The sequence below is a fragment of the Zingiber officinale genome, chromosome 4B, assembly GCF_018446385.1.
Source record: "Zingiber officinale cultivar Zhangliang chromosome 4B, Zo_v1.1, whole genome shotgun sequence".
Taxonomy (NCBI): Eukaryota; Viridiplantae; Streptophyta; class Magnoliopsida; order Zingiberales; family Zingiberaceae; genus Zingiber; species Zingiber officinale.
In genome coordinates this window covers 4,225,610-4,295,739 of record NC_055993.1, presented here as the reverse complement: position 1 = coordinate 4,295,739, position 70,130 = coordinate 4,225,610, and the positions used below count along the sequence as shown (strand labels likewise).

General features: G+C 39.2%; 5 protein-coding genes across 11 annotated transcripts in view; 2 read left to right on the top strand and 3 right to left on the bottom strand.

Annotated features, from left to right (window-relative positions):
- Positions 1–28,185: 28,185 nt before the first annotated feature.
- On the top strand, positions 28,186–33,394 carry LOC121974491 (poly(A)-specific ribonuclease PARN-like). Its single transcript, XM_042525582.1, has 7 exons — positions 28,186–28,591; positions 29,138–29,268; positions 29,556–29,884; positions 30,712–30,825; positions 30,987–31,113; positions 31,206–31,467; positions 32,477–33,394. Exons 1-7 carry the CDS (start codon positions 28,227–28,229, stop codon positions 33,285–33,287), a joined length of 2,139 nt encoding a protein of 712 aa, XP_042381516.1. The 5' UTR covers positions 28,186–28,226; the 3' UTR covers positions 33,288–33,394.
- A 51-nt stretch (positions 33,395–33,445) lies between these two features.
- Positions 33,446–35,268, bottom strand: LOC121974492 (dof zinc finger protein 4-like). 3 transcript variants are annotated; one of them, XM_042525585.1, is made up of 3 exons: positions 34,350–35,268; positions 34,245–34,268; positions 33,446–33,710 (listed from the first exon to the last, which is right to left on the bottom strand). In XM_042525585.1, the coding sequence occupies exon 1, from the start codon at positions 35,084–35,086 to the stop codon at positions 34,370–34,372; it is 717 nt and encodes a 238-aa protein (XP_042381519.1). In that variant the 5' UTR covers positions 35,087–35,268; the 3' UTR covers positions 33,446–33,710; positions 34,245–34,268; positions 34,350–34,369. The 3 variants fall into 3 exon arrangements, with proteins under 3 accessions (XP_042381519.1, XP_042381517.1, XP_042381518.1); XM_042525583.1 differs by having other exon boundaries at positions 33,446–34,268; XM_042525584.1 differs by lacking the exon at positions 34,245–34,268 and having other exon boundaries at positions 34,350–35,267.
- A 15,857-nt stretch (positions 35,269–51,125) lies between these two features.
- On the top strand, positions 51,126–54,182 carry LOC121974489 (rhamnogalacturonan I rhamnosyltransferase 1-like). Of its 2 annotated transcripts, XM_042525577.1 has the most exons (8): positions 51,126–51,967; positions 52,085–52,152; positions 52,246–52,334; positions 52,410–52,575; positions 52,666–52,955; positions 53,045–53,249; positions 53,339–53,496; positions 53,572–54,182. In XM_042525577.1, exons 1-8 carry the CDS (start codon positions 51,634–51,636, stop codon positions 53,813–53,815), a joined length of 1,554 nt encoding a protein of 517 aa, XP_042381511.1. In that variant the 5' UTR covers positions 51,126–51,633; the 3' UTR covers positions 53,816–54,182. The 2 variants fall into 2 exon arrangements, with proteins under 2 accessions (XP_042381511.1, XP_042381510.1); XM_042525576.1 differs by having other exon boundaries at positions 52,246–52,575.
- A 261-nt stretch (positions 54,183–54,443) lies between these two features.
- On the bottom strand, positions 54,444–59,698 carry LOC121974490 (transcription factor BIM2-like). 3 transcript variants are annotated; one of them, XM_042525581.1, is made up of 14 exons: positions 59,571–59,698; positions 59,379–59,476; positions 59,214–59,297; positions 58,640–58,960; positions 56,321–56,408; positions 56,155–56,243; positions 55,941–56,055; positions 55,762–55,834; positions 55,569–55,664; positions 55,326–55,479; positions 55,238–55,254; positions 55,040–55,161; positions 54,810–54,946; positions 54,444–54,715 (listed from the first exon to the last, which is right to left on the bottom strand). In XM_042525581.1, the coding sequence occupies exons 2-14, from the start codon at positions 59,401–59,403 to the stop codon at positions 54,630–54,632; spliced, it is 1,407 nt and encodes a 468-aa protein (XP_042381515.1). In that variant the 5' UTR covers positions 59,404–59,476; positions 59,571–59,698; the 3' UTR covers positions 54,444–54,629. The 3 variants fall into 3 exon arrangements, with proteins under 3 accessions (XP_042381515.1, XP_042381512.1, XP_042381514.1); XM_042525578.1 differs by having other exon boundaries at positions 55,040–55,479; XM_042525580.1 differs by having other exon boundaries at positions 55,040–55,479; positions 55,762–55,831.
- An 8,639-nt stretch (positions 59,699–68,337) lies between these two features.
- Positions 68,338–70,130, bottom strand: part of LOC121974488 (transcription factor bHLH49-like) — a 2,418-nt gene continuing 625 nt past the window's right edge. For both annotated transcript variants that reach the window (XM_042525575.1, XM_042525574.1), the window contains 7 exons: positions 69,763–70,130; positions 69,434–69,655; positions 69,277–69,342; positions 69,125–69,193; positions 68,961–69,032; positions 68,678–68,872; positions 68,338–68,595 (listed from right to left, as the gene is read on the bottom strand). The exon at positions 69,763–70,130 is cut by the window's right edge. In XM_042525575.1, coding sequence (XP_042381509.1) covers positions 68,509–68,595; positions 68,678–68,872; positions 68,961–69,032; positions 69,125–69,193; positions 69,277–69,342; positions 69,434–69,655; positions 69,763–70,130 — 1,079 coding nt within the window. In that variant the 3' untranslated portion in view covers positions 68,338–68,508. The remainder of the gene's footprint in view (positions 68,596–68,677; positions 68,873–68,960; positions 69,033–69,124; positions 69,194–69,276; positions 69,343–69,433; positions 69,656–69,762) is intronic.

The following is a 70,130-nucleotide window of genomic DNA, read 5'->3' as shown; positions in this document are numbered from 1 at the left end:
AGTAAATGGTGCCCCCTAAAACCTAATTTTCCCCATATTTCTCTTCTCTCCTCCTAGGGTCGGCGGCACACATCCTTCCCCTTATGGTCGACGCCCCTCGTCTCCTTCCTCCTTGTGGCCGCACCCCTCCCCCTTCCTTCTTGCTTAGGGCCGACACCCCTTCACCTATTGCTAAGGGGTGGCAACCCTTCTCTCTTGGTGGGCGGTGACTTGAAGAAGAGGAAGAAGAGAAGGAAGAAAATTAGAAGGTGCCCCATCCTAGAGTGTCCTTTTGTAGCGACAATTTGGAAATCGAGAAGAGAAGGAGGGTGGTGTTGTCTTAGTAGATCGTCGCCCACACGACGTCCAAGAAGAGGTGAGGAATACGGTAGAAGATCAAGAGGTCTTTAGCTATAAAGAAAAGGTACAACTAGTTCTTTAATTCCCCTGCGTAATTAGTCAAGTTTTCTTTGTATCAATTTTGAATACCAACACAAGAGGCCAGCGATATTGTATTTCGATCAAGGTGTGCTTTGATCCATCAAGAACTTGCTTGATTGATCAAGCACATGTCTGATTGAATATACGGGTTGCTATGAATAGTTCTGTACTTGTACAATTTTTGTACGGGGAAATTTAAACAGAATGGAATTCCAGCGCCCTTCAATATAGATTTCTAAAGTTGGCATACATGTGTTGAATGTTACGGATGGATGAATCCAGAAGATTGCTCCATATAAACAGTTTCTTCAAGGTGTCCATAAAGGAAAGCATTGGAAACATTTAATTGGCGTATTAGCCAATTAGAGCTTACAGTTATAGATAGTAGCAATCTGATAGTTGTAATTTTGACAACTGGACTAAAATTATCATTGAAGTCAATACCTGGTTGTTGATTAAAGCATTTAGCAACAAAGCGAGCTTTGTAATGTTCAATAGAACCATCTGCATGATACTTAATTCGGTAAACTCATTTAGAGCCCATAATATTCATAGATGGGGTACGAGGGACTAAGCTCTTGGTTGTATTTGTTAGGACCGAAAAGTAGCTAGAGGGGGGGTGAATAGCTTCGCGTGTGCTCGTCGTGCTTCGTTGCTTGTTTCTTCAAAGTGATGCGCAGCGGAATACAAAGAAACAAACTACAACAATGCTAACAATAGGATTTTACTTGGTATCCACCTCACAAGAGGTGACTAGTCCAAGGATCCACGCACACACACACACCTCCACTAATAAACACTCCTTTTCGGTAACTACCGAAGGCGGAGAAGCCCTACAAGACTCTCAATACAAGTAGAAGAAAGGGTAGTAAAGAATAAGCAAAAGCTTACAAGAGATGCAGTAAAAACCCTAGCTTCTTCTTCTTCTCGTTGCAACTCGCCTCTTGACTTGGATGAACCTCCAAGAACCTTCAAGAACTGGCGGTGAGGAGCTTAGAGAGTGCTGGGGAGGAGCTGTGATGAATCTGGAATGAATCGGTGAAGTTCTGCTGAAGGAATCGCACGCCAACAGCTATAAACGACGCCAACGGTCGAATCCCAATCGATTGGATTGCTCCCAATCGATCGGGGAGGCTTTGGATCGATCCACGGATCGATCCAGAGCGCCTCTGTGCTCTGGAAAAATGCCTGGATCGATCCACGGATCGATCCAGCGCTTATCGCGCGAAGCAGCAGCGTACGGATCGATCCAGAGGGGTTCTGTTCGCGGGGACTCACCGGATCGATCGGCGGATCGATCCAGATCTTCTGGATCGATCCACGGATCAATCCAAACCTGCTGGATCAATCCACGGATCAATCCAAACCTGCTGGATCAATCCACGGATCAATCCAAACCTTGGTTTTTGTCCAAAACCAAGTCTAAAGCCCCCTAAACCAACATCTAGTCAACCATGACTTGTTGGTACATAAAACCTAGTATCCGGTCACCCTTGACCAGCTAGGACTCTCTCACCAAGTGTCTGGTCAATCCCTTTGACCCACTTGGACTTTTCTCTTCTTGCCAAGTATTCGGTCAGTCCCTCTGACCTACTTGGACTTTTCTTTCTCGTGCCAAGTATCCGGTCAATCCCCTTGACCTACTTGGACTCTCACCAAATGTCTGGTCAACCTTGACCCATTTGGATTTCTCTTGATTTTCCTCCTGCCTAGCTTCACTCACTAGGACTTCCCAGTCAAGTATCCGGTCATCCTTGACCTACTTGACTCTTCTTCAATCAACCTTGCATTGTCAAACATCGAAACTCAAATCAAGACTCAAGCTTGGTCAACCAGGTCAACCTTGACCTAAGGGATGTTGCACCAACAATCTCCCCCTTTTTGATGTTTGACAATACCAACACTATCACTTACAATACCACATGTAAGTTAGGCTAATCCCATAGCCTAAACCTTCTTCATGCCACTAGGTAATGAACACATAAGTTAAGCCCTTCATTCTCCCCCTAAGAGGGTAAACTCCCTCTAGGTAATGAAAGCCTAACTTACTCCCTTTCATTCTCCCCCTATTGGCACACATCAAACCATCTTTGAGCACACATCAACCCGTGCCTCAATTTTGGGCACTCTTCAACAAATGCCCCATTGTTGAAAACTCTCCCCCTGAAGAGTTGCTCATCGTTGTTCACAACTTCACTCGTTGTGACCAACACGATAATGAAGGTCCCATACCCTTCATTAACCTTAACCCTACATTCTCCCCCAATGTAGGCAAATGCCCATCCTTGAGCATTATCCACTTGAAGCCACTTGAACAATGAGGATATCCACTCCCCATTAAAGTTCAAACGCTCAACCTTGAGCATGTTCTTAACAGAAGGTTGACCACCTTCCTAGGTTCATGAAAAATAATTTTCATGTCTTTAAAGAGTCCCTCCCCCTAAAGACATGGTGGTAATTTCTGTCATTGCACCAACAATGACTTGGAATCCCCAAAACTTTAGGAAACCCAATTTTAGAAGTTTTGAGGTTCAAATATTCAAAATTTGAAACAAACCTCAACCTAAACTTCAACTTAGCCTTCCTTAACCAATCCATCCTTGTTTTTCACACGAAAACACCCTTTTTATGTATACAAATGTATTTTTAGGGGTTTGGAATGGTTACATAGACTAACCATGGTTCAAAGATGCTGAAATCAGGCCTTCCCAGCCAAAATCAGCAACTTGGATCGATTGGAGTTGGGATCCAATCGATTAAACCAACTGAATCGATCCACTGATCGATTCAATCTTCTTGGATCGATCGGCTGATCGATCCAGCGAGCTTCTGCTCGCGAGAAATGCCTTCTCAATCGATCGGCTGATCGATTGAGGAACTCCAATCGATCCACTGATCGATTAGAGGCCTGAAATTGCTGAAATTCAATTTCAGCCAATTTCAGAAACCCCTAGAAAATTCTACAAAAATCCAAAAATCATGAAACTTCGTATAGACATTATTTAGGGCATACTTAATCATGGAAAAATAGTTTTCTATGAAAATACTTCATATTTTCAAAGATTGACACAAACTTGAAAACTTGCAAAACTTTAGCGTTTTCTTCAAGTTTGTGTCTAACTATTCAATGGTGATTACTATCAAAAGATAGTCTTCACCAAGGTTTTCCAAAAATATTTTTAAAAACATTTTCAAAACCAATATCCCATCATGTTCCTTGGGCATAATGCACATAACTTGTACATTAGCTTTCCCAATGATGGGAAAACACATAACTATGTGTTTTGATGAACTTAAAAACTCAAAAGAATGCACTAAATCAACATCTTGAGTTTTGTTCATCATCCTAACATCTCACTTGTATCTAATGTGCACTGAAACACATACAAGTCATCTTATAGGTCTTTGTGATATGTAAGATTTTGGTTTTGCCCTATTCTAGGGATCATGCATATCTATCTAGGCATTTTGAGAGGTAGACATCCACAAAGGATGTTACTTGTTGATTTACTTGTTAAACAAATGTCACTTGTTTATTCCACTTGTTGTAAACAAATGCCACTTGTTTAACTAATGTCATATGTCCTTAATTTTTAAGGAAATAAACATAATGCATGATAATGTTATGGCATACATCAAAATAAAATAGCTTTCAAAAGAAAGATTCCTATAACTACATGATGTATGTATGGCATGACATGGTATTTTTGTATTTTTCATGATAAGTCATGAATGCAAAATACAAATAAGATAAAATATGATGTCATGGCATATTATGAGCAAACAATCATGGCAAGATTTAGCATAAATAAAATATACCTAGATTACCTATCTAAGTATCGTTAATCTTAGCTAATCCTAAAACTTAAATCCTAGATTGCCCAAAGTGCTTCAAGAGAGTGCCAAAACCTAAATGGGCATTTCTAATTCTCTTGATTAATTTATGCCAATTGAAATTAAGCTTATCCTCAAATGTTGGCATATTCCATTTTTCCTCAAGAGTAATCACATAAATCAAGGCCCGGAGTGCCTTAAAATTTCTAAGAGAATACCAAAATCCCAACTTGGTATTTCTCTAGGTTTTCCCAATTTATGCCTTTTTAAGATAAAATCAATTTTCCACCATTAGACACATTTTACTCTTTCAAGGAGTAAATAATAATTCCATTTCATTTTCAAAGGTTAACAAAAACCTTGAAAATGCTCCTTGAGTGTCAATTTCCTCAAAGTTGGGTTAACTACCCTTCTAATCGGAGTTGACACTCTCTAACCCATCTATGGGGTAGAGAAGATGCTCCTAGGAACCCAACACCTATTGGTGCTCCTTGGATGCTCTAGGTACTCACTAGGGATAACTTCCCTAGATACCTTCCTAGTGACCTTGTTGGGCTTCTTAGAAGCCTTGGTCACATTTTCTAGGTCAACTCTAGGGATAGCCTCCCTTGTGACCTTGTTAGTGACTTTCTTAGACTTCTTAGAAGTCTTAGTCACTTTGGTTGCAAAGATACTTCTAGGGATATCTTCCCTTGTATCTTGGACTTGACCTCTAGACTTAGGGTTTGTTCCATAGCTATATGGAACTCTATGATAACTAGGCACATCCTTTTTAGCTTTGGGTTTGTATCCCAAACCTCTATGACCATTGGATGACCTTTGTGCTCCTAGACCTAGGCTATGCTCATTTTGGCCTAATAGGATATTTTCCATCATTCTTAGGGTCTTTTCCATTTTATCAAGTCTTGACCTCAAGACTTGATTTTCCATCACTAAGTCCTTAGTTTTTGGTTTTCCATTAAGTCCATGAGCATTTTTGTTTCTAGGCTTGTAGCTACAATCCTTAGAGTTCTTGCCTAGACTTTTACCTACATTCCTAGCCTTAGGTGTAGTAGTTTTGGCATGTAGGGCCACATGCTTTTCCTTAAAGCCCTCATGCTTCCTATTCTTATGGTAAATCGCATTAAAATGATAAAAATTAGAACTATCATGCTTTTTACCATAATGTAAAGGAGTAGGCTCAATAAATGTTACCTTCTTCTTTACCTTGGAGGCTCCCCCTTGACTAATGCCTCCTTGAGCCTTGACCATCTTCTTCCCCTTGAGGCATTGACTCTGGTAATGCCCCTTTTGATTGCAAGAGAAGCATATGATATGCTCCTTGCTCTTCTTTGTTCCGGGAATGGTCTCCTCGGGCTTCTCCTTGCCCTTTTGCGTCACTTGACCCTTCTTCTTGGCCAAGTTGGGACACTTGCTCTTGTAGTGCCCACTTTTCCTACACTCAAAACATATTATATGATTTTTATTTTTAATTGAAACATTTATACCTTCTTGTGTAGGGATGGCACTTGCTCCTCCATTTGCTATTTCTTGAATTTCGGAGGTGGCACCATCTTCTTCTTCTTCACTTGACCCGGATGTAGAAGCTTCTCCTTCTTCTTGATCCGGCGTCACCAAGGATTGCTCCCCCTCAATCCTAGAGGTGGAGGCTTCATCATCTTGAACATGAAACAAGGAGTATGCTCCCTCCTTGTTCCCTTCGTTGCATTCCCTTGAGGATGAAGCTTCTTGGATTTCCTCTTCTTCGGAGGTTGAGCATCTCTCAACCTCAGAGTCCTCCTCTTGGTCTTGCTCCAAAGAGTCACCCTCTCTGGATTCTTCATGATCTTGTACAGTGGAGGGGATCTCTTCATGAAGCTTGGCCAATTTGCTCCATAGCTCCTTTGCATCTTCAAACTCTCCAATTTTGCAAAGGATGGTGCTTGGCAATAAATTGACCAAAAGCTTGGTCACTTTGTCATTGGCCTCGCACCTTTGGACTTGCTCCGGGCTACATTTGCTTTTCTTTAGAACTTTGCCCTTTGAATTTCTTGGAGCCTTGAAGCCTTCCATTAGAGCAAACCATTGCTCTATCTCCATCATAAGAAAATTTTCGATTCTTGATTTCCAAGAATCGAAACTCGTAGAAGTGTATGGTGGAGCCACCCTTGTGTCAAATCCAAGCCCATCTTGGAATTGCATCTTGAAGTTGAGCTTGATAAAGTCTTGAACTTGAAGAATTTGCTCCAACTTCTTCACCCTCTAGCTTTTCTTGATATGCTTGACCCTTCCGGCGATGATTCCGGTGAAGAGCGGCCTTGCTCTGATACCACTTGTAGGATCGAAAAGAATTTAGATATCTCCACAATTGCACGATATTGTCCACTTTGGGCCTAAGCCCTCATGGTTTTGCTCTTGGGCTCTCCCCAAAAGGCCTCATGCTAATGGAGATATCTTTTCTCTTATAAACCCATGATCTTTCCCATGTGTTTCCAATATGGGACTATGTTTGCAACCTTGCAACCCCAACAATCCCCCCCTCAAACAAAGGACCATAGGCTTCCCATGCCCGATCCTCGACCCACCAGGTCTTCCTGCCCCTCGGTCCACCCGACCTACTAGGACCTCCTTGCCTAGTCGCAACTAGGACTTCCTGCCTGGTGTCTGGTCCTCTTGATCCGAACATAGGAGCCCCCACTTTCTTTGTTCGAGGTCAATATTGTACACACATGGCTCAATCAGACCATAGCTCTTGTGCACAGTCGGCAGTTAAACCTTCTGGCAGTCCGGGCTCTGATACCAATTGTTAGGACCGAAAAGTAGCTAGAGGGGGGTGAATAGCTTCGCGTGTGCTCGTCGTGCTTCGTTGCTTGTTTCTTCAAAGTGATGCGCAGCGAAATACAAAGAAACAAACTACAACAATGCTAACAATAGGATTTTACTTGGTATCCACCTCACAAGAGGTGACTAGTCCAAGGATCCACGCACACACACACACCTCCACTAATAAACACTCCTTTTCAGTAACTACCGAAGGCGGAGAAGCCCTACAAGACTCTCAATACAAGTAGAAGAAAGGGTAGTAAAGAATAAGCAAAAGCTTACAAGAGATGCAGTAAAAACCCTAGCTTCTTCTTCTTCTCGTTGCAACTCGCCTCTTGACTTGGATGAACCTCCAAGAACCTTCAAGAACTGGCGGTGAGGAGCTTAGAGAGGGCGGGAGGAGCTGATGAATCTGGAATGAATCGGTGAAGTTCTGAAGGAATCGCACGCCAACAACTATAAACGACAATTAACGGTCGAATCCCAATCGATTGGATTGCTCCTAATCGGGAGGCTTTGGATCGATCCACGGATCGATCCGGAGGCCTGGATCGATGCCGATCGATCCACGGATCGATCCGGCCGCTACTGTGCTCGGGTGACAATCGATCCAGATCGATTGGGCCTCGGATCGATCCACGGATCGATCCAGAGGGTTCGCGAGGACTCACCGGATCGATCGGCGGATCGATCCAGATCTTCTGGATCGATCCACGGATCAATCCAAACCTGCTGGATCAATCCACGGATCAATCCAAACCTTGGTTTTTGTCCAAAACCAAGTCTAAAGCCCCCTAAACCAACATCTAGTCAACCATGACTTGTTTGTACATAAAACCTAGTATCCGGTCACCCTTGACCAGCTAGGACTCTCTCACCAAGTGTCTGGTCAATCCCTTTGACCCACTTGGACTTTTCTCTTCTTGCCAAGTATCCGGTCAGTCCCTCTGACCTACTTGGACTTTTCTTTCTCGTGCCAAGTATCCGGTCAATCCCTTTGACCTACTTGGACTCTCACCAAATGTCTGGTCAACCTTGACCCATTTGGATTTCTCTTGCCTGGCTTCACTCACCAGGACTTTCCCAATTGCCTAGCTTCACTCACTAGGTCTTTCACCTGGCTTCACTCACCAGGACTTTCCCAATTGCCTAGCTTCACTCACTAGGTCTTTCACCTGGCTTCACTCACCAGGACTTTCCCAATTGCCTAGCTTCACTCACTAGGTCTTTCACCTGGCTTCACTCACCAGGATTTTCCTCCTGCCTAGCTTCACTCACTAGGACTTCCCAGTCAAGTATCCGGTCATCCTTGACCTACTTGACTCTTCTTCAATCAACCTTGCATTGTCAAACATCGAAACCCAAATCAAGACTCAAGCTTGGTCAACCAGGTCAACCTTGACCTAAGGGATGTTGCACCAACAGTATTATGAAGAAGAACATCAAATTCTGTAGCAATCGCAGCACACCAATTTGAATCTTTGACTGCCTGTGTAAAACTAGAAGGTTCAACAAAATTTGAAGAAGCGATATGAGCATGTGGAAGAGGATAACAAGTGAAAACTGGTTGACATCGTGCATAAATATCGCTTAGAGGAAGCATCCATCGAGGAATATCATCATCAGATCTACTCAGAGAAGAGTGGTCAAACGGATGAGAATCAAAACTAGAGAATGGATCACCACTAGCCGTCGAGTCTACAGGAACTTATGGAGATGGAGAAGGTCCCAAGATACCATCCTCCCTTGTACTTTCAATATGTCCTGATGAATCAATATGTGGGGCTTCTAGTATGTTGCTTGGTGATATTAGATAGTTGCCTTGATTATCCGAAGGAGGAACTAGGGTAGCAACTGCAAACGGAAATAGAGATTCATCAAAAGTAACATGTCAGGAAATATATATCCGACTGATCGAAATATGGTGGTAACGGTACCCATGATGAAATTACTATAACCAAGGAAACACACATTGTAAAGAGCGAGGGTTTAACTTATGCTTAGAATAAGGTCGTAGCCAAGGATAACATGCGCAACCAAAGATACGAAAGAATGAGTAATCTGGAAGACAATTATAAAGTCTTTCCAAGGGACACTTATTTTGAAGTAGTGGAGTGGGTAAACGATTGATAAGGTAGACTGCAGTTTGGATGACATCATCCCAAAATTTAAGAGGAACCGTGGTATGATTAAGAAGAGCTAAGGCAGTTTCAACCACATGACGATGTTTTCTCTCAGGAGATCCATTTTGTTCAGGAGTGTGGGGACAAGAGACTCAATGGATGATGCCAGAGCAACTGAGATGACGATGAAGCGCTTGATACTCTCCACCCCAATCAGAATGAAGGGAGAGAATTTTACGATCAGATGATTTGCTCCCTGTGGGTTACACAGATTCAGATTTCCAATCAGATAGAGACAATAGTAAGTCTACATTAGGTTATGTGTTTACTTTAGGAGGTGGAGCCGTTGCATGGAGGAGTGTTAAGCAGAAATGCGTTTCAGGCTCAACCATGGAAGCTGAGTATGTGGCAGCCTCTGAGGCAGCTAAAAAAGCTATATGGCTCAGGAACTTCCTAATGGACTTAGATGTGATTCCTGGTTTGGCCAAAATCATCACAATTTATTGTGATAATAGCGGTACAATTGCAAACTCGAAGGAACCACGAGGCCATAAGGCAAGTAAACATATAGAGCGCAAGTACCACCTGATACGAGACATGGTCAAGCGAGGAGAAGTTGTCGTCGCCAAGATTGCATCAGCAGATAACTTGGCAGATCCTTTCACTAAGGTCCTTCCGGCGAAAGCTTTTGATCGACATATGGAAGGAATGAGAATCAGATGCATGACAGCAAATATGACAGCTTAGTCTTTTAGTATAAGTGGGAGATTGTTAGAGTGTATACTAAAAGTCTAACTTTTGTAAACATTTATTTAGAAATAAAAGAATCACATTGATCAAATGACTATATTTTATTTGTTAAGTGTAGTTGTTCAATTAATTTATATTGTAGATAGCATGGTGTGTGGTGTCACACATAGAAGATCATGTTATCAGTTCTTTATAAATTATAAACAGTTGCTCACGACTAAGATGGAAAGGAACAAACCATTGGAATAGTCGTAGTGTAATTAGGTATTAGTTTATCTTGACTAATAAATTACACTAATACACTCTAAGTGTATTGAGTAGGATCATTTTAGGTAAGTTCTTTTTATACTGACTTAATAAAATAACTATACCTTAGTTATTATGAAAGTGCGTGCTCTTAATCCTAATATAATAACAAGCACATATATTTAGTATTTATTTTTTTAACTTATCAAAGGGTGAGATTTAGCTTGATAAATCAATAGGCCCGATAAGTTGGGAAATGATATTACTTATAGTGTGTGTTGTTGATTATAGAATGAAACTGTGTCCTAGTAAATCTAGGTTGAGAATGTCCCCAAGAGGAGCTCATAAGGATTGTCATGTTAAACCCTGCAGGTGGACTTAGTCCGACATGACAATGAGGTTGAGTGGTACTACTCTTGGACTTAGATATTAATTAAGTGAGTTGTCAGTAACTTACTTAATTAGTAGACATTCGTTATCTTAAACACAGGGAGACTAACACACTTATGATAAGAAGGAGCCTATAATGTAATTTGGGATTGGTGCGGTAGTGTAATAATAATTCTCTAGTGGAATGAGTTATTATTGATGAACTTGAGTCGTGTGTTCGGGGCGAACACAGGATACTCAAGCTCATCGGAAGGTCAAAACCAATTTCTCCTCTAGGTCCCTGTCGTAGTCACATTAAAGCCTCAAGTCCATCAAATGAAAGTCCATCTTGGTGTCCAAGAAGGGTCGACCCAAGGCTTGGTGACCAAGCCAAGGGCCGGCCACAAAACCTTCAAGGTGGCCGGCCTTTGCTTTGTGCAAAGGGGTAGGTCACAATAATTCAAATATAAGGGGGTGTTTTGAATTTTTAAAATCTTCTCTTTGTAGAAAACTACAAGCTTTAAAAGAGAGTTTTTAAAATATAAAACTTTCCATATTTGAATTAGGCCACACGGTTTAAAAGTTTTAAATCTTTCCTTTTTTAACCATCCTCACAGTTTTAGAAAAAAGGAAGAGAAGTTTTAAATTTTAAATCTTTTAATTTTGTAACCATGGTTAAAAAAGAAAATTTTAGAAGAGAAGTTTTAAATTTTAAAACTTTCCTTTTTTAATATTCACAATAGGAAAGAGAGCTTGTAAAATTTTATAAGAGGATTTTTTCTTTTGTAAATTTTTTTTAAAAATTATTTTCTCCTTGATGATGTGGTCGGCCACCCTTGCTTGGTGCCCAAGCAAGGGGTCGGCCAAATTAAATTAAATTAAATCATCATTCAATCCATGATTGATGATTGAATCAATCAAGAGGAAAGAAAAGGAAAAATAAAAAGGGAAAAGGAAAAACAAGAGGAAGATTTTAATTTTTGTAAAAAGTCTTCCCTTATTTTCCTTGGGCAAGTAATATAAAAGAAGGGAAAGAGATACCTCATGAGATAACAATTCTTATTCTCTTGGTGGAGACTCCTCTTGTGGCCGACCCCTCTCCTCTTCCCTTTCCCCTTGCTCTCTTTTGTTCTTTGTGATTGTGGTGGCCGAATATTAGAGAAGAAAAAGAAGGCTTTGGGTGGTGTTCATCTTGGAGGATCGTCACCCACATGACGTCCAAGGCGAGGCGAGGAATACGGCAGAAGATCTCGAGGTCATTAGCATACAAAGAGAAGGTATAACTAGTATTTTTCTTCCGCATCATGCTAGTTATTTTTCTTTGTATGAATTCCAAACACAAGAGGCAGTAGATTCTAGTTATTTCGGATTTATTATTCGAATTTGTGTTTTTTTTTGTTTTTCGAATTTGTGATTCGATTGTTCCTTTTGGTTAAACCTAGAGTTTTATAAGGAAATTAAATATTAGCTTTCCTTAAAAGGCTTTGTCTAGGAAGTGGTGGTTGCTCCCATATCCAAGAAGGTCTAGTGTCTCGCCATGTTTAACCTGGAAGTCAATTTTAGAAATTAATATTTTATTGAATTTATAACGTAGGTGGATTTGGATCAATAGTGTTAAGTTCCGCTTGCGATCCAAGTCTAAACCATTAAGAATAGATAAGTTAAATTTGGAATCAATAATGTTAAGTTCCGTTTGCGATTCCTAATTTAACTTCTAAAGAACACAATAGGTTATTTAGGAAAGGTTCGACACTTGTACAAAATTTTTGTACAGTGGAACCGATACGATCTTCCTAGGACTAACCAACAGAAGTTGCCGAGGTTGTCGCACTGTAGACGATGATATCAAACCTCGATGTAGAAATTCATGTAGCTGCTGTAACAAAAATTTGGAAGAGGAAAATCAAGAAGAAGAGAAGATGGCTCTGATACCACGTTGAAATCAATAGATAGAGGAAAGAAATAATATAAAGCTTTTTTATAATCTTATTACTTATGCCAATAAGCTTATTTATACAAATTGTCCAACACAATAATAGAAAGATTAAATAAGACAAACAATCATAATAATTATAAACATAGTAATATAACATACTTGGAAATATTATTTTTCCTATTTAATTCATGTTGATCTTGATTGTGTGCTAAATATAATAAATCTCAATTGATTGAAATCAATTAAAGATTATTTTCATTATTGTCATTACTCACTCCTCCGTGGCCAAAAACATAATCATGTCGTTGAGGCCCAAAACATTTCTCAACAAGTTGAATATTCGACGAGGGAGAATCTTCTAGAATGACCTCACAAATCTCATCCTTCGATAAGTTAAAAGATTTTGAAATATGAATCAAATATCATGTGAAGAAATTAATTAAAATATATATACTCACATATTTTTTCATTGCATCAAGATCAACAATATAGTCTTCTTTTTTTCGTGTCTCAAAAAATATTAAAGCAAAATTTGAAGGTTGTTTATCTTTTCCTCCCTATAAATATTAAATAAGACACAATTTTATATTTAAATTAATATAAAATCCTAATAATACATGGCCTACTATTTCAAATGTCAATTGCTTAAAAGGCTGGCTTCTTATTCGATGTGGCATAGATTTCAAAGATATGTTCTACTCATTTTTTATAATTATATTAATATAGTATAATTTTATAAAAAAAAATAGACATTTAAATTAAAAAAAATAATTTATAACATAAAAAGATGGGATGAGAATAACCTAAAACTTTAACTTAAAAAATATTCTATAGCCAATTATTCCCAATCTTATTTATCTATTCCCTTAAGGAACATTTTGTAAAACTTCTTGACGTGTTTTACATGATTTTACAAATTTAGAGTTCATCTATCTTTAATTCTTTCATAATTGTTGCATATGTTTAATATAGTTCAATGTCATCATTTTTGTACTTATCCTGAAAAAATTTGGTAAGTATATAATAATAAGATATTTCATATAATAAAAAAATATTGGTTAGTATTAAATATTTCAAACGCGTGTTGAAACAATGTAACATAACTAGACTTATATTGGCTAATATAACTGGACTCATTGATAAATAAAAAAGCATATAAAATTAAAATGCATAAAAGAAATAATCTTTGACATATGAAAATGAATATCCAAACCTCAAAGATCCTCTTTTTACAAACATGAAGGATAAAAGGAAAAGTGGAGAGTGGAGAGTGAAGAGTGAGCACATAAGTGTAAACTATAAGGCATCCCATGTCTATTTAAAAAGGTGGATAAATTTAATTACAAATAATTTTTGACATGTAATTCTGTCATGAATGAAAAGATATGTTGAAATATTAGAGGTCTCAATTATGTCAAAATAAATATACTAGTAGATTATATATATTCTGGACAAAAAATATAGGTTGGATGGGATAGTATTAGTCTAACACAAGGTACTAAAAGAATTATTACAACATCATAATTCCTAGTCAGATAACAATTAAATGTTGAAATAGGAAGTACAGAATACAAATAAATTCATTTAACTACTCATACAAAAATTACAAGATGTATAGACTCATATATTTGCCAAGTGAATCACATCCCAAAAAATTCATATATTCATTTAACTACTCGTCCACCTATATCTAAAGGACCAAAAGCTTCTAACACGCTACCATATAGAATTGATTGAATCATGGCTATTGTGTTTGGAGCTTTGTTATTTATATATATGTTCAAGTAATCAGGTTCTAAGGATCCCTACAGTATAAAACGAAAAGGAAATAGAAAGGAAGTAAAATATCTCACCTGAAAGAGGAAGCATAAAGTTTGTTCTAATTTTATGCTTTCCTCTTCGTGTCTAGTTTCTCATTTCTTGCAACACTCAAATGGTTCAAAAATAAATTAATGTGCAAAGTGATCAAGTAATTTAAATAACACATTCAGTTGAAATATGCAATTGTGCAAGTTCTAGTAATTACCAGAACTTCCCAACAATTTTTCACATGAAACTTGCAAAGTACGAATGATGTGATTTTGCACTACACTAACAAAATTCTTAGTTTGTTATGTTTCCACAACCATCTGTCTCCCTGAATGATGATGAATAGATTCGTGAACAAATAATTCGTCTATTATAATAAATGCACCCATATTTCTTTAAAAACAAAAAGTAAATTTCATGATAAAATTGGTGCTAAATTGAACTATCAGTCAGCTAGGATCCTCTGGACCGTAATTTATGGTCTAAGGATGGATCACACAAGTTGATTGATTGATGGAGATACATCCCACCTATTTAATAGGTGGACCAATAGATGTAATAGCCCATCCTCTAGACCACAAATTATGATCCAGAGGATCGGAGCTTTCTTTATGCAAAAACTAATTGAGGATAGTGGGTTCGAACTTCCATAAGTTATGTGAATATGAGAATTTTCCAATTGTGAATCAAAATTATGTTTTTTTCTCAAAGCAACATCAAGATCCCATTTTCAAAGACTGAGAATTTAAGGATACTGAATTATCACATTGGATGAAAAAATTAGATGATTATCTCGATAGGAAAGCATTATTATTTAGACTGAACTGGTTAGCACAAGAAGAAGCAAGAGTTTTCTCGTGCAAGTATTATTTGAGAAATTGGAACAAAATTTAAAACATGAAAATGATGGAAAGGAGAATAAACTAGACAAAGCCTAGCTTTAATTACCGGGAAGGCAGCCTTTGACTCCTCTAAAAGAGCCTTAAATCGATCTCTTGATCTTCTTTGCAATGGCGGAATTGCAAGGAAGGTGAGGAGTCGTCGTTGTGTGCTTAAAGCCCTAGAGGTGGAAGGGATACAGAACTGCAGGGAAGGTGCACAAAGTCGTTGCAGGAATAGGGTTTCTTTGCTGCTCGTCAGACCTGATCTCTTGAGCTCGACGGCAAAACTACAAGGAAGGGGAAGAGTCGCTCGAGCATATACACAGAAGTTGATGGGGTTTGACGCATGATCCTATCCGGAAATGGGAAGGTGGCTAGTTGGGGATGTGGCTACTGTGTTGATTGGTTGTAGACCGAACTTCGCTCGGTAAAACAAGCAATGTCAGTACCGAGCTAGGGAAGGGGTCCCCAACGTTGGCCATCCGACGCTCAAATCAGTCACCGGAACTGTAGAAGAAAGTGGAGCAACAGTAGCACTAGCGCAAATAGTGAATAACGCGTACCTCCGCCGGTGCATGGACCCTCTATATAGAACCTTGGTAAGTGACGTGCACACTCCTCGAGGCATGGTCACGTTCTCCAACTGTGTCCTATGAAAGGACCTGTCAGAAAAGTGTCTCTGACATCATACCTTAACAGGGCATGCATATTCCTGACAAGACAGTTGAAGCTTCCGTCGTACGATCTGCCTATTGACCATGTCTCGTGTTAGCGATACTATCTCCAAAAGGATATCAAAAGATATGGCAATGGTCCCGCTACTTGGCCGAGCGGGGTAGCCACTCGACCAAGATTCCTCCGCTCTATCAACTTCAGCTATTCTTCCTTACGATGATTGGATCAGACGACTTAGGGTGATCAGTTGCAAGGTTTATAAACCTCACTTCACATCGTCGTCATCTTCATTCCTTGTGCTTTTCATCTTCGAGCCTTCTCTACGACGGTTCATCTCTTCTTCTTCTCCGATGATCATTTTCTGTAAGCTTCTTCGCCTTTTCCTTATCTGAATCCATTCATTACTTCTTCTCAAATCTTTTATTTTCGATGGTTAGTTCCTCGCAACCCCTCGTGCCCGCCCCTATTCCCTAGGCTCTGGTATACTTCCACCGAGTTCAGGTTTGGCGGGGATGATATTGAAAAGATGAAATCTGCCTACCATTTTCCCTCCAATTACCAAGTTGTCATTCTATCTTCTTACGACCGGCCACACGCACCACTAGCAGATTTTCTGTGTTTTTTTAAGCATCAGTTCACCACCAACCTTCGATTCCCCGTTCATCCCTTCTTTTTCGTTGTTTGTAAATACTTCTATCTTCCCCTTAATCAGTTAGTGCCGAACTCCTTTAGACTACTGTGCGGAGTAGTAGTTTTGTTCCGCCTATACGACATTCCCTTGACTCCTCGGACTTTTCATTATTTTTATTATCCTAAATTGTTTGAACCAGAGACCTTCTTGTTTCAAGCCCGAATGTGCTCTGTCTTTTTTGATAAAAATGTCATCCTCCAATAAGCATTGGAGGGAACACTACTTTCTTCATTTTCCTGAGCGGCCAGACTTTTTGACCGGCTAACAGATGGAAGTGATGAATCCCCCATCGCTCGAGAAGTACAAAAGTCGATCGGACTTTCTCTAGAAAACTTCTAGTTTGGTCGGTTAGAAGTATTATGTTCATCGGTTGTTGTTAGAGGACGTCCTTTACCTATCCAGCTTGAGCCCAATCCGCACGCGACTTTCGTCCAGCCTAGGTATGCCCTTTCATTTCTTTATCTTTGAATCTAATTGATTTGCCTTCTTTTTTGCAGTCTGCATCATGTTGAGGGCACGTCTGGTCGGTAAGAGCAGGCTTGCAGACGCCGAGATCAATGTCGCAGCGATGGCTGAACTAGAGAGTCACGGCCTACAGTCGGTCGGCTCGAACGAAGATCCGCTTGGCAATGCCGAAGGAGCGGAAGCATCGACAGCTAGGGTGGAAGAAGTCAGACTGGGGCTAGTGGGGTAGTGGCCGCTTCAGTTGACCTTCCTCCAGAATGGTCTTCGATGCTGCCGATTACGGTGGCTTCAGAGTCAGCTACTTCTGGCGAACCCTTACAAAGGCGTAAGAGGTGTCGCGCGGAAGCGTCCTCCCACTCTTCCATTTCTGCCCTGCAGACTCTAGCCCAAGCAGGCGCACGACCATCCTCTGAGTGGGGCGAGACATCCACGCATGCTCTTCCCAAGCAACGAGTCGCGACGTTCCACACCTCCCTGTTATCCAACCCGACATCGTCTTGTCCGGGTTGCCGCTAGGACAATTTGTACACCACCGGTCACCTTCATGCCGCCTCAATCCTTGCCAGCGGCCCAAGTATCCTGCATCCAACCAACTCAAACGCCCCAGTCTACGGGCAGAGCTACCTCAGAACTCTCTGATCCGAGCGGCTAGAGACAAATAAAGGCAATTATCCATTTGTCGACCGATGAGTGGTGCAGTCTGGATGACATTGCGTCCCTCACCCCCGAGCACTAGTTACAAATCCAAGGGCCACTTGCACAAATATGGGCCGATGCCTAGGCTCGTGCGATGGTTATCTCTCTAAGGGAGATCGCGAATAGACATACCCAGATATCCACTGGGTATGTATATTGCCTTTATACTTACTTCTTTTTATCTGCTCGTCCCTTACAATTTCCCTGTTGTTGCGGTACTGGATCAAGAGCCTAACCATGTGCCAGAGACTTACTTTTTTGAAACATGAAGTCCAGTAGTTGCGCGCTCTGAGCGGCCAGTCAGTGGCTTATGAGGCGCATTTAGAGCAGCTAACTGCCAAGGCAACCCAACTAAAGGTCGATCTGCAAAAGAGCATCAAGCTGTTGGAGGCAGAGAGTGGTAAGAGCGCCGAGCAGGCTTCACAACTGACGAGGTTCAATAAGCAGGCCAGTTCCTTCGAGTCGAAGATCCATTCGGTCAATACCAGGAAGCTTCAAGCCATTGACAACCTAGAGATTAAGAACAAAGAAGCTCAGATCCCGACCCAAAACCTGAAGGAGGCGGAGGCAACTCTGAAAGTCGAGCTTGTGAGCCGATCGACTGAGCAAGCAGCGACGCAAGAACAGCTCGCCGCTAAGGATGTTGAGCTGGCTACTTTGAAGGCTGAGCTTGAGGCTTCCCGATCGACCTTGGAGGTGTATCTGTTAGGGTCGATTTGTAGCTAGAGAGGGGTGAATAACTTAATGCACATGACTTTTATATTAGCTTTCCCAATGATTGGAGTACACATTATTATGTGTTTTGATAAAATCAAAACTCAAATAGATGCACTAAATTAACATCTTGAGTCTTATTCATCATCCTAACATCTCACTTGTATCTAATGTATGCTAAAACATATACAAGTCAGCTTATAGTTTTTGTGAGATGTAGATTTTAGTTTTGCTCTAAACTAGGGATCATGCATATCCATCTAGGCATTTTATAAATTATGAATATCCACCTAGGATGTCACATATTGGTAAATACCATTGTTCTTAATTTCAAGGAAATTAAAATGATGCATGATGAGTTATGACATACATAAAAAAGAATTAATTTTCAAAAGAAAATATACTATTGCTACATAATGTATATATGACATGACATGATATTTTTATTAGTTTTCTATAATAAGCATGAATGCAAAATATGATATCATGACATATGATGAGCAAATAAAGCATGACAATTTAGCATAAATAAAATATACCTAGATATTCTATTTAAGTATCTTTAATCTTTAGCTAAACCTAAAATTGATCCTAGATTTGCTCTCATTTTCTCAAGAAAATGCCAAAACCCAACTTGGTGTTAGAGTAATCTAAGTGCCCTAGGTTTTGATGTTTGGGCAAAAGTTTAAGTTAGGTTTATTGTTGTTTTTGATATACATTATAAGTGTGTAGGATACAAGTACAACAAGAAAATTCCAAGTGTGATCTTGGCAAAGGAGGAAAGTTCAAGGATGAGTCTTGGCGGTGTAAGTCCAAGCATGTAGTCTTGGCAACGCAAATCCAAGTGTAACTTGACAATGGATGAAGTCCTAGAGGTGAGGAGCATCTTGGCAAAGGAAGAACTGACAATATGGACAAGGCCGAAGGAAGCTCCAGAAGGCAAGACGTGAAGGATGGGGAGACATCCGAGGGGCGCGAGGCTGATAGAGGAGGCTAGAAGGCTAGGTCTAGGTTGGTCGGGCGAGGACGAGTGTTGAGTGATTGTACTCAGGGCAAAATCCTATGTGTTTAGGATTACTATAGCAATACTATTGCGACACTGTAGCAGTCGACTGGTACACTGTAGCAGTCGACTGGTAGCCGATCGTCGGATAACGGTCGACTTCACTTAAAGGACCAGTCGACTGGTGCATACACCAGTCGACTGGTAGCAAGAAAACATCTTAGTGTTTTCCTCTCAAGCTCTATTTAATAGAGCTCGGGGTACTTAGGCACGATTGACGAAATAGAGGTGGTTAACCCCTATTAGTAGTCTTCCAAAGCCTCCAAACTCTTCTTGTGATCTAAGAGTATTTGGATCAAGGTTGTGGTGAGGTTTCTCCACCGAGAAGGAGGTTTGAGCTAGCCGGAGGTTTCCGGGGAGTCATCCACCAACGTATTGGAATCATCCACCTTATGGACAACCGTGGAGTAGGAGCCCTAATCTCCGAACCACGTAAACGCCTTGTGTTACGGTTTGTTTTATCTTTTCTTATTGTTTATAGGGTTTATCTTTCTTCTTGTTAGTTTGTATTTTATTTTTCGCTACGTACTAACAAGTGTAGGAAGTGACGATTTGGGTGAGACGCTATTCACCCCCCTCTAGCGACGTCAAGGTCCCAACACTTGGTATTTCTTTTACTCTTGATTTGTTGTGTCAATTAAAATTAAGTCCAATTCCTCAAATTTTGACACCTTTTACTCTTCCAAAGAGTAATTAATTAATCCTTTTCACTTTCAAAGGTTAACAAAAACCTTAAAAATACCTCTAAGTGCCAACTTTATCAAGGTTTGGTTAACCACCCTACCAATTTAGAGTTAACACTCTCTAACGCATCTAGGACGTAGAGAATATGCTCCTAGGGACCTAAAACCTATTGGTACTCCTTAGATGCTCTAGGTACTCACTAGGAATGACTTCCCTAGATACTTTCCTAATAACCTTCCTAGGCTTCTTAGAAGCCTTGGTCACTTCCTCTAGGTCAACTCTAGGGATAGCTTCCCTAGTAACATTCTTGGTGACTTTCTTTGACTTCTTAGAAGTCTTAGTCACGTTGGTCTTGGCAAAAATACTTCTAGGGATACCTTCCTTGTATCTTTGACTTGACCCCTATACGTAGGGTTGGTTCCATAACTACATGGAACCCTATGGTATGAAGTCACATCCTTCTTAGCCTTAGGTTTGTATCCCAAACTTCTATGACCATAGAATGCTCTTGTTTATCTAAACCTAGGTTTTGCTCATTTTGACTCTTAAAAATATTTTTCATTTTATTTAGGGTCTTTTCTAATTTATCAAGCCTTGACCTCAAGGCTTAGTGTTCCAACCTTAAATCCTTAGATTTTGGTTTTTCTTGATTCCTATGAACATTTTTATTTTTAGGCCTATATCTAAAATCCTTACAGTTATTGCCTAATTTGTTATCTAATTTTATAGCCTTAGATTGAATGGTTTTAGAATGATAAGCTACATAATTTTTCTTAATTTTATCATACTTCATATTTTCATGATAAATAACATTAAAATGATATAAATTATTCTTAGCATGATTTTTATCATTACTTAAAGGAATAGGCTTAACAAATTATACCTTAGGTTTGCTCTTGAGAGCTCCCCTTTGACTTGAGCTTCCTCCTTTGACTTTGGCCGGTTTCTTCCCTTTAGGACATTGGCTCCGATAATACCTTTTCTGATGGCATGAGAAACACACAATGTATTCCTTGCTCTTCTTTGTCACGGGGCCGACCTCCTTAGGCTTCTCCTTAGCCTTTGGTACCACTTGACCCTTTTTCTTGGTCAACTTAGGACACTTGCTTTTGTAATATCCTATTTCCCTACACTCAAAGCAAAGTATATGATTTTTATTATTAACAATTGAAATTATTATACCTTTACTTATAGGAGTGACACATGATTCTCCATTTATTTTTCTTGATTTATGGAGGTGGCACCATCTTTTTCTTCTTTATTTGATCTGAAGGTAGAAGCCTCTTCTTGCTCCGGTGTCACTCAATGACACCCCCCCCTCAATCCTAGATATGGAGGCCTCTCCATCTTCATCCTCTTGCACGCGAAACAAAGAGTATGCTCCCTCTTAGCTCTTTTGGTTGCCCTTCTTTGAGGATGAAGCTTCTTGGACTTCTTCTTTGGAAGTTGAGCATCTCTCAACTTCGGAGTCCTCTTCCTCTTGGTTTGGTGTAGTGGAGGGTTCTTCAGGAAGTTTGGCCAATTTGCTCCATAATTCATTTGCATCCTTGTATTCTCTAATTTTGCAAATGATTGTACTTAGCAATAAACTAACCAATAATTTAATTACTTTGTCATTCGCCTCGTACCTTTGAATTTGCTCCTTGCACCATTTGCTTTTCTTGAGAATTTTGCCTTTCGAATTCTTTGGAGCTTCAAAGCCTTCCATGAGAGCAAACCATTGCTCTATCTCCATCATGAAGAAATTTTCGATTCTTGATTTCCAAGAATCGAAGCTTGTCATTGTGAATGGTGGAGGCACCCTTATGTCATATCCAAGTCCATATTGGAATTCCATTTGAAGTTTAGCCTTTGATGAAGTTTTGAATTTGTTGAACTTTGCTTCAACTTATTCTCCCTCTAGCTCGTTGCCCTTTCCGACGATGATTTCAGTGAAGAGCGACCTCGCTCTGATACCATTTGTTAGGGTTAATTTATATCTAGAGGAGGGGGGTGAATAGCTCATCGTGCTTCATTTTCTTACTTCGTGATGATGATATGTAGCGGAAAGAACTCGAAACAAGACTCATAATGCTAACACGTAGATTTACTTGGTATCCACCTCAAAAAGAGGTGACTAATCAAAGGATCCACACACGACGCTCTCTCCACTATGAAAACACTCATTCTTGGTAATTACAGAAGGCAGAGAAGCCTTGTACAATCTCTTAATACAATAAGAAGAAAAGAAGAAGCAAATACAAAGAAAATTTTACAAGATTTTACACAAATGAAACCCTAGCTAGCTTCTTCTTCTTGTGTGAAACGCCTTTTGACCTTGGAAGTGTAATAACACTTTGCTCCAAGAAGCTTCAAGAATTGGCGTAAACCTATGAGAAATGATTGCAAGGAGTGGAGAGTAAAGAGCTATCGAATCGCTGCGAGGAAGAAGGCTTTTATGTGCTTTCCTTCGCAATGGTCATATCATAATTGATTGACCAATCGATTAGGGAGGCTTGAATTGATCGGATAATCGATTCAGAGCACCTCTGTGTTCTGCTGGAAACTGCCTGAATCGATCGATTGATAGATTCAGGCTTTCTCGCGGTCGCGCGAGAAAACCAGCCCCCAATCGATCGATCGATTGATGGTGCCCAATCGATCGGTCGATCAATTGGGTTGCTCTCTGTGCTCACGACAAAGGATCCCAATTGATCAGTTGATCGATTGGGTTGTTGTTTGTCGCAGCACTGTGCCCAATTAATCGGCTGATCGATTAGGGTGTTGTTTGTCGCAGCACTGTGCCCGATCGATCGACTGATCGATTGGGTCGCTGTTTGTCACAGCACTGTGCCCAATCGATCAACTGATCAATTGAGCTTGGTCCAATTTGATCACTTGATCAAATTAACCAACCCTAGCTTGCCCGAGTCAAGTCTAGGGCTCCCAAACCCAACATCTGATCAACCATGACCTGTTGGGATTCCTCGCGCCTAGCATCCGGTCAACCTTGACATGTTGGGACTTCTTCACCAAGTGTCCAGTCAATCATTTGACCCACTTGGATTTTTCTTCTCGCATCAAGTGTTCGGTTAACCTTGACCCACTTGGACTTATCGTCTCGTGCCAAGTGTCCGGTCAATCCTTTGACTCACTTAGACTTTTCCCCTCGTGACAAGTGTCCGGTCATTCCTCTGACCTACTTGTGTTGGAGTGTATACTAAAAACCTAACTTTTGTAAACATTTATTTGTTGAAATAAAAGAATCACATTGGTCAATATCTGCATCTATTTGTTAAATGTAATTGTTCAATTAATTTATATAGTAGACAACATGGAGTGCAGTGTCACACTCAGAAGATCATGTTGTCGGTTCTCTATAAATTATAAACAAGTTGCTCACGACTAAAATGGAAAGGAACAAACCATCAGAATAGTCGTAGTGTAATTAAGTATTAGTTTATCTTGACTAATAAATCACACTAATACACTTTAAGTGTATTGAGTAGGACCATTTAGGTAAAATCTTTTTGTACCGACTTAGTAAAAGAACTAGATCTTAGTTATTATGGAAGTGTGTGCTCTTAATCCTAATATGATAACTAGCACATATATTTAATATTTATTTCTTTGACTTATCAAAGGGTGAGGTTTAGCTCGATAAATCAATATGCCCAATAAGTTGGGAAATGATATTACTTATAGTGTGTGTTGTTTGATTATAGAAGGAATCTGTGTCCTAATTATCTAGGTTGAGAATGTCCCCAAGAGGAGCTCATAAGGATTGTCATGTTAAACCCTGTAGGTGGACTTAGTCTGACATGACAATGAAGTTGAGTGGTACTACTCTTGGAGCTAGATATTAATTAAGTGAGTTGCCAGTAACTTGCTTAATTAGTGGACATTCGTAATCTTAAACACGGAGAGACTAACACACTCATGATAAGAAGGAGCCCATAATGTAATTTGGGATTGGTGCGGTAGTACAATAATAACTCTCTAGTGGAATGAGTTATTATCGATGAACTTGAGTTGTGTGTTCGGGGCGAGCACGGGATACTCAAGCTCATCGGAAGGCCAAAACCAATTTCTCCTCTAGGTCCCTGTCGTAGCCTCATATAGCCTTAAGTCCATCCAAATGTAAGGCTCTTCTTGGTGTCCAAGAAGTGGGCCGGTCCAATGCTTGGTGACCAAGCAAGGGGTCGGCCACATCCTCTTTATAGGGGCCAACCCTTTGCTTGGTGACCAAGCATGAACGGGCCGGCCACAATATTCAAACAAGGAGGGTTGTTTTTGAATTTTTAAAATCTTCTCTTTGTAGAAAACTATAAGTTTTAAAAAAGATATTTTAATTTTAAAAACTTTCCTTATTTGAATTTGGCCACATGTTTTAATAGAGAGTTTTAAAAGTTTTAAAACATTCCTTTTTTAACCATCCTCATGGTTTAAGAAAAAAAAGGAAGATAAGTTTTAAAATTAAAATTTTCTATCATCATGTTAAAAAAGGAAATTTTATAAGAGAAGTTTTAAATTTTAAAACTTGGTTTTAATTTTTAGAAATTTTCTTTTTTAACTCCTACTTTAGGAAAGAGAGCTTGTAAATTTTATAAGAAGATTTCTTCTTGTAAAATTTTTTAAAAAATATTTCCTTATTCCTCTTGATGAGGTGGTCGGCCACCTTGCTTGGGCACCAAGCAAGTGGCCGGCCATAATAAAATAAATAAAATTATCACAAAATCAAAATTGGTGATTGATTCAATCAAGATGAAAGAAAAGAAAAAATAAAAAGGAAAAAGGAAAAACTCTTGGATGATTTTATTTTTGTAAAAAGTTTTTCCTTATTTGCCTTGGACAAGTAATATAAAAGAAGGGGTGAGGGGGCTTCATGGGACATAACTCTTATTCTTTGGCTTGGAGACTCTCTTGGTGGTCGACCCCTCTCTCCCTCTCTTCTCCCTTTGCTCTCTTTTCTATTGTGGTGGTGATGGCCGAATATTACAAGGAGGAGAAACTCTTTTGGGTGGTGTTCATCTTGGAGGATCGTCGCCCACACGACGTCCAAGGCGAGGTGAGGAATACGACAGAATATCTCGAGGTCATTAACTTACAAAGAGAAGGTATAACTAGTAATTTTCTTCTGTATTATACTAGTTATTTTCTTTGTAAGAATTCTAAATACAAGAGGCAATTAGATCTAGTTTTTCGAATTTATTTTTTGAGTTCGTGTTTTCTTCTTTTCCGAATTTGTGATTCGATTGTTCTTTTTGGTTAACCTAGAGTTATTTAATGAAATTAAATATTAGCTTTCCTTAAAAGGCTCTGTCTAGGCGGTGGTGGTTGCTCCCATATCCAAGAAGACCATGTGCCTCGCCATGCAGTCCTGGAAGTCAATTTTGGAAATTAATATTTAATGGAATTAATAACATAGGTGGATTTGAATCAATAGTGTTAAGTTCCGCTTGCGATTCAAATCTAAACCATTAAGAACAGATAAGTTAAATTTGGAATCAACGATGTTAAGTTCTGTCTGCGATTCCTAATTTAACTTCTAAAGAACACAATAGGTTATTTAAGGAAATGCTCGACACTTGTACAAAAATTTTTGTACAGTGGAACCGGTATGTTTTCCTAGGACTAACCAACAACTTGGACTTTCCAACACCAGGTGTCCTATCAACCTTGACCCTCCTGGATTTCCACGTGCCTGGCTTCACTCACCGGGGCTTTCTATCTGCCTAGCTTCACTTAATAGGACTTTCCATCTACTTGGCTTCATTCACCAGGACTTTCCATCTACCTGGCTTCACTCACCAAGACTTTCACCTAGCTTCACTCACTAGGATTTTCCCACTGTCCGACTTCACTCACCGGGATTTTCACCTGCCTAGCTTCACTCATTAGGTCTTTCACCTGTCTTCACTCACCAGGATTTACCAACTGCCTGGTTTCACTCACCAGGACTTGCTTTTGCCTAACTTCCAATTAAGACTTTCCCAGTCAAGTAACTAGTCAAACCTTGACTAGAGGAAAATTGTACCAACAATCTCCCCAATGGACGATTGCTCCTGCAATCTCCATATATTGTTAAACATCGAAACTCAAACATCAAGACTCAAGCTTAAGTCAACCCAAACATCAAAACACTAAATTCTTTCATAACATGGTGCAAAAAAGGAGAAAGGCCAACATAATTTTTAGAATATGGGATGAGGTGTAGCACAGACGGTGAGTGCATGACATCTTTGGTATAATGGCTAGGGGTCGATTCTCATGAACTGACGATCTGGGGTTTACCCCACCATATGCCTGACGTCTGTGTACCTACATGTACCTCCCTTCATATCCATGGGGTCGACATTAGAGAGTCGTTAATGTAGCAGATTTACATTCAAGTGGCCAATTTTTTGAGAAAGTGCTGATTAGGGAGAATTATGACTACAATACAGTTAAGGTGGATTATATTCCGGTGCTGGTCAATCCGATGGAGAACTCTTCCTTGATTGCTTTGCCTGTCATAGTAGAGATTGAGCAAGTTATTTGGAATATGTGCCAGGATAGTGCTACTAGTCCAGATGGATTTTCTGTGACATTCTATGTTGTAAGAACCCGAGTAAGTTTTGATTTGATTAATCGAATTAAGTTAGATCCTATTGTATTTGATCTTTGTATCAAGTGTGCATGAACTTAAGAATATAAGAAGTCAATCAGAAGACGCGGTGGACGAGAAGAATGACACTAGAAGTGAGTTGATGAGCTCGGTGCATCCAAAAAATGAGAAGATATGGAAGAGTATGTCGGTGGAGCAAGAAGGATGCACTTGGCGCTTCTGAGGGACGAGAAATCGGAGCGGAAGATTGCTCGAGGAGAGTAGGCCGGAGTTGGGTTCGGATGAGTTCAACTCTAAATGGCCGGAGCATCACCCAAGCGACCGGAGCAGAAGACCGGACATGTCAACACTTTGTTGACTTGTCCAGGCGCCTAGACAGGGTTCGAGCGCTCAAACCCCTTGGCACCATAGGAGCACCTCGGCGAGTCCTTGCTACGAATGACGTTGGATCTCCATGTCAGCAGCACTCTAAGCACCCGAACCCGTCCAAGCGCCCGAGCGAGGATAAATTTTTATCCTTAGACCGTTATGTAGTCGTTGCAAGCAGATAAGTTGCACTGCTAGGGGCGCTTGGACCGGGTCTAGGCACCCGAAGTTACTGCGTCAGCAAACGACTATTTTCTATCAGTGGGATATAAATAGAGCACTGGTCCTCCTAATTCAACATAATATTTTTTGTACTTCAAATTTATTATTCTATTTTTCATAGTTGTGCTTTCAACGTTTGTACGATGCTTCTCCACCTCTGAGGATTCACTCATAAAAAGAGATCTTGGTGAGCTGACATTGTCTTGGACTAGTAATCTTCTGATTGTCAACCAAGTAAATTTGATTGTCTCGTATTTTTCTTTTTATGCAATTCATTTTCATTTATTAAGTGTTTGTCTAATTTAAGTTAAAAGATCGAGAAAGTGTATATTTATAATTTCAGATAATTCATCCTCTTTTTATCGGTCAAACCGGGACCAACATATGTTTTCTGTTGGGAGATAATTAAGGAGGATGTTTATCAGGTTGTTTTGGAATTTTTTCAAAGGGGATCTCCATCAAAAGGAATGACCTCCACCGCCATAGTTCTTATTCCTAAAACTAATAATGTGTAGCAATGGAAGGACTTCAGACCTATTAATTTGTGTAATGTTTCAAATAAAATTATTTCTAAACTGCTTGCTATCAGGGAATTTCTGAATTTATATGTTTTAGACAATCGATTATGAATAGGTCCATAATTGTTTTGTGATTTGGGACTGTGATTTTGAAGACCCTGAAATTTAATTCGGCCGAAACCTCGAGTGCAAATGGACAAGATGATGGCCGCACCATGAGTGATTTGAACACGTTTATTTGCGCTGCGACTGCGACTCGAGCCAAGCCTCGGGGCACTATACGAATTGGGCTAGTATATTATAATTTTGAGTTCGAGCTCAAATTTTGCTATAAATGTCGAGTTCTGACTTCGGAGTGGTCGTGGCCGGTTAAGACATGCGGAATCTGCCGTTTGTTTGGGTGCGCTACCGAACCCTAACCCTAGACCTGCTGCCTCGCCTCCGTCCCTTCTCCACCGATGCGCCCGGTGGCGGCAGCGTGGCCGTGAAGCAGGTGACGAGGTCCAATTTCAACGCGGCGCTGGAGGGCCTTAGGGCCTGCGTGGAGGAGTCGGACTTCGTGGCCGTTGACCTTGAGATGACCGGCGTGACGAGTGCCCCATGGAGGGAATCGTTCGAGTTCGACCGATCCGATGTCCGTTACCTTAAGCTGAAGGACTCCGCTGAGAAGTTCGCCGTCGTGCAGTTCGGTGTCTGCCCCTTCCGCTGGGATTCATCCAAGGGCTCCTTCTTCGCCCATCCGTTAGTGTTCTTCATCATTTGGTTTTCGTTTTGTTATGATAGGGTTTAACGTGGTTTTAGTGAAAATGGAAGTGATGAATTGACTTCTCTATTGGTTTTTATTTTTGTGGGGGGAAAAAATGATCTTTACCTCATTCTTCTGTTCAAATCGAATGCCTTGTTTAGGATAATCTATCACGTTTTCTCCCCCTGGAAGCTAGGCCTGCTTTTGATAAAGGTTAGAAACTGTTCATATGTCCAGCAGATGAGGTTCATGACTGATTTTTGCGTGGTTTTACCTTATCACTTCTTTTGACGGATATCCAATTTATGTTTTGATGAGATGGTGGTAGTTTACTGATTCAGGACTATTCATTTGATATGTTTGGGATAATTTATCAGTCATACTTGCTTGTTCTGTGGGACAAGTCTCAACAGACATTGGTAGGTAATTGTAGACAAAATTTGTGTTAGATCACCGAGTTATTAATATAAGATTCTGTATGATTTCATGTTTGTAGAAATTTGTTGGATTTCGCGTGACATCTGCAGCTCTTTACATTGCAGGCATAACTTCTATATCTTTCCACGGAAAGAGTTGCCACTTCATGGACCACCTGATGATTTCCTGTGGCAAGCAACATCCATCGACTTCCTTGCTAAATACCAATTTGACTTCAATGCATGCATATATGAAGGTGCTTTTCTCAATCAAGTTCTTCGCATCCTAGTATACATACAGTGTTGCCTTTCCATCATACCACTAAAAGATAAGTCTCAATCAGTCGTTCTATCTACTTAGTCATTTATTAAATCTGGAGAGGCAAGGGGACTCCTTCCATGGCTTGTTGGGTGACTGTGGGTTCACATGCCCTTTTTATCTGTTAGCAGTTTCCTGTGCTGTGTCATAAAACTCATCAGTTGTAGTTACCAGTGTATATTTGATGTTCAACTTGTTTAAATCTTAAGCATTTGTTAATCCCAGGAATATCTTATTTATCCAGAGAACAAGAAGGAGAAGCCCTCAAAGGTTTATCTTCAGAGTACCTTGAGGGATTAGCTAATTCCTTTTGTAATTTTGAGGAGCCTGTGGATATACCAATTGCGAGAACATCTGACATTCTTTTTTCGGAGAGGATGAAGAACAAGCTTCATAAATGGCATGATTCTATACTTAGAAGTCCTGACAAAGCTTACATTGCCAAAGAAGATGCTGGTATCAACAACGCACAATTTCAAACAGTTTTCTTTAAGATGCGTCCTGCTATCATGCTAAATGGGTTTACCTCCCACCAGCTGAAGTTGATTCAACTGGTAATGTAATATTTAATGTAGTGCTACTATCATTATATCAACATAGAGAAATGGATGGACTCATTAGACAGGATTATTCTATTAGGATTAGTGAGAGAAGACATAGAAGAGGATTTTTGATAACTTTAGTTTAAATAGCAAAAGTTAAACTAGAGGTTGTTTGATTAGTGATATTGTTGTCTGAACTGTTAAAATGATTCTCTCTGAACCTTATAGATGGGACCTGACTGCTTGTTATAGATATTTTTGCTTCAATAAGCTATAGTATGAATTTTATTTTCTTTGCTACAAGGTTTTGTCATACATGTGCATTTTTTTTTCTTAAATGAGCTTGAGTTCCCAGTTTCCTCTTTTATTTTGTAGGTATCTTGAAGTCAATCTTGAACTCTTATATATATATATATATGTATATATATACATTTGTTTAGTAACTTTCTTTATCTTGTTCTTGTACTTCACCCCCAAATACAGTTTTGGTGATTGCATATATGCAAATTCTGTTGTTAACATTTATCATCTTGCAGTTTTTACAATTTATCATCATTTGTCACTTGTAGTTTTGTTCTGGTGAAAACATTGTGAATTTAATATTTTAAAAAATGTGTTATAAAAAGATGATTGGTTTGTTTGTGAACTTGCTGTAATTTTGTTGAAGTGAGTATTTGATTTGCTAATTTTATGAGGATTATGCTTCTCTGAATAACTGGTGACAAATTATACAATGCCTTGTGTCAATAAAATGTCTTTCATTTTTAACTTGCAATGTGTAAAGATGCATTAATTGTTAGATACCAGTTTCCTTTTCTAACAAAAGCTAATAATTACAGGTTGTGAAAAAGCACTTCAATGACCTCATGTATGTTCGTGTTGTTGATGAGGACAACTCATGGCAAAGGAGGGTAGTCTATGTCGACACAAATGAAGACAAGGCTTTATTGATGGTATGGAATGAAGCTATCTCCTGCAGAGGCTTTTGTAACTTTTAACCTTACCATATTCTAGAACAGTTATATCTCGGAAACTACATTTGACAGGACTTTGCATGTAGACTGAAGCTCAACCATGTGTATACTAAATTTTGTTATTTATTTTTTATATGCAGAAAGATGTCCTTGAAGATCTGAGAAAAAATGCAGAAAAAAGAATCAAGTCTTCTGTTGGATTTCGGCATGTTGTTGATCTTCTTGCATCAGCAGGAAAATTGATTGTTGGTCATAATTGTCTTCTAGGTTTGCTGTTTATGCTCATAGAAGTCTCTCTCTCTCTTTTTTTTTGCCAGTTTTACCAATACCATCTGATGAATTTGCTTTTATATAAACAGATTTAGCTCATATATACAACAAATTTTTTGGTCCTCTTCCTTCATCTTTGACGGAATTTGTGCAAGCTGTCCATGAAAAATTCCCCCACATTGTTGACACTAAGCACCTTTTGAACTCAAACCAAACAATTCAGAGTTTGATGAAAAAGAATCGCAAGTCATTGTCTTCTGCCTTCTCTCTTTTATGCCCCAACGTATCATCTAATTTCCAGACCACTTCCAAGTCTTACTTGAGATTTGAGGTCCAAACAGATGAAATTAGGTAAGCTTTCATAATTCAATCATTTTATTCATTTGTTTCTGCATCTGGAAATAACAAACTTAAACATGATCATTCGTTATTTTTTGACTTTGTTGGGTTGGAAATTTTCTCATACTATTTTAAACTCTCAAGTGTAAATCTGTTGCTATTATATGTTTAATCTATCTGCAACAGTTGTAGTAACTATTAAAAAGGATTTGCTGAATGCCAGAATTTTGATATTTCATCTTTATATGTCATCTTAGCTAGGTTTTATGCTTACCTGTGCTTTGGTTTCCCTTGAGTTGTGCTTACATTTTGCTCCTCCTGATAAAAAACTAAGCAAATCATTTCAGAATAGTCATCAAAATTAGACTGTATTGGGATTAGCTAATCCTTGGCCTCAATGTCTCTGGAGCACCTCTTGAAATGTGACCTTTTCTTTCTTTTCATTACTGACCACTATGAATGATTATTGTGTGACAAATATTCTGTCATTATCCTTGTTTTTGCCTGTCTCTGGGATTGCTTCTATCACATTAGGTTTTCTGCCTCTCCCTGTAATCGCTGCTAATTCCTTCCTCTCACTTGATCTTTTTTCCTTGTATATGCCATAGTTTGCTACGGAACTATGTGCTAGTGCTTGAGCTAAGGTGGCAGAATTTCTCTTCTAAGCAAGAAGCATGATATACTAATGTTTACTTTCTTGCTAATTGCTGAGTTAATCATTCAATTGAGTGTTGTTTTATCTCTGACAAAGAAACTTTTCTTTCATAGCACGGGGACCTTTTTTTTTTAACACTTCTCTAATTGAACATTTACTTCCTTTATGTATTGCACTATGTTAATTAGCATAGCATTACTCATCCATATTGCATTTTAGATTCCAACTAATTGTGGATGTCAAACACCTTAACCTCTTTCCAAGTATAAGCTTGATTTCATTGTCTTAGCAATCTTTTTTTTTTCTTTTCTCTTTTTGAGATTAGCATTCATAAAATTTACCTCCGAGTGACAATGTTTCTTTCAGTTCATCTTGCTTCAATTCTGGCGCGAAGCATGAGGCAGGTTATGATGCTTTTATGACTGGATGCGTTTTTGCTCGGGCCTGCTCTCTTATGGGCGTCAAATTTGATGTCGGTTCACCATCATTCGATCTGCCCAGAAATGCCAAGATCAATAAATACATCAATGTTCTATACCCTAGCTGGAACAGTGGGACAGTAGTCCATTTAGATACTGGCACTGAGTTTCTGGATCCAAATTATAAACATAGGTATCCGCCAGTGATCTATGCGAACACCACACTTATTTGGGGATTTCTGCCCAAGTTGAAGCCAAAGGATTTGAAGGAGTGCATCATTAAAGTGTTCGGTCTAGATTCAGTCAAGTCAGTATTCTTTATCGATAGAACATCTGCGCTAATCCAATTCAGCAAGGAGGAATTTGTACATAAATTTTTAGCTTTGAAGAATTCTTTAGAGGACAATCATGATCTAGTTTCAGTACTACACCCTCTTTCAAAGTTACTAGAAGGTGGGAACACACGAGCTGCTGATTTCGATACTTACAGAGACATCTGTGCTGGTTCTGCTTCAAAGGTTTTATTTGCAGATCAAGCCGATTCCTTGGGCATCACCTGGAAAACAAAAGTCTGCGCTGCCAGAATGCAAGACACTGAGGATGTTTGCTGTCGCGAAACAACAGAAGACGGTTCTCTGGCAAAACATTCAAATGGGAAGAAAAACGATTTCAAAAGGCAATCGAAGCACCAGTCTTCCTACGAAGAGATCATAGGTTCTCTCTTTTCTTCCAAGACATTGCTTGAAAGAGCATCTTAAAACATCTGCAGCATGTGTTATCGCCAGGAAATTTTGATTCAGGAGCGAATTGATTTCTCCAAGAAGGTTGACATGTATTCTAAATAAATTATTGATCTCATTTATTAGGTCGTATTTGCGCTGGCGCTATACTAATTCATTGACTAAGCCACCGGAAAGAGGACGGTATTGTTCACGCAAGTTGATACTAGTCGAAACCAAGTTTACACAGCGCAAGATCTATCAATGCTAAGACAACATTTCTATGGGGAAAAAAACACAGAAGAAGGCCAGCAATTCCAACATTTCCGAGGATGATGAAGAACTCAGAGGCACACGAGAAGCTGCCGCAACCAAACTGATCATTTTGGCGCTGCCCATGAAAGATTGCAGCCTTCATATGACGGACAGCCATGCCTGCATGAGTGTGTCGAAGAGCTAGCACTGGAATCAACAAAGCATCGCAAAGAAGAATCAGTTTAGAGAGAGAGAGAGAGAGCAATCACAGCAAACAAGTATAGAATGAGCTGACCACGGTAAGTAACTATAAATTATCACTAGTTGTTCATAAAGTAGGATATAATGACGATCTATGCAAGCAAGCACGCCTTACATATCGTATCAGAAATATCAATATTTATCGAGGATTACAAACCAAACCACGTAAGCATTGCATTAAGTTGATCCGAATCCATTAAATTAAGCTTGTTGCAGCACTTGGAGCAGGCCCATCAATGCCCGCCGTCCGTTCCGACGCCGACGGGGCAGGCCACCATCCTCCGCGTTCGACTTGGCGAGTCGCCGTCCGCCATTAATAGGTATTAATGGGGGCGGTTTGCGCAAATCAAGCCTGCCCCTGGGATCTCTTCCGACTCAAACCCTAACCACTTTTTAAACTAGCTTATGATGCATAACACTCCGCTAATCAAAGCGTAAATCGCGATTACTGGTATCCACGAGCCATGGAAAAGATATTACCTTCAAGTGGTAGTCGTTAAGTCGCTGTCAAACATCGATTAGGAGCTGAGAGCACGACAAATATATTGTGAATTAGGATTAGGGAAGGGGGAATTAGGTGATTACTTGGACGGTCGGATTGCGCGCTAAGGGAGATATAGAGTGTGGTCGGCGTCCATCCAATGGCTCTGATTCCAGTACGCCGAGGGATCGACAGCGCTGGCGAGATCGAAGAGTTGGGGATCCAAACCGCCGCCCGCCCAGGCCACCGTGCCGCCGCCTCGCGGCGTCGGATCCGCTGGCACAGCCTGATCCACGGACGGTGCGGCCTTCGCTTTGGCCCGCGGCGGATCGGAGAAGCCGAGCCCCATCGGCGGCGGATCCGGAAAGATTTCGGGCGCCGGGCAAAAAGGAGGGGCCAAGGGCTCCGGGGGAGGGTCGGGGGGAGTCGGATCGCAGACAGGGACGGAGGAGGGAGTGGCGACCACCGCGGAGATGTCGGTTATCGAATCGGAGGAGAAGGAAAGAAGGCGGGGGCGGCGATGCCGGGGGCTGTCGGATGGGGCGTCGGCGTTAGCGGAAGGCTGCGAGGTGGCTTTGGAGGAGGAGGAGGAGGATGGGCGCTTGGACTTGCGGCATCCGCCGCCGACGGGGACGTTACGGAGGACGCCGCCCTTGGTCCAGTACCGGCGGCAGGCCTTGCAGAAGTGCCGGGGCTGCGCGAGGTTGTAGTTATTGTAGTAGCAGAACTTGGTGTTGGTCGACTCGCAACGGGGGCACTTCGCCGGTTGCTGCTGGTGCTGCGCCGCCGGCCATCCGCCACCGCCGAAGACGCGGCCGGAAAAGGGACGGAAGTCCTGCATTCCGCCGGAATCCCAAAGGGCGTACAGCCTCCCAGAAGATTCCAGAAACTTCCGCGACGGTGGTCGACCGATCGATCGATCGATCTCCGGCGGACCGGAAGAGATCAGAGGTGTGTGTTATTGGGTAAGGCACGTTTCTCTTCTATGGCTAGGGATGGCTCACATGCTGTGTGGTATAGTTATTAGTACCACCAGACTGGGGCCCTCGTATAATTAATTAATTATTGCTTGGCCTCCAGAAGCCGTTAGTGGACAGCAAATATCATACCATCCATACCTTCTCCCTGATTCGTAGTCATCACTGGGCCCCACACATCGTTAATCCATAGATTAATTGATTCCTAATGGTCTACGTATTAAAACCGGGACCACCCCATGCGTAACTGATGACGTAGGCCCTTCAACCGAAATGCAATAAATTAAATAAATAATTTAATTTAAAATTTATTAAATTAATTATTATGATTTGTTGTGCTTGCCGCTAGGCCTGCTGCTGGTGGCGGTGGCCGAGGAGGAAGGCGTGACAGTACTGGCGGGGGTGTCGCCGTCGCCATCGCCATCGCCATCGGCGTCCCCACGCAGTGGCAGTGGCAGCTCATGCATCGTTCCTCTCCCCGGAGCTTGTCCGCTACCATCTCCTTCCTTCGTCCGTCTCTCGTTGGTCCTCACATACGATGGCAGGCATGCATGTCCGGCGGGCCTGTTGGTGGCTCAGCATGCATGAGGTAACGCCTGCCTGCCTGCCTGCATGCGCAGCTTCCTTCCTGGTAGGCAATTAATCCTGATGAATTGATCAGTAACAAATAAAATTAAGCTTCTTGTAAGTGAATTATACTGCACCGTGCGTACTTAATTGGTTGATTTATAATCGATCGATCGATCGGCAGTAGTAGATCTGAGTAGTAAATTTGACTAATTACTTTTTGGCACTTCATTGTCACAAGTGTGCATAGGCATCACGGCAGCCATGACTTGTGGCTTTCAGCTCATGTATAGCAGTATAGATCAAATGGAGTTGTCCAAGGACCACCAAAACCATACACATATATTTATATAGAGAGAGGTACTTAGTGCGTCTCGACTCTCTACTGTATTGCATTTGGTGGTCCTTGGATAAATAAATATATCCAAGTTTTTTTTTCTCAAAGAGATATATCTCAGAAAATCAATTATGAGATACATATAATATAGCGTCAAATTAAAAATTAAAGGCGTCGTCTTACCTTTAACTAACCGTCAGATGGATTTTCCTTTTATACTAAAAATACCCTTCTATCTAGGATTACATTGTTATTGTTGGTTTCTTTGAGAGCATGAAATAAAAGTGAAATCAAACTATAATTACTCATAATGATCTCTTGAAAAAATCGTAGAAGAAGACGTTGGTTGACGAAGACACTGCCGTTGTCAGAAGTATGATCATGAATAATTGGAAAGCGCTTCAAGGTTCACGAACCAAATCCCAAAATGTTCTGCTTTGACTCTCTGCTCTTTCTCTTATCCCCTCACCTTATGCACTTCTCGCTTGCCCCCGATTGCTCTTGGACGCCATCATATATAGCAAGTAAAATATCAGTTACCAACCGATGCTTTGATAGCTGGCTTTCAATGGAGGAAGATGAAGGTGAATGGGCACCCCTTCATCTTCCTGACGTTGCAACTGATGCAACGTTTAACATCTCCCACTCATCCAAATCAATCCATAAGGTTATATGGTCACATAGATCATGTCAATCACATATACTACGAGGTAACCATGTCATAATGTCAAAGCCAAATATTAATTGGTTACAAAGATTGATTAAGTCATATAGACTATTTGACGATCGGGTCACGAAAACCAAAGTAAAATTAATTAGTCACAAAGACCAAATAAGTCACATAGACTTTATGATAATCAAGTCACGAAGACTAGAGCATTAATTAGTCACAAAGACCATATAAGAACATCCATTCCATACATTAGGGAAAATGGTTCGTGCGACAACAAGCATACTGAGCGTTTATTGCTAGGAAGATTGTTACACCTTACATAGTAGCTCTTTAGAACGAATCAGAGACATCAATGACTTGCCTTTATCCTAGATTAAATTATTTACATCATTATGAACATCTCTAATCCCTCATATTTACTATATGTTAAGAGCATGTTCGATATCTCCAATTAAACAAATTATTCACAATTATATTTTATGTACTGAACTAAAAATATAACTGGTACCAATGAATAAATGTCACAGATGCAAATCAATCTTAATCTTCCTTTTTAGCTAGAATCTATTCATTCTAATTAGTCGCTTTCCTAGTTATGCTCCATAGACCGAATCATCTATAGTCAACAGGAAACATAGTAAAGTAATAGACACTGATCAGAACTTCAAGTAAACAACTAAATAGTCACTTAGGGTAAGATTGAGATTAACTTATAATCTCAAAGGTCTCACATAGTAGAGAAGCAGGGATCCATTCTCTTACTACCCTTCTTGTCGCCATAGCACATGTGGTATGAATCACATGTTACAATGTTATTTTCTTTACTAAAAAAGAGTGCATGTTTTTCCCAAAGTTTAACCTCGTACAGATTTCGATCTAGACATACTTAATGTCCAATCCTAAATTCAACATATGAATTCCAATCTGGCCTTAAGCAGATTCAGTAAATGGTTGGTGCATTTACTCTGATCATTACATAAATGATCTCATCTTGATACAATTATCAAGGCGACCTTAACTTACGAGTATGTCTGTATTCATAGCTACATAAGTTATCCCATAAGCAACGGTCTTACCTCTATTTGTACTTAACAAATAGAGATGATTGTCTATGTGAGTGGATCAATCTCAATCTGCCAACATGCTCATCGAGACTTTATTCGAATATAACAAAGACATATACACTTAATAGATCATGACATTTTTCATTTATCAAAATGTCTTTACAATAAGTTACATTCTTCGAAGTCCCAAAGATTTCATATGTCCATAAAATGACTCTTTAGTCAATGGCTTAGTAAAAGGATCAGCAAACATATTTCGTGTAGGGATATACTCAAGAATTACCTTTTTCTTGTCAACAATATCCCTTACAAAATTATACTTAATTTCTATATACTGCCTTTGCTGTGATATTTAGGATCCTTGGAAAAAGTTATTGCAGCTTGATTGTCACAGTACACTGTAAAAGCACTCCCACTATCCACAGCAATTTTCAGAAGCTTCAGGAACCTTCTTAGCCAGACAACCTCTTGCACAGCCACTGCGCAAGCCATATACTCAACTTCAATTGTCGACAATGCTACACAAGCCTGCTTCTTGTTGTTCCATGAGATGACGCCACCATTCAGCAAGAAGATATAGCCAGATGTGGATTTTCTATCATCAAGGTCCCCTGCCGAATCTGCATCTGTGTAACCACTTAGGCTCATATCTGATCCTTGGAAACAGAGGTAATAATCACTGTTCCTTTGAGATATCTGAATATCCTCTTTATCGATTTCCAGTGTCTCGATCCTGGGTTTGACTAGAAACAACTAACTAAGCCAACAACATAGCTTATATCAGGATGAGTACACAACATAGTGTACATTAAACTACCAATAGCATTAGCATATGGGTTTTTCTTCATTTCGACTATTTTCTCAGGAGTCTTGGGATACATACTTTTGCTCAAAACAGTACCTTTCGTTATAGGCATCTGCTCGATATTGTAATCTGACATATTGAAGTGTTGTAGCATCTTAGTGATATAAGCTTCTTGAGACAAACTCAAAAGTTTTTTTGATCGATCTCTAATGATCTTCACTCCTAAAATGTACTCTGCTTCCCCCATATCTATTATGTCAAATTGAGATGAAAGCCAACATTTGACTTTTATCACACACTTTATGTCACTTCCATCTATTAGCATATAATCAACATATAATGATAAAATGACAAATTTTTCTTTTTTTCTTTCTAAGGTAAACACAATGATCCTCATTGATCATTTCGAAATCATAAGACAAAATGACTTCATTAAATCTTATGTTCTATTATCTTGACGCTTGCTTTAACTCATATATAGACTTTCTAAGTCTACATACTCTTTTCTCTTGCCGTTCAGCAACGTAACATTCTGGTTGTACTATATAGATTTCTTCGTCAAGATTACCATTAAGAAAAGTCATTTTTACATCCATCTGATGTAATTCTATGTCAAATTGTGCTACTATAGCTAGGATGACACGTATTGACACAAACTTCATAACTGGGGAGAATGTCTCTTCAAAGTCAATACCCTACATTTGGGTATATCCTTTTGCAACTAATCGAGATTTGTATCGATTAATCGATCCATCTTCTTTCTTATTTATTTTGAGAATCCACTTATTCCCAATAGCCCTTCGGCCCGGAGGAAGATCGACAAATCCCAAACTTGATTCTTTCTCATTGACTCCATTTCCTCATCCATTACAATTTTCTATTTTTCTCTTACTGAGCTTCTCAAAGCTTCCTCAATTGTTCGAGGTTCTTCGTCATCAACTGGGAGATTCATCAATGTCTCATTCTCAATATCAAACCTTCTCCGAGAAATAATCTGAAGACTACTTCTTCGTAGGTTAGACTGTTAAGAAACTGACTCATTCAGTGACAAATTACTCTCACTAGGTTGGCTAGATTCAGACATCTCCTGATTTGTTTATAAAAGAACATTATCCTCCTCCTCTATCTCATATAGAGAAATTGTTTTATCAACTTCACCTCGTGTTGGGAACTCAGTTTCAAGAAAAGTAGCATCTCTTGACTCTATTTCAGAGATGGTTCCATCTTGTCGCTCACCAATAAAAATATAACCCTTAAAAGTCTCAGAATACCTTATAAAGATACACTTTTTTACCTATGTGTCCTAATTTTTCATATTTGTGAGTCTTATCATGAACGTAGGCAGCTGACCCCCAAGGTCTCAGATTACTCAAATTTGGCTTTCTGTTTATCCAACGTTCATGTGGGGTAGATGTAAATAACTTTGAAGACACTTTGTTAAGTATATAGGCCGCAACTAATAATGCATCTCCTCAATAGGAGTTTGGCAAATTAGCCTGCGCCATTATAGACCTAACCATTTCAAGAAAAGTCCTATTTCTTTTTCAGCAATCCCATTTTATTGTGGAGTTCCAGGGATAGTTAGCTATCTAATAATCCCTTTCTCATTACATATTGTCTTGAACTGATCAGTGATGTGCGTAGATTGTATACACTTATTTAGCATATTTTGACGCACATTCACATATTTTGCACATGCTTTATCTATGCATTTTCATACTTCCAGCTTTGCTTTTATCATATTTACTCTTTTTGTTCAGAGATCTTCTTTTGTGCATTTTCTGTACACAGGAGTCGTATTTGGAGAAGAATTTATGATCGAGGCCAAATCTGCAAGCTAACATAAGAAGGAAGACACCATCTTGGAAGTGCCACACGGCCATGTTTGGGAGAATGACTTGGGTCGTGTAGTGATGGTCACCTATGCAGCATTGGCAGAGCAGAGAAGTGTCCAGGTCGTGTGGTGATGATCACCCGTGTAGCTTCTGCAGAAAAGGAGAATGTCACGACCGTGTGTGCATCACACGACCGTGCAAAGTTTGAAGCCAAGAGAGCCACGACCGTGTAGATATACACGGTCGTGCAAGCCTTCTAGAAGCCAAACAAACCCTGGTCGTGTCCTAGACGCGGTCGTGCATGAGTTCCAGAACTGGAGGTAACACAAGCCGTGTAGATCTACACGATCGTGCAAGGATGGCAGTGGCAGAACATGTCACGACCGTGTGCATCACATGCCCGTGAGAGATGGGCAGTGAAGAGAATGACCTAGGCCGTGTCTCACACACAGCCGGGTCTCGGGGTCGTGTGGCGCCCAAAATCTCTGCTCTATATAAGTGTTCTTTCATCATTTGAAGGGGGAGTTCTCCCTTTGGGAGAAAACAAGATTTGGGCGATTTCCTACCTTCTTGGAGGGATTTTTCGGCGATCTAAGGGCAGATCTTCAACGAATCGACTCCAAGAACGAGGATTGGATCCGAAGACCGTTCTTCATCGTAGATAAGCTTTTCTTCTCTTTCTCTTCTTGGATTTTGGGATCAAAATGTTTGTGATCTTCTTGTCTTTGGGTTTCTTTTCTTGTTCTATGGATTAGATCTCCTTATTCTATGATGGAGGGAGTATTTGTAATATGATTTGATGTAAACTCTTATGGATTTGTCAATTTCCTATTTCTATAATTTTGTCTTGTTTGTATCTATTTGATCTTGTGTGGATTGTTGTGATTGGACTTAACTAGCATACTTGATTAAATATTTGAGTATCTTGTGGATCTTGTAAAGGTAATTCCTCATTCGATTATCCGAGGGATGTACGTGATAGATAAGCCCATGTAAGGACAATTGAGGGATAATCTTGAAGGTGAAATAAGGTCATTCAAGGGGATAGGATAGACTGTATGCATTAATCTTTTATATCTTGATATGGTTGAGAAGTAATGAATTTCTATGTTGATTATCTGAGGGGCGCACGTGACAGGCAAGCCCGTGTAAGGACATCATAGGAATCATTCCTAATTGATCACATTAGATATAGATTTTAGTGCTAGGTCGGTTGTCTATTGCAAGAGAGAATCGATGATCTTCTACAAATGAAGGACAATTGAGGAATAAGGTTTGGTAGATCATTTACATTGATTAATATTACAAAGAAACCAAAACTCCTAGAACATCCTTTTATCAATCAGACAAATATTCACCTTCACGGTCAGTGCGTAAGGTTTTAACCTTACGTTCCAATTGATTCTCAACTTCGTTCAAGTAGCGAATAAAGCAATCTAATGCTTCATATTTATGAGAAATCAAATACACGTGACCAAAATGTGTGAAGTCATCAATAAATGTAATGAAATAAGAACTCTCATTTCTAGCTTTCATATTCATTGAACCACAAATATCCGAATGAATTAATTGCAACGGTGATTTAGCCCTAATAGCCTTGCCAAATGGTTTTTGAGTTGTCTTTCCAGCAAGACAATGCTCACATATTGACAAGTTAATCTTAGCATGAGTGTCTAAAAGACCCTCCTTAGCTAATCTATTCATTTGTTCTTGTCCTATATGTCCTAATTTAACATGCCAAATCTCATCATTAACATCAGCATTAGAGCAATGTTTGAAAAAACAACCATCATTATTATTTGGTTCTATATCAAGAACTATAAAATCATTTGTTACATAACCATGCCCAATTAACACAAAGTTAATTCGAAGTTCCACACAACGGCTATAAAAATTTAAACAATAACCTAAATCAAGAAGACAAATGACGGAAACCAGATTCCGTCGAATCTCAGGAGCATACAGAATGTCATGTAGAAACAGGGTACGCTCACCACATAGATTGAGTTTGCAAGTGTCAATTCCTTTGACTTTAATTCTTACATTGTTTCCCACATATATCCATTTGTTGTCAGCTGGTACCTGACGTTACTCCACATATATAGCTCGATCACGTGTTACGTTGTTCGTTGCTCCTGAATCTACAATCCACAAAGAATACGAATCAGCTAACAACACTGTACTTGCAACATGATGCTCATGGAAAGAAGATAGAGATGGATCTACCTTTTTAGGCTCAATACAACCACGAACAAAATGACCCTTCTTGCCACAGTTGAAGTAGGTCAACTTGCTCCTAGGTTTTTGTCCATATCTCTTTCCTTTCTTCTTGATTTGGTTTTTAACAACAACAACACTAGCCTTCTTTCCTTTTCCCTTTCCTTTCTTAAGCTATCTTTTCTTATTCTTGGAACTAGAACCTTCAGCTATAAAAGCTTGATCAGAAATCCTTGTGGATTCAATCCTCTCCGCCTCATGTTCAACATGGTTTGAGACATTGGTGAAAGTTTTGATACTCTCACTATGGGTCAAATTCTGTTTCATCGTTTCCCAAGAATCAAGAAGGGAACGGATAACTGCTTGAACCTGTTGTTCATTGGTCAACGCATGACCATCAGTCTTAAGCTCTCGAATCATGATACCCACCTCCCTGAGATGTTGGGCCATGGTAACATTCAAGCGTTTTTTATAGCTATCAAATATAATTGTTAGCTGACGGAGCTTATTGAGACTAACTCTACTGTACTTTTCTCTAAGGGCTACGCAGACAGCATGAGCAGATGATAATGGCTTATACTCAAATATCAGGTCATCAACCATTGAACTAATCAATATACCCTTAGCAATGGAGTCCTTCCTTTTCCATGCTTTATAGGCATCAAGGTCACGTCTGTGTTGTACTGTAGAACCATCAACCGGTTCCTCTATGAATTGATTCACAACCTCTAGAACTTCTTGTTCTTCAAGAACGTATTGTATCTTGAGATGCCGGATTTTGTAGTTATTCCCATATAATGTCTCACCCTTATTGAGTTCAGCTATGATGTTTTTTAGTTGTCATGATCTACATAAATAAATAAATTATTTATTATTTCAGTGTAATTCATATATGTGCAATTATTTATTGACTCAGCGTAAATTAGAGTTAGTTTACAAAATCAAGTGATAACATTGTTTCGACTCATCATTTGTATGTTCTAATTTAACCAATATTGATCAATCATATTATACACATCTCATCTAATGAATGAATCATTATTAAAATAAACTGATCATTTTTCATATGAACTAATCATATGGATATATGAACTAATCATATTCACATGGACTAATCATGAGTAAGTTAGTTAACACATAACATAATTGTTTATTTATCATAACTCTATTCGTACATAACGATAAAAATTATTACATGACTCAAACACTAAATGGGCTAACACTGTTCGTATATAACGACAGTAAACAGAACACTAGTAACATAGATAAGCTATCACTACTCCCACTAGGATAAATGCTAGAGTAGTGGGCAATTGTATCCCGTTTATCCCGGACTCTATGATGGGTGGATCAGCCTCAGACGTATCCATCATATCTATTTCTGGATTTTCTACACACTCTTGAGGATTCTCCTCTGATTCTTCGAGATCCATCTCTACATCCTCCTCGAGTTCCATCTCTGGATCCTCCTCAAAATCTTCAGGATCCATTTCTAGATCCTCCTCAGATTCTGTAGGATTTGGATCCTCCTCAAAATCTTAAGGATCCATTTCCGGATCCTCTTCAAATTCTTCGAAGTTTATTTCTTTGGGATCTTGATCCTCTTCAGATTCTTCAGGACCCCATTCCAAATGAAGTAACTATCTGCACATCTCTGAATATGAGATGTGCCCTTCATAATCATCCCAAAGTTGGAATGTATTCTACCTAAGATGTTCTGACAATGAATAAACCATAGCCCATCTTCTTTCTTGGTCCTGGACTGGATACTCTTCTTGCTCTAGATTCCAGAATAGCCAATCGAGCCGACGAATAAGCCTACCGACTCCGTGATCTGGGTCATATTCCAGCTTCTAACTCCTCCCATATCTCATGTTGTCGTTCATAGCCACCATTCATCGTGTATATTGTTCTAAAATTGAAAATCATGATGTCAGTACAAGACAGATAGACCAGTAACAAAAATCGATCATCTTCAATTCCCACATATAGAACAAATATATACAGAATGCACAAGCAATTAAGAAAAATAAATTTTCTTTATTTGGGGAATCTCATGTGACCGACACATTATATCGATCGATCAGGAATCTGAATCTTAAGCTTAGTCTATCGTCCTCATTAGAACTAATCCAATTTGACATAGATTTCAAACTTATGTTCTGTTATTGTTTAAACTCATTTGAGTCATTCTCGGACTTATTGATCAAACTTAGGTCCATTTGATTCATCCAATGCCCATTGGATTAAGTCTGACCCATTAGAATAAATCTAATCTTTTTGATCAAATCTGACACAACAGAACTAATCTAGTCATATTTGATCAGCCCAACTTAGTAAACAAAAACCCCCCAATTAATTCAATAATAAATCGAACTGGTTAAACTAACAAATAATTTGAACCAGATCTAGGTATTATTGAATCAATCTGGTCTACTTAAATCAACTAATAATTTAGGTCAGACCTGGGTTTGATTGGACAAACTGGTCTGGTTCAATTTTCAATAAATTGAATCATAAATTAATTAAATATTTATTTATTAATTAATAATATATTTCCCTATGTATTTAATTAATTAATAAATATATTCAATTAAACTTTAAACATGCACTAGTTTATATGTGTGAAGAAGAGAAGAAACAAAACAAACACGCACGGTGCATTTTGCTTCTTTTTTTTTTTAATTCACTGTGCTTCGTCTGTCAAAACGAAGCACTGTTTATCCCGTTTCTTTTTCTTTTCACTCGATTGATGAATCGATTAAGTCATTGTGTCATGATCTTAATCGATTCATTTTCCTTCTCAATCGATTCAAAATGCATGAATCGATTGAAAAAAAAAACGTGCACTGTTCATCTTCTATCTCGCGACAATTGCGATTCTTCCCGCGACCGACTTTCATCGGTATTAAAACATGATCGCTGGCACTCCTTTGTCGCGACTCTATGCCGCCGAGGACTACACGATTTCAGGTGGAAAATCGTAGAAACAGGATCTGGCAGAGATCCCAAAAATCGCAACTTCGCGATTTCTCCATGAGCGATCGCGATTCCTCAACCGCGCAGGGATTTACATGCTTTCAAAAATGCTCTGATACCATTGTTGGTTTCTTTGAGAGCATGAAACAAAAATGAAATCAAACTATAATCACTCATAGTGATCTCCCGAAGAAATCGCAGAAGAAGACGTTGGTCGACGAAGACACTGCCGCTGTCGGAAGCACGATCACGAGTAACCGAAAAGCACTTCAAGGTTCACGAACCAAATCCCAGGATGTTCTGCTTTGGCTCTCTGCTCTTTCTCTTATCCCCTCACCTTATGCACTTCTCGCTTGCCCCCGATTGCTCTTGGACGCCATCATATATAGCAAGCAAAACATCGGTTATCAACCGATGCTTTGATGACTAGCTTTCAATGGAGAAAGATAAAGGTGAATGAACACCCATTCATCTAGCTACTATAACATGTAACATGTAACCGATAATATAATACTGTTATAGTATTGTATTAGCTACTTAGTAGTTGTTATAATTATTTTAAAAATAATTTTGGTTGACTAATTGAAAGTAATTTTGATCCACTTAAATCAATTTCGAAGAAGTTAAGTAATTTTTATTGAGAGTTGATAAAAAAATATTTTGATATAATAATATTTTATTTTGTATATAATATTATAGATTAAAATAAAATAGTTAATTTTTCAAAGCCATAATAATGAATAACACATGTGCAGCTACTCATTACAATAATACTTACATATAGAGTTATTTTGATAAAAGATACGCTGGGACGCTATTTTAACTTTTTTTCTGGAAAAAAAAATCTTTTGAGAAGGATTTGCACAATTTGGGGAATTTGTGGTGTTATTTTGATTTTTCTCTACAAAATATATAATTTAAGCTTTGTTTTTATGGGAAAAGAAGGGCGTGCAATGACCTATTGATTATTGGACTGTTGGAGATTGGGCTGTAGGTCATGAAGGCCTGTAGGACGCTGCAAGTACCCAGTGTCTAATTAATCTTACTATTTTCTTAAGAATATGGAGCTTTAATAATTAATTTTGATAAAATTTAAAATTAAATTATATTAATTTTTTTTATTTTCTCATTTAAAATAATTTTAAAAACTTATTAGTAATTTTTTATTATTATTTTATATAAAAAATATATATGATCATAGTTTTCTTCCGTCTCACGTCTTAAAATTAATAAGACCATGAGTAAAGAATGTTTTATAAATATCTTGTACTAGCATGTTAGAAAATATATCTTTCTTGATTTTTTTTTTTTTTGCTAAGATCCAATATAATATTAAATTTGATCATGTCTGAAATCTACGAAGACGTGTGTTGGCTCCTGTGAACGATGCTCCTTGTTGAAGATAACCTCCTGAAGATCTGGAAGAAGCCCTTCACGACCCTACGCATAGCGAGACAAACTAACAAAGCGTTAGTGACCTAAGACCGGGGCGGAGATCCCTGGTTAAGCCCTCCGACGCTCAAGTCAGTTTCTCTCTTAAAGGTGCAAGAAAGGAAAAAGAAGAACAGTAACTAAAGTGAAACAGAGTTTAGATGATAGAACTTGTGTACCTTGCCAATAGAGAGGATCCCCTTTTTATACTACCTCACGTAACCTCCGTAGTCGTGAAGTGGTCCTCGGTTCATTAGGGTTTGTTAGGAGATGAAGTCATCTTCTATACTTCATGCAATAATATCCTTTAAGAAATCTTTTCTATACCCCAAATGTACTCATTTTGTCGTTGATGACTTGTATTTATAATGAGGACACGTCATTATAACCGAAGAAGCTTTTAGAAGATATTTTCCGCCAAATATTCTGTTGGGCATGTCTCGGCTAGTCGTTCAAGCCGGTTATATATTAAGAATATCTTCTGTCGAGCATGTTCCGTTCAGGAATATATTATAAGGCTAAGTGAATTTATGCTCGGGCGGGCTTTTCCCGACCGAGTTTATATGAGCACGTGGATGCTCCCTCGACCTTCGATTGACTGGTAGTGTACTAACAGTTGTCCATAAGGTTATATGTCCATAGGAATATATTATAAATATCATGTACTAGCAGTAGTATATGAATACGTGGGTGCTCACTCAACCTTCGGTCGACCGGTAACATGTTGAGAATCTCTTATGAGGTTAAATGTCTTTATGCTCAAGCGGGCTTTGCCCGGCCAAGCATATATATGCACGCAGGTGCTCACTCGGCCTGTGGTCAGTCGGTAATATGTTGAAAATTATATATAAGGCTAAATGTCTTTTATGCTCGGGCAAGCTTTGATCGGTCGAGCATATATGAGCATATGGGTGCTCGTTCGACCTGCAGTCGACCGATAATATGCTGAGAATCTTATATAAGACTAAATATCATTATGCTCAAGCGGGTTTTGTCCGGTCGAGCATATAGGAGCACGTGGGTGCTCGCTCGGCCTGCGGTTGACCGGTAATATGTTGAAAAATATATATAAGGCTAAATAACTTTATGCTCGGGCAGGTCTTGCTCTGCTGAATATATATATGAGCACGTAGGTGCTTGCTCGGCCTTTATTCTACCTGCTATATATCTTTCCTATCTTTCTTGACCTAAACTTCTCCTTTACTCGCCAGACCGATCTATCATAATCCGTATCAAAATTAATTTTTTTTTATAAGAAAGAGTCCGTTATAGTAGTGAGTATAACCCACACTTACTCCGTCCAAGTTATGAACTTGGCTACTAATTTATGAATTAGTGGTTTCGTGAATTAATAAAGTCACTCTTTTCGACTTAAAGCTTTGCCAAAGTTCCAATAATATAAGAGTGAAAAACAATCTTATCTTTTCTTAAACTCCACATAAAACTTAATTACGTTCCTTAACATTGTATGAATGAATTTGATATATTCCACCGCGCGTGCATCACGGGAAAAAACACCCTAAGTGTTCCACCATTTAAGTGCCGTACGTGTATCGACCCATTTTATTTGTTGTTTAGTTTTAAATTACAATTTGTTTTTTTTTAAATCACGTTTGCAAGTACGTGCAATATAATAATGATAATAATAATCATATATTTGCACAATTCATCCGTAATTTCAAACTCATACATCAAAAGTTTTGAATTGGTTTGATAAGAGATCTTCACGTAGGTTTCATTAATTGTATTGTATCTAATCGAGTCAATTGAATTGAATGGTAGAACATATCCTATGGAATGCAATTTCTTTTCCCATGTTAGGTTATACTTTACTTATCGATTTCTATTTGTTTCTTTAATATTTACATTAAATTTGTATATGAAGATTGATATTAAAAATAATAAATTAAGATACAAGTTTCATAGATTCATAACAATCATTTAATGCTTTTCCCGTTTTCAATAAAATTTTAAAAATATAAGACATGGTATATATATATATATATATATATATATATATATATATAGAGTTTTGTTACTGTGCGCGACCGCACAGTGCGCGACTGTGCGCGTCGCGCACAGTAACAGCGCTTTTTTTTGTTTTTTTTGAATTTTAAAAATTCAATATTTCTTTATTTAAAATTTAATATATAGATATATCCCCTAAACACATTACAATATTCAATAAATACTTAAATTAATTTTATTTTAATTTTTTTTTTAAACCAAACACTATAACCTAATTAGAAAGCCTAAACCCTATAGTTAAAATCTAAAAAAAAAAATAGTTTTAACACTATACCCAAAGCCTGAACCCTATAAATAAAATCGTAAAGAAATTTTTTAATTATTTTTTAATTTAAAAATTAAAAAAAATTTAAAAAAAACAAAAAAAATTTGATACTGCGCGCGACGCGCACAGTCGCGCACTGTGCCGTCGCGCGCAGTATCAAATCTGTATATATATATATATATATATATACATATATATATATATAATACTTATTAGTAATTTTTTAAAATGATTTTTTATATAAAAAATATATAGTTTAATCCCGGATCTTAAGATTAACAATACCATATGAGTAGAGAAACTTCTATAAATACTAGTATGATATTAGAAAGTATATCTTTCTCCACCTTTGGCTAAGATTATTTATTTTTATCATTTTAATATTTAATATAAAAAATTAAATTAATATATATATATATACTCTAAAATGACCTAGATTAAAATTTTCTCAATAAATCATGCCACATTGGTACTATTTTTACAAAAATATATTTCTTTTTAAAAATAATTTTATAAATATTGAAAATCTATAACCCCAAAGAACTTAAACTCCAATTAACTTGATTTTAAACATTAGGAAATGTTATTAGTTTCATTTGTCTACTATTTCTAATAAATTATGCATTCATTACGCATTGATATAAGAAGGCTTTTAAAAGAAGGGTAAACCACATGACATTTTTTTATTTTGAAACTCTAAGTGCAATTAGAGTAGATTATTTGTTTCAAGTAATTTTCTTTAAGTTGAATGGCACACCCTCAATTTTGTAGTGCGGCGAGTAGGGATGACAATTTCATCCGAATTTGATGGATAATTCGACATCCGACCCGAATAGAGGAGGATATAGAGGGAATTTTTATACCCAATTATAATAAATGGGTATTCGGTTATGGGTATTTCGGGTATAGGTATAGAGGCGGATGTGGTAAAATCCTATTCATATCCTACCCGATATTCGATACCCGATATATTTATTTATTTATTTATTTATTTATTTATAAGCCTCATTTTTTATTGAGAAAGAAAAAATTTTAGCCCGTTTTCTGTCTTAGAAAAAAAAAATTTAGTTTGTCTCTTTATTCTGTTATCAACACGCATCTCATCTTTTTTTCCACGGAAAATGTTCACCCGATCAAAGGAACGCGAGACGAGGAAGAGCTGACAAGTACATTGAAATATTTTTTAAAAATGAGAATGGTAGGGAATAATAGGATGATGGGTAAGATATGGGTACCCGAAACTCCGACGGGTATGAGGATGAGTATGAAAGTTAAATACCCGATGAGTATGGAGATGGGTATGAATATAGATATAATAAATGAGAATAGATATAAATAATATAAAATTCTATCTAAATCCTACCCATTGTCATCCCTAACGATGAGAGGGTGCTGCTAATATGAAATTTCTAACTCCGTCCTTTCTCAAAGGTTTCTTAAAATTCTTAATTTTGAATATCTTTCCAAAATTTGTGCGCTCTTAAATGTTCATTTTTCTTTCATTTATTATGAGATACGATAAATATTTATATACATATTTGTATGCGAAAAATTGATCATTGAGTTAATGACCAATTTAATTCTATTTATGTAAGCTTTAATTTTTCATCGATTTTATTCCTTAATTTTATTAAATTAATTTTATTAAATTAATTTTAATTTTGTGTTATCATTGAGCACGCTACCCTTTCTTTTTATAGCGGATCGAACGGGGACCGAGAAAGGATCGAAGACGAAGAGGCCGCCGAGCCCTCCCTCTCCGCCCCTCTCCCTCTTCCTCTCCTTCGTTCCATGGAATTCCCGCCCTTGCGTTGGTTTCTCTGTCCCAATCATCCTCTACGCCGCCCGAATTAGCAATCGCAGAAAAAAGGGGGATTTTTTGGGGTTCATTTGGAAGTGCATTGGTGGTGCTCTTGGATTGTTCTATCAGAAGGAAATCAGGTGGCCGCATCGGGTGGTTTCCCTTTGTGCGTGGGGAAGTCGATTTTTTCCTCAAAAGATTGGATTTTGGCTTGTTCTTGTTTAGAGTTCGAGTTAATTTTTCCTTCTTTTGGTTAATCCGTCCATTTTTCTTGGTCGAGACGTCGTCTTCGAGTTAGAATCGGCGGTGTTTCGGTTTCTGATTCGTTGTGTTAGGTTGCATTGAGAGGAAAGTTGATTTGGGCGGAAACACCCGTTTTGCTATGAATCGGATTTAGCTGTTCTCATGAATGGAAGGCGGAGCTCTTTGGTCTCAAGGGATGTGCCGCTTACAGAGAACAGCCGGTTCTAATTGCTTGGAGGAGAGGCAGATTAGTCCGAAGCCTGAGGTGGAAGCTTCGAGGGTGCAGAAGCTGAAGAGCTCGATGGTGTCGAGGCCCAAGATCAAGCTTTGGATGGTGCGATTGACGACGGCGGTGTTGCTTTGGACCTGCGTCCTCCAGCTTATGGCAATTGGGGAGATTTGGGGGCCGAGGCTATTGAAAGGGTGGCCATCCTGCTTCACTCCGGTTAATGAATCCTCTCCGGTGGTCGTCGTCTACAAAGCTGTTCTGCCCCCCAAAAGTGAGTTCTTCATGCTCATCTATTGCTGTTTGTGTTCATTTTCTGATCTTTGTTCGATATCTGTTGTATTTAACAATCATCTTAGAATTAGATTAATAACAAGTGTGATCTTTTTAGGAATCTACAGGAACAATGGATACTTGATGGTTTCATGCAATGGTGGACTTAATCAAATGAGAGCAGCGGTGAGGTCTTCATTGAGATTAATCAATGTATTGTTATTGCTAATCTAAAACTGGTCTCATAAAGATCCTCATTGTTGAAAATTTTTCGTCTAGATCTGCGACATGGTTGCTATTGCGAGACATTTGAATGTAACACTCATAGTGCCAGAGCTAGACAAGACCTCCTTCTGGAGTGACCCTAGGTATGTTTTAACTTTGTCAGGATTTGGGGTTATTGCAGGTTATATATGTGTTAAACACAGTTCCTATTATTCTAGTGAATTCCAAGATATATTCGATGTCGATCATTTTATAACTTCATTGAGAGATGAAGTTCGGATATTGAAGGAACTTCCTCTGAGGTTAAAGGCAAGGGTTGATCGAGGACTGGTTTATTCGATGCCGCCTGTTAGTTGGTCTGATATTTCGTATTACGAAAATCAGGTTGGTAATCTTCTACGAGGCTACTGAAATCATGTCAAGTGAATGATCTTTTTGTTAGTAAAATTGATGTCGTGTTTGTATTGAAACCAGATTCTTCCTTTGATACAAAAGTTCAAGGTTGTCCATTTGAATAGAACCGATGCCCGGCTTGCTAATAATGGTCTTCCGCCAGAAATACAGAGATTGCGCTGCAAAGTGAACTATGCCTCACTTAGATTCACCCCTCAAATTGAAGAATTGGGCAGACGGATAATTAGAATTCTGCGGCAGCAAGGTCCTTTTATGGTTCTGCATTTGCGGTATGAAATGGATATGTTGGCATTCTCTGGGTGCACCCAAGGTTGTACTCCTGAGGAAGCAGATGACTTGACTAGAATGAGGTGCAAAATGAAACTTTTTCGATATTCTTTTTTCCGCCCTAGTTTTTGTTATTGCATTATGATTAGCTAGATTTTTCTTTCTCGATTAGATATGCATATCCCTGGTGGAAAGAGAAGGTCATCGACTCTGATATGAAAAGGAAAGATGGTCTCTGCCCTCTAACACCGGAAGAGACCACTTTGGTACTGAGAGCGTTCGGTATCGATAGCAATTTTCAAATACATATCGCAGCTGGAGAAATATTTGGCGGAGAAAGGAGAATGCAGGCTCTTTCCGCGGCTTATCCTAAAGTGGTCGGTATTAATCGCAGGCATTCGAATTCAATTGTTTATGTCTGCCATATTCAGTTGTTCCAATCTGTTACTTGTTCCGATATGAATAGGTAAAAAAGGAAACTCTATTGGGACCTTCGTATCTTCGATACTTTCAGAATCACTCATCCCAAATGGCCGCGTTAGATTACTTAGTTTCTTTAGAGAGCGATATCTTTGTTCCTACATATGATGGTAACATGGCTAAAGTTCTTGAAGGTCATCGCAGGTAGAGTGCACTTAATCCTTTACTATTGGCTTTTCATTTAATTATCTTGGATAACAAAATTAAGCATACTTTCAGGTATCTCGGGTTCAAGAAGACAATTCTATTGGACAGGAAGCTGCTGGTCGATCTGATAGATCAGTACACCAATGGCGCCTTGAGTTGGGATGAATTATCTTCGTCAGTGAAGGCAACTCATGCTGAACGCATGGGTGGCCCTAGCCGGAGAGTGGTGATTCCCGACAGGCCTAAGGAAGAGGACTACTTCTATGCAAATCCCCAAGAGTGTCTCCCACAGCCTGATAAACCATGGACTTCGTGAATCCATTTCAGGGGCACGATACTCTTAAACTCTTAGAAGAAGAAAATAGCTATTTATTCAACAGATGGGAATGGCAGGCAGTTTTCCTAGTGTTCCCAGGATGCCGAAATGAAAGCAAATGTATTTTTCAATCATTACAATACAATAGCTTTATTCATATTTCATACCATTCAAATAATCTTCATTCATGTATAGAAGAGTTAAGACAAAAGTGAACAGAGAGAGAGAGAGGGGGATGAAAGAATGATGTAAATCTGAATGTGAATAACATGAGATTGTAATTGAGAGATTACGATGTTGTATGAATGTAGGTTGGTGGGAAGACCCTCTCCTGAAAATTGTCATGAAATATCACTTGTCTTGAACACTAATGGCTGCATTAATTAGTTGGATGATGAGGAGTTTTAATATATTGATTGGTCTGCAATACTAGAGCTTTGTATTTGATGTAGAAGTCTATAGTGGGCAACTATGGACAGGTCAACAAGCATGATAGAGTTTTGCTTTACTGGAAACATCCTTGGAGCCCACCACCTCTTTATGGAGGTTGGTGAAAGGCCCTGTTATTTCAGTGTGGATATGATTGGCTACTGTCCAATATTAAATGTCCTTGCGAGCATGCTTAACATGCACTTCCACCAATTCTAGGAAAATTTATATTGCCACTCAAACTTACAACAAGAATCATTCCACTATAACTCCACACACCCAACTCAACAGCCTTCATGAGGTCCAGATAGAATCAATGTAACAGCATCATTCATGAGGTCCAGATAGAATCAATGTAACAGCATCAGAGGCAAGAAATTGAGCACTAACTGTTTTCTAGCTTACTCCTCTTGGGTGCTTTGGATTGCTCAATGCTGTTCCCTACACTGCTATAATCAAATCTTTTGCATCCTAAAGCAAAACCAAAAGAGCATTTAGAAACATAATATTTTTGAAATTTTAAATTGTAGAATGGTATAATTGCTTATTGCGGTTGGAACCTCACCTTTAAAAGTAGAAGTTGCGGATGTAGCAGTAGTTCTATTCAGTGCTCGCTTTCCAAGATTAATCTGCACGCTTATACCAGCATGAGACAGATCCACACCAGAGCTTTGCAATGCCTGAGCTAGCGTATTCAACAACCTGTTATTGATTAAGCCATGCCAAAATCACCAAGCTTTGTCCATAAGAACTTTAAGACAAAAAAAAAAGCGCCGGCAGACAACTTGTACACACCCATGAGAGTAGGTATTTGATATACTGATTGTGCCATCATCGATGATCAGTTGCTCCTGAAGTCTGAACCTCTCCTTGTCCATTTTATCAGTGAGTCTAGATGAAGTTATCAATGGTCGATCCTGCATGCTATCTTGATTTAGAATCAACTTTCGCTGTGGTTGAGCAATGCAATTTTCCTTTGGAACGTTGAACCACCTTGGTTGCAACCAATTCTGAGTGAAAGCCAGATTACTTGGACAAGTGGGGGCAAGTTCTGTTTTGTGAGAGATGCCAGCAATGATACCTGTTGTGGCAGAACTCTGCTTGGCTGATGGAGGAATTGTAACTGGAACAATACCATCGATACAATCAGTTGAGAACAAATGTGGAGGATCAGGATCAGTTTTTATGACTTCATCTGGGATGGATAAACCGTTTGAAGTGGGTTGGCTGCTCTTCTGTTGTAAACATTAGCAACATAGTTATAGCATAGTGAGAAAGGAATTATATATATCACATATAGAAAATATCAGAACAGAGACTCTACCCAAGGCATTAACTTGGCAGCGTCCTGATTCCACGTTGAGGATGGTGCCTCGTACCTTTGTACCTTCTCTTGCAAGAAGCGAATGTATTCAATGACCTGAAGGAAATTTAATTTGATAAGAAATTGCTTAGGCTGGACGATTCCACAAAACAAAGAGGGGAGATATTCACAATCACAGCATGATATTGTATACCTCCATGAGAAATGATGCTTTATCCCTTTTTTGATCGCTATGGGGTATGATCTGCCTCATTATCTGAAATCTACTGATATGTCTAAGAATAATTAGCACTAATTATGGAAAAATTGACTTTGTTATGGTTTTGTTTAGACAACATATTCCTAAAGTGATTAATCAAAGAAATGACTTGCCTGTCATTAATTTTGGTTCTTCTTCTTTGTTCTGTAGCAGAATGCTTTGACCGTGGTGTATTCGGCCTTGGTTCATTTAAGCTACTCCCTCTACCATGTACTTTGATGGTCATATCTGTTGTTTAAATTAAACAAATTAAAGCGAGGAAAACAGATTAATTTAAGATGAGTTATTGAAACAAAGGAGGAACAGAGAGATGTGAGAACTACATGCCTGTATGGGAGGATGAGCATTTTCTCTTTCCCAAAACTTCATCATTGTCAACTTCCTTGTATGTCCCTTTCATTTCTGGAGTCAAGCGCCTATCTCAATGATTTCCCCTTGGCTTAGAAGATAAATCCTTTGTTTGTGCGCATAATAAAATTTTTTTGAAGAGTACCTTTGTGAGCTTGTCGCAGTAGTTGTAGCTGAGATGGCTCCAGTTCCATTGCCATGGGCAGCGTCAATGATGGGGGAAGGCCACTGTTCTGTGATAGAAGAAGAACAAATTACGAACATAGATTATTATTATCAAATGAAAGAGATGACCATCCTTCAAATCTATTACACAGAGCATGAGGAAAACAAAAGCCTAGAGCAACTCTATGCAGATAAAATCATTGTGTGAAAGAAAATCAAGACATAATATGTGTATGATCTGCCATCCAGTGTGCTTCAATAAAGACTAGGCCATCTCAGAGACTCCAAACAAGCCAGCAATTGCTACACAATTTCAATCAATCATTCCCTCCCTAACTTGCCGTGTCACAGAAAAAGATGCTTTCCGAGATTATCCAAGATGATCACAGTGTAGCTTGATCAGGAATCTTGCTTGTTTAGACATTGCATGTCAGCTTCTCCGTTTGGTGGTCTTGGCATCATTAACTTGTATTCACACAACATAGCATTTCTGGAAGTGGTGATTCCTCTACTCCAACACTGAATATATAGACTATGGATTGTCCAAGCTTCAGCCTCTTGAAAGCTTGGTCCCCTTCCTCAAACTGGTGCTTTGCCTGATATAAGGTATCTTGAAAGCTTATGAGCAAGCATGGAATTTGGCTTACTCCATCAAATGGAACCTCTGAAATTTATGGATAGACAGAAAGAATGGTGAAACATTTCTTCATAATAACCTTTTCTGAACTCTTTGCATCATGTGTGACTATCAAGGTGGTAATTCTCAGTTTGATTGCTAAAATCTAACTCTTGGGACTCCAATTCAATCAACTAGTAAGAATCTCTCAACTTTGGTACTTAACATCAGTTGATCCAGAGCCTTCAACATAAGCACATGGGGGACTTGGGTCTTTTGGAGGGTGGAACGAGGTAGGAATATTTTAACACATTTGACTGCCCGCTGGTGTGCCCATTTGATGCAGATTAAGAAATTTTGTAGTTGCTTGGTAATACTAATTTGGTAATTCTATTTTGATTTGGTAGTCAATTAATAATTCTTATTGCATTTCCTAGTTTGTTGAGTTATTTCTTAATTTTGTCCTATGAACATGCCTAGTTTTTCATGTAAAGGGTACTACTTTCAATTAATAAGAATTCTACTAGTTTCTCACACTTGTGAGATTCACATTCAACATGGTGCTTGCTACATCACCATTCTATCAGACAAGCAGGAACTTGGTGCTCGTTTTCACCTAGAAAAGCTAAACTTCTAGCTTGGTTTATAAACAAGAAAGATTATGCATTAAAATTATGCTGGGAAAGGAATTACGCTCCATGTCTTATATCCATGACAATTAGTCATAATCAGTTCATAAGAAATATCTCTTTCTTTTCTCAACTACCGTAATAACACAATCTGAATCATTGAAAATTAAGAAAGTAAAAGGGTGGATAAAACATTGTCAACCCAAGATCAATCTCCTGCAAGCGAGAGAAACTTTCACTTCCAAGTTGCCAGAACATTGAGATAAAGTCAATCTAGCTGTTGGATAATGTGATAGGTCTGAAATCATAAATGAAAACAACCCCACGTTAAGGTAGTAGAACAAATAAACCTTATTTCATATGCTAGGTTCATAGTGCCACTGTATAACACATTGAAGATGGATACCATCTCCACACAAAGTCCTCATAAAGGAAATCCCAATTCTCGAGATAAAATTCCAATGTGAATACATTAGATCTAGGAATTAAGCTAACCACGGCCTTTGATAGCAAACAAGGTTTATGGATACTTGAAAGATTTATTAAATCTTGAAGATCAACCCTTGGATGTGACTGGTGAACAGTATAGTTATTCACAATCAGGTTCAAGCAGCATGTTAGTTGTTTTATTAAATGACCCAAGGTGGTCCTGGTGCATGGGAGCAATTTTATCAGGTAGAAATAAATCTCTGATATGCCGGATGTTGATAAAAAAAAAATTCCTTGCCTCGCCATTTCCTACATCATATATAAACTTTGTGCTCTGTCACTATCCTCATCTTCTTACTGAAAGAGTTATATCCACCTTCCAAACTAGTAACACTAAAATCACTTGTAGTGTAGAATTCTGATGAATGATCAAACCTCTCAATTCCATCCTAAAATCACTGTGTAATTTAAGCTTGTCAATGACTATTTTCCAAATTTTTAGCCAAGTTATTAGATTAACTTTTACAAACAATTTGAAAGCCGGATAAAACTTTAATAGATAAGACATGCAGTTCGTCGTTGAAGAAATTAATGGACTGAGGAGGATTTGATGAAATTAATTTACCTCTGCACACGGCAGTTTTGTCGTCCCACACTCCGTAGGGAACACCAACGTAGGAACCGTAACTAGTAGTGGTACTCCAGCTGCCGTAATCGGGTTCGGGTTTCGCCTCCAACCCGATAGGCATCGCGACCCGCACCGGAGTAGTGTCAGGCTGCTGCGCGTCGCCCGTCCTCACCCTGGCGTCGCCGGAGTGGCCGGTGCAGGAAAGGACTACCCCGCCGGTAACTGCCTTCTCCGCCGCCATCTCCCCGCTTCTCCCTCCCCCTTGCTCTCGCCCATCATCCAGCGGCTGCAAAAAATCTCGGGTCTTCAAATAGAAACCTGATCATGCAAAAAAGAAAGGGTGACAAATCAGCTCCTGCTCTGATCTTGCTTTCGGTTGCAAAAAAAAAACATTAAAAAAAAAAGGGGAAACAAGGACAGATATTTTGAGTTGCGCTACAATTCCTTCCAGTTTTGAATTTGAAAAAAAAAAAAAATCGAACTCGAATTAGAAATAACAGTTCCTACAATCAAAACATATGAAATGAACCTAGCAAAAAGTAAACTAATTCAGATGTGAACAATTGAGTACCTTGAGAAGCAGACCTTGGATCTTCGGGTTCGAAAGAGGACTCCGCGGCGTAAAGCGAAAGGAAATCGTGCGTTACTTTCTTCTCTGTGCATTTGCCAAATTACAACAACTTGCCAACAAATACACACAAAACCGATTACAGTTCTCATAAATCCACAGCCTTACCTTCAAGCTCCATCGATTCCAACATATTTCCGTATATTCCACCAGATCGAAATGAACAACTCGGAGCAGAATCAATACGACAGAATTATGCACAAGCCCTAGTGGAGAAATCGCAGAATCCGAGCGCATTAAAGAGAGCAACAACACTAATCAACCGTCAAAATCAGCGAAAACAAGAGGAGGAGAGATTACAAGGCGGCTCCGCTTTCGCCTTCGGGACGCGAGGAACAAAGCTAGGGGGGGTCTCGACGCGCCGCTCCTCAACCCGCCTACCTTTCGTTTTCCTCCCTCGCTTTTTTAATCACTCTTCGTTTCCGTCGCCGAACGCCGTCTAACAAACGGCCGTCAGAGCGCCGTTAGCCCGCAGCGCCCGTACGAGACGAACTGACGCGCTGCCTCGCGTGGGGGTTTGCCATGCCGTGGGCGGTTGGCTGGTGGAGCCAGCGATCGTACCGCCGCGACGGCTCCACGTAGTCAGGCGGCCGTGAAAGAAGCGGATCACGTGCGGTACGGCGTTGACCAAATCACCAACGCGGAAGACGATGATTAGGCGCTAATCCCGATCCCACACGGAATAATGCCGAACTCGACGACGATTTCCAAGAGTTATTAATTTAATTAATCACGAAGACCATGACCCAGCAGAGCACTGAGCACGTGACAGTCACGGGGATCGCGCAGCAGCTCCTCGTCATGCACGTGATATGACAAGAGATGAGCAGCGGGGATTGCGGGTGGAGGCGGCTCTTCGCACGACAATATTTCTGCGTCGAACTTTCGTCTTTTTCCGAGGAAAAAAACAAATGCTGTAACGGTAGTGTTAATTTATTATTATTATTATTCAAATTTTATCCTCAGAAAATTATGTTTTCGGTGGGGTAACTGGTATTTTTTTCAATTTTAGTTCTTATATGGGTTAATTTATATTCCAACTTCAGTAATTTATAATATTTTTTCAATTTTAATTTTTTTTTCTAAAATTAAAATTTTTATCAGAAAATACTAGTTAACGGTCGGAATACTAAGTTATACACCGAACTTAAAAATATATTTTTTTTCTCCTATTAATTTTGAATACGACCATCCATATTTGATTGATTAAGTACATTTTTAAAAAAAATTGATCGTAACGAGTAATATTAGAACAAGGATGACAATGACGTGGGATGGAGCGGGTTTATCCTCCCCATCCCTGTTCTTGAACTTGTTCTAATTTCTATCCCTATTTAATCAGGGAGCCTCATTCTCAACCACACGGGGATTAAATACCTATCTTCACTTAAAATGTTCATTGACTTGAGTCCGGGAAGGAACCTAAACCCATACCTAAAAATTTTTCCGAACCTGAACTCATACCTGAAATGTCTCTCGAAACTTACACTCGTTTCCGGGTTTCTCCCATGGGGCCCCGAACCCATAGGAAAAATTATCATCCTTCTACAAGAGTATGATAAATGCTTCGTTGAAAAATCAAATCCTTGTTGTCGAGATTCACTCGTCGCACTTCTAAACATCTCATCATGCCTGGGACTCCACTAATCGACTATTGAAGTAAAAGCGAATCGTCATTGTTCCTGTCCGAAAGTGAAGAAGACGGAAAGCTACGGATGTGGCTGAAAGTTTAACGCAGCGAAGACTCCGCGTGCTCTTGCAACACAAAAGCGTGAGTGCCGGACCGAAAAGGGGTTTTCAGCGTTGGCCCTTCGACGCTCAAGTCAATTTCCGACGATGTAGAGAATAGCAAGAGTATGGTAGCAAAAGAACGTGTAGAATGATGAAGTTGCACATACCTCTTCCTATAGATGGGAATCCCCTTTTATAATGTCACTGTAATGTATGTGCACGCATCTCAAAGCATGCATAAGTTTTCCCAAGTGTCCTAGGAAAAGACAAGTGAAAAGTGTATCTGGCACATTTCTTTAAGCGAGCATGCATATCTCTGATGTAATAGTCTGGAAGCTTCCACCGTACGATTTACCCACGGAACATATTTTGTTGTCAGTGACACAAACCTCCAAAAGAGTACAAGGAGATATACGGCTGGGTTCCGCTATAGGCCGACCGGTGACCACTCGACCGGAACACGCTCGCTCGGCTGTACTGCGCTGAGCCATCTCCCTTCATTTAACTTTCTTGTTGTGGGAGGACTACCTCTCATCTGGACGGGTCTGCCTCTCACTTAGCGGGGATGGTGGCCAAAGGCTGCGCTGGCTAATAGGGGTGATCGCGGATCGGGTTGGTTCGGTTATTAGGATAAAAAACTATCCTACCCTATTAGATTAGATAATACAATATCAGGATCTACATCCTGTCATATATCCGACAGTTATTATGTATCAGATATCCGACGGGTTGTCAGTTATTTGAATATCCGATCCTATATCTAATTAAATATAAAGTATAAATATAAAACAACAAAAAAAAAATATTTTAAAATGATAATAAACATTATTCATTACACGTTGTAGCAACTAATTGTCAGTAGCTGCTACAATGTGTAGTATATTATTGACAGTAACTACTACAACGTGTAGCAACTTATTGACAGTAATTGCTACAAGTAGGTGTGATCGCGGATCGGGTTTGTTCGGTTATTGAGATAAAAAACTATCCGGCTCTATTAGATCGGATAATGTAATATTAGGACCTTACATCCGGCCCTATATCTGACAGATTTTTCTTTTTCAATTCGATTCGAATCGGTATAAGCGGATTGATCGATTTGACGAGTTAATTGCTCACCCTTAATCCACAACTCGTCCGCTCAACTCACTTTGACTCATTCCTTAATTTTAACTTCCACATTAATCAATCTTTCTTACTTTAATCTATCTCTAATAGGACCCTTCTTCATCACAGGATCAATCGCTTTAATAATCCATCGAATAACCTCACACTTTGTACAAGAGAATAAATCATAGATAGCATTTGTTCCAGCACACACCTTTTCCATAAAAGAGATGAGAAATATTTTACAGCAATTAGGAATTAAGAATTGATGGTCTGAAATAATCATTGTAAAATGGATAATAAAAAATATATAGCGGACACATTCACATGCCATTGTCGGTTAGTTCCGGTCTAGTTATGTAACCTTAAACCATTGCTTTTAATTAAATCCATGCGTACTACCCTGCACAATCCAATGAATAAAAAAAGATTTACTATAATTGTCAACCCAATCACTCATTTATTAAGGTATAAGCATAGGGATTTGAAAATTATCAACAAGATATTACTATAATAGCGTGGTGTAGGAAAATTTCAATTCGCCCCTAGATTTTATCATTTTTAAACAAGGAAAATGCTACTGTTTTTTCATCTCATCTTTTAATGGTACTTCACATGACGGAACGATGATGTCGTCGAATAGTTTCTGGGGTTTTAAATGGCAGCAAATTTTAAAGCTCTGCGAGGGCATGTTGATAATCATGAAACTGTGAGGATATTTTTAAACTGCAGGAGCCGGAATGAAAATGCGCCGACATGTGATGGCGGACCGATTTGCTGTCACGTGATCTTAAGCCCCATGGTCGCCTCCCGCATCACGTGGCCAGCTCAAGGCGGGTGCCTGTTGGTGGTCCCGAATTGAGTAGCCCGGTGCCCGTGCCTTCGTTGTGGGGGCGCGCCGCGCGCCAGGTTTTCGACGGAGGGACCGCACGTGTTGGTCCGCGTAATTCGTGATTTCTTAACTACCCGTTGCCGAGTGGCACCCGCGAGTTGGTTGGCAGTGGCGGATAGTCGAGCGCAGGGCCCAGTCTTTTCTGTTTCCTCTAGCTCCCCGCAGTCGTTTTCGAGAGGTGGGAATCTGGGGGCCACGAGCCTCCGTGGCGCCCGAGGGCGGCAAAGGTCACGTGCAGCCCATACCATCTCCGGTTGCGAGCCCGCGGCGCGTGGCTGGATCGGCGGTCCCCACCCCTAACACCCTTTTGTCGTGGAGGGGGGACTAGTTGACGGACGTCCCCCACCGGCCAGTCCCCGTTAAGAAAACGAGACGACGTTTCCGACACTATTGATCTTTCCATAATTTATCAAATAACGCACCACACCAAAACACGAAAGGTCGTGCTAATTTATTTTGATGGTGTTTAGTTGATGAATTTAGAAATAAGAGTGATCCGGTCTGAAAATAAAAATGAAAATGATGACGACGGTTAATTGAGAATATAGTTTTTTAGTTAATTGTGTGAAGATTTTGTTCTGTTCAGTAATATAAAAAATATCAATGTCGGATTAGAAAAAGGATTTTCCATATTATTTCTTTAACGTTTAAGTCAAAGTCAGTGACCGAAATACAAGAGAAACATGATGAAAAAATATAGCAACAATGAGAGCTTCAGCATAAATAACGCATATCTATATCGATATATAGATTTCATTTTATATAGTGCTTTAGTAGCAGACGTGTATATTTTTCAAGATATGCATATATTTTCCCAACTGTTCTATGAAAACTTGTCAGAAAAATATCTCTGACATCGTTCCTTAATAGGGCGTGCAGATTCCTGATATGACAGTAAAAATTTTCATTGTACGATTTATCTATTTACCATGCCCTATTATTAGTGACAATAACTCTCAGAAGGACATAACAAGATATAGAATGGGTCCCATTGTTTAGCCGAGCCGAGGAACTGTTCGGCCGGGATTTCCCATCTGGTTGCTCAAGGCTGTTCTTCTATGTAGCCTCTCGGCTCAGTATGTTTGTCTCTTGTCCGATCGAACAGGCGATCCGATCGGATTAGTATTCACTTGTTCATAGTTATGAGTCTTTGATATCCTTTATATAGTCGTCCCGACCGGATGAGCAATTTGCTCAGATGAGCCTCTGGCCCGATCGAATCCTTCATGCCCATTCGGCACGTTGCCACCCGTTCGGCCGACTTTGGTCAGTCGACAGTTTCCTTCTTTTGACCGCTTTGACTTTGATTTCTATGTCATTTACTATTTCCGCCTTTGGCTCACATTCGATAAGTTCTCTTTGTCTTTACATCAGAGAGAATGAATGATAGTAAAAGATAATGTTTAGATTATGAATTTCTGAATGGATATGTGAGAGAGGAAGAGAAAAATTTGTTTTTCATGAGCGGAACGAGAGGGAGTGGAGAGAGACAGAGAGATATTCAAATTGTACCATGTTGATGGGGAGTACAGATCTCCTGGACCACATTTTTGTGATCCATGGGATGCGCCACTCGTATTTACGACCGGATCGTGGTCGCGATCCGGTCGCAAATTGTTACGATCCCTTCTTGGGTTCACCGTCCCATCAGGTTATAGTTTTTGTTCAGAGCGGGAGGCCGGAGGTCGCCTGGAGGCCTCCAATGGTGGATAAATGGTCAGGTTACTGGACGCCGAGCGAGAGTGTCCTTCGGACGGCCTTTGACCGTCCGCTCCGAACAAAAACTATAACCTGATGGTGACGGTGAACCCAAGAAGCGATCGCAAAAATTTACGATCGGATCATGATCACGATCCGCCCCACAAATACGAATGACACTTCCCCTGGATCACAAAAAATAATCCAAGAGATCCTGCCTCGTTGATGAGAGGGATGGAATGAAAAAAATTAGATAAATTAGTATGTTTTTTTATAATAACTAAAATATTCAATTCAGAAAGATAGATGCATCTTTGCTAAAGAATTTAAATTATGTTTCGAATAATTAAATTATTTTACCAGCCAACTCAATCGAATAACCTTTTATATATATATATATATATAACCCTATAACCCAAAGTCTGCACCCTAAAAATTAAAATTTTAAAAAACATTTTAATTATTTTTTTAATTCAAAAATTTTAAAAAAATTTAAAAAGAAAAAAAAAGCACTGAAATCCTGCGCGATACGCACAGTCACGTATTGTGCCGTTGCGCAGGATATATATATATATATAGGATTGATATGCTGCGCGCCTGCACAGTGCACGACTGTGCGCGCGCAGCATATCAATCGGCGTTTTTTAATTTTTTAATTAGTTTTTAAATTAAAAAATAATTAAAAAATTTCCCATTTCCTTATTTCTAGGTTCAGACTTTGGTTATAGTATTAAAGCTTTTTTTTTTAGATTTTACCTATAGGGTTTAGGCTTTCCAATTAAGTTATAGTGTTTGGTTTAAAAAAATATTAAAATAAAATTAATTTAAGTATTTATTGAGTATTGTAATATGTTAAGGGGATATATTAATGTATTAGAAATTTATACAAGGAAATGTGATTTAAAAACTAATAAAAAAAATTAAAAAACGCCGATTGATATGCTACGCGCGCAGTCACATACTGTGCAGGCGCGCAGCATATCAATATATATATATATATATATATATACTAGAAAATAAATTTGCTTGTAAAATTTAAAAGATTTCCATAAAGTTAAGTTGTTTCCGCAACAAAGAATTTTGAGCCTCATTTGAATATTTCCCCGCATTCTCCTCGCACGGCGGCAGCGGCAAGCCCAAATCTCCGAATCCCTAGGGGCGAGGTGAGGCAGTGGTCGACGCAGTCGAGAAGGGACTCCTGGTCCAAATCCCTAGCAGGTTGTTAATAGGATGGGAGTGAAGCCGATCGAGCAACGTCCTAGTGGACGCAGGCTTCTGCGCAAGGCTCTGTGATTGCGGGCTCAGCTTCCTACTACCAAATGAGAGTTATTGCTACTCTGCTCGATCGCTTTCCTACTACTATACTTGAACGTGGAAATTGGGATTCGCAAATACTGCAAATGGAGGATCTACGATCATAATGCTGCAGGTCACATTGTTTTCTTTATCCCTTATTATCGTGTTGCACTGATCCTCGAGTTTATCATCTATCAAATTATATTTTACATTATTCAATGCCAAAAAAATGAGCTAGGGTTTGCATGCGAAATAACTTAAAATTTGCAATTTTGAAGGTATTTTATATAGAAATGATATGGAAGTTTGAATTATTATTATAATCTTATTGATTTCAAGCCATGCTGCTGCTTCATAAAGAACAGTGCTGATTGTCTGATCTAGGGTAATTTGAAAATTGAATGTCAAATTCATGTGTTTCGCATATCTATGAAATAATTAAACAAGTGATTCTTTCTCAAAATATGTGAAATTATACTAATGATGCAGATAGCTGCTCTGCATTAAGTTTATTTCCATTTAAAAATCAGATATTATTACAAATTCCCCCTAATTGTGAGCTAACCTTAATTAATTCATGAATGATTTTAGTTCCTTATTTAAAACTAGTCTAGATAAGGTTAAGACAAAGCGTTATGCGATACAGTGTGATCAAATCAGAGAGCTCGGATCCTGTGAAAGTTTATTCATTTTCTAGTCAGTGAACACCAAGTCGCTTTCCCCCGAGGCCACAACTCTGCAGAGAGCTTCATGTGTGCCTGGGAAGCTATCAATTGGCGTCACACAAGAGAGGAGGAAGCCGCAGTCATAAAATTGGATTGTGAAAAGGCATTCAACAATGTCAATTAGGCGATTCTTGAACACATGCAGTATTGGCAGCAATTTCAGATGAAGTAGGGGGCTGCATTAAGCTAATACCTTATCACACTAACTAGTTATGCTTCTCATAATGCCTTTCAAAATACTTGCATAGAAGGGTAGCAATTGGGTTTTATATCTGGTCATACTTGAGGATGTAGTAGCAGTGTAGCACTGGTTTTAAATTTTACAATTTGCTAATTGTACAATCCTAGTCTCAAAACCATATCACAGGAGATTGGTAACTTAGACATTCTCAGTGCCACTTTACTTCATGTAGTGTCCCTCATATCAATATTGGTAGTCAGTAGGACATCACCAAAGATCTAGCAAGAGTCTTTTAGTTGTCCCTTGCACATCCTCCTATTGTGTATAAAGGATTCTGGTTACGCTTATGTATCTGACATGGATTTCCGAGATGAACTTATTGCAAAGATTCCTTGAACCTCGGCAAAAGGTCTACTTATCTCAGGAGGATGTCTACTTATTGACAGTGTGCTCTTAACGATGGTTTTCTATGCTGCCTAGGCCTTTCTTGCTTCTTTTTGTGTATTGCATGAATCAGGTGGCTCTTCTTTTAGCAACAACACTCACCACAACCTTGTCCCTCATGTTGCTTGGTGGCATGGTACATCATCTCCTCGCCCATCAAGTTCAGAGGCAAATGGTTCTCTCCATTGAGATCCAGATGCCAAATATGAGTCTTATTCACCGGGGTGTTCTTTTGCAAGACTCTCATTGTGTTCTCAGCCACAATTAAGTTGCAGCTTTGCCGGAAGACTGATCAATTGTTCTTTCATATTCCACCTTACTTGTTTACATTGTTTCATCTCCAATCTTTGAAAACTGTTGGCATTGGAGCTTGGATTGTTTGGTTGAAAGCTCTGTCAAAACAGGTCCATCATACTAGACTTACCCATGCTCTATCTGAATTTCCTGAAATGAGCTCATTTTGATGAAAAATTCTGCTCAGTCTCAGCTTTGTTCGGAAGATGGTTGGACTCTCTCAACAGTTGTAGTTCACAATTGCATAAAGAGGGCATTTTTGTTTCAAAAACACCTATGTGTACCTCAGTAGTTTTTTTTTTCTTGAATCATTTTAGTGTCAGTCCTTATCTCCTCTTCAGTTAGCGAGCTTTTGGTGAAATCCCTCCTTTCATCACTCATGTTAATGCTCTTTTTGATGGTGCTGCACACACCTGGAATGGGGCTTTGAGGTTGTTTCAATTGTATAATTTCTATCATGCTTTGTGGGCTTTTGTAGCAGTGTATGCTACATATATTCATGACTCTTCCCATCCCCTAGCCACTTGGCGGTCGGCTATAAGCTGACCTCATGATTTACCTCCCTTCACATATCTTAGGGATGGACTGTGAGTGGCGTCTAGGGTGAGCATAATCACCTTTTGCTACAATATATATTCAGTGAGGACAATCAATTTATGTGTTGGTGAGACAAATGCACAACTCAAACAACATGTGAGCTTGTATATTTCCAGCACAAGATAATACTATAACCAACAAGCACAAGGCATATAAAGTCTTTGAATGGAATTGGATCTTTTTGCAAGAATATGAAGTATGAAGCTTCAATTTAACGAGCAATAGTCACAGTGTCTCAGTCCCATACTTCATTCACATTCTGTGGTTTTACTGTTAAAGTCCACGAGCATTGAGATTCACATTGTTGCTATATGCCATCTGCATAACCCCCTGCAGCCCTTCCTCCCATGAATTACTCACCTGTCCATAAACAGAAAGTTAAGTGCGGCAAAGAAAATGAAATTATATGAGTAGTAGAAAAGAACAGATTGTAAACAAATACCTGCATTTTAGATTCTTTATATTCATGCACTGCAGCCAGTTGGATATTCATGGATCTTCCAAGCGAGTCGGGAGGGTTTGCCATGACTTGCAACCCAGCTTGGACCAAACCCTGCTGAGATGTATGCACTGGAGGATGAACACTGCTTGATGGGAAAGCCATGGCACCTGATGTGCCATTATAGGACTGAAGTAGCTGCAATTGAAAATAATCAAACATATCATGAGCCATTCTATGAAACAATTTAAGTTGATAAAAGCAGAAGATTTAACCTGCCACTTACGTATTTAGAAAGAACTGAATCTATGTCAATGCCCAACCTTGGATTAATAGCTGCGAGCTTCATGGAAAGAAACTGGCAACATAAAGTATGAATTGCATTACTCAATCTTCCTCTGACTATTTATTCAGGAAACTTAATTTGTTCATGACTTGAAGCACACATACCTCAACCTGTTGTTGCAGTGATTGAACATAGTTTATGATCTCATCGAGCATTACTGCCTTTCCTGTGACCTACAGTATCATGCTGAAGTCGATAAGAACCACAAAATTTGTTTTTCATATGTGGGGATTTAAGGAGAACAAAAGAAATCTGCCTTGCTGCAACCAGGAACCAGGTCTTGTAGAAGCTTCATCCTCTCGTTGATCTTTTCCCTTCTTACCTGTGACACATGAATGGATATCTACCATATAAATTTACTTTTGCACAGGTTCATCAAGGAGGCGGCATTTAAGGCGGCGGCAAGAGCTTACTCTTTCTGCAAGACTATGGCTGTTTGTCGCTTGGCCGCGCCGCGCTCTGATGTGAATGAATTCATCCTTCAAAGATTCATTGCTGTCTTTTACTTGCTTTCCTCTAGGCTTATCAGTGACAACAGATGGACTATTTGGCTCAGCATTCTGTTCAAACTCCAAATTCTCTTCCATTTCCCGAGATACATGTGAAGCTTCTTGTGCTTGATCCAATGGCATATCCTACAACACAGTTGCGCCCATTAAGAAGTCTACTTGTGATCAGTAGGAGGAGGAAACATAACAGAAGAAATCAACTACATTAAAGGGAGAAATTAGATGAGAACTACCTCAGTGTTTCTCTTTCTTTTCACAGCACCAAGAGCTATGCAGGAAGACGGATGATCACTCGAGACAACAACGCCATCAAAATTATTCTTATGTTCTTTATTCTTTTCAATCTGAGCTCCGGATTCATCACCTAATGTAGCATTAGCACAAAGACTTGCCGATTGAGCCAAACTAAAAGGACTCATCATGCCATCTATACTACTATTAGTGAAGCATGACAACCTTGCAGGTCTCCCAGCAAAAGCTTTGTCAGCTGGGAAATGTGATAGATTGGCAGCTTGAAGTAGAGTTCCTCCAATTGAAAATGAATCTGAAGAATTCCATTCCACATTCAAACTTGAGTTTCCGTTTACTGGATTGCTGCATG

Coding starts and splice junctions, on each gene's coding strand:
- LOC121974490 (XM_042525578.1), bottom strand. CDS start 59,403: ATGTTGGAATCGATGGAGCTTGAAG. Junction 59,298..59,378: donor GGAATCGATGGAGCTTGAAG/GTAAGGCTGTGG, acceptor GCAAATGCACAG/AGAAGAAAGTAACGCACGAT. Junction 56,056..56,154: donor ATGCTCATCCTCCCATACAG/GCATGTAGTTCT, acceptor TTTAAACAACAG/ATATGACCATCAAAGTACAT.
- LOC121974489 (XM_042525576.1), top strand. CDS start 51,634: ATGGAAGGCGGAGCTCTTTGGTCTCAAGGGATGTGCCGCTTACAGAGA. Junction 52,956..53,044: donor GATGACTTGACTAGAATGAG/GTGCAAAATGAA, acceptor TTTCTCGATTAG/ATATGCATATCCCTGGTGGA. Junction 53,497..53,571: donor GTTCTTGAAGGTCATCGCAG/GTAGAGTGCACT, acceptor GCATACTTTCAG/GTATCTCGGGTTCAAGAAGA.
- LOC121974491 (XM_042525582.1), top strand. CDS start 28,227: ATGCGGAATCTGCCGTTTGTTTGGGTGCGCTACCGAACCCTAACCCTA. Junction 29,885..30,711: donor AGCTGAAGTTGATTCAACTG/GTAATGTAATAT, acceptor TAATAATTACAG/GTTGTGAAAAAGCACTTCAA. Junction 31,468..32,476: donor GTCCAAACAGATGAAATTAG/GTAAGCTTTCAT, acceptor TGTTTCTTTCAG/TTCATCTTGCTTCAATTCTG.
- LOC121974492 (XM_042525583.1), bottom strand. CDS start 35,086: ATGCAGGACTTCCGTCCCTTTTCCGGCCGCGTCTTCGGCGGTGGCGGA.